At 44.4% G+C, this 71,771-nt stretch overlaps 4 protein-coding genes and 1 pseudogene across 4 annotated transcripts in view; 3 read left to right on the top strand and 2 right to left on the bottom strand.

Annotated features, from left to right (window-relative positions):
* The window catches only part of LOC133915357 (kinesin-like protein KIN-8B), a 7,247-nt gene extending 6,764 nt beyond the window's left edge, over nt 1-483 (bottom strand). The window contains exon 1 of the mRNA XM_062358492.1: nt 1-483. This exon is cut by the window's left edge and continues 178 nt beyond it. The gene's annotated coding sequence lies outside the window, so the exon portion shown is untranslated.
* Nucleotides 484-18,124: 17,641 nt separating this feature from the next.
* LOC133915356 (probable LRR receptor-like serine/threonine-protein kinase At2g16250) lies at nt 18,125-22,766 on the top strand. The gene is made up of 4 exons (XM_062358491.1): nt 18,125-19,864; nt 21,141-21,269; nt 21,793-21,815; nt 21,949-22,766. The coding sequence occupies exons 1-4, from the start codon at nt 18,264-18,266 to the stop codon at nt 22,533-22,535; spliced, it is 2,340 nt and encodes a 779-aa protein (XP_062214475.1). The 5' UTR covers nt 18,125-18,263; the 3' UTR covers nt 22,536-22,766.
* A 4,690-nt stretch (nt 22,767-27,456) lies between these two features.
* LOC133914033 (actin-binding protein wsp1-like) lies at nt 27,457-29,533 on the bottom strand. Its single transcript, XM_062357193.1, has 4 exons — nt 29,512-29,533; nt 28,504-28,715; nt 27,886-28,369; nt 27,457-27,794 (listed from the first exon to the last, which is right to left on the bottom strand). The coding sequence occupies exons 1-4, from the start codon at nt 29,531-29,533 to the stop codon at nt 27,457-27,459; spliced, it is 1,056 nt and encodes a 351-aa protein (XP_062213177.1).
* Nucleotides 29,426-37,258, top strand: LOC133914107 (small ribosomal subunit protein uS14-like; annotated as a pseudogene).
* A 19,422-nt stretch (nt 37,259-56,680) lies between these two features.
* LOC133915355 (uncharacterized) lies at nt 56,681-58,377 on the top strand. Its single transcript, XM_062358489.1, has one exon. It carries the CDS (start codon nt 56,799-56,801, stop codon nt 58,113-58,115), a length of 1,317 nt encoding a protein of 438 aa, XP_062214473.1. The 5' UTR covers nt 56,681-56,798; the 3' UTR covers nt 58,116-58,377.
* The last annotated feature ends 13,394 nt before the right edge of the window (nt 58,378-71,771 follow it).

Raw genomic sequence — 71,771 nt, 5'->3', positions numbered from 1 at the left:
GCGACCAGCAGGGGCCGCGGCTCCGAAAAGGGGACTGCGAAAAGGAGCTACTGCACTTGGCCAGCCACCAACCCGAGTCTCGCCGCCACAAGAAAAGAAAAAAATACCAAACGCCTCAAGAAACCACGACCGCCGGAGCAAAATGCCGCCGGGGCCCAACCCTCTCCGCCACAATGCGAACTTGCAGAGCCGTCCTCCCTTCCCGGGGAACCAAGAACGGTCGGAAATGTTCCCAATTGCGCCCTTAACCTACACAAATTGTCCCCCAAGAAACACGGTCAGGTCACGCGAGAAACCGGCGGTGTAGGTGTGATTTCGTGGATGGCACGACGGGAAGGCGGGGTACGAAGATTCAGGAGAGGGAGTAGATGAGAGGAAAGGTAACTCGGGTAAGGGAAGAAGAAAATGGAAGGGGGAGGTGGGAGGACTGAAGAGGAGGGAGGAGGTGGAGGTGGTGTTTTAATGGGGGCGAATAATTAATTGGCGGCAGCTGTCGCGGCCGCGGGGGAGAAGGCAAGGGAGAGAGAGGTGGGTCCAGTCCCCCGGGGCCCACACTCACCAACGGCCCGTTGGCTCTCACCCCTCTGGTACACGACGCCGCGCCTGCACTGCACTGCGGCACCCCAGCCTATATATCATCCTCTGCCAGGTTTGGTAGAGCTACAGCTCCATATTAGATATTGTATTTACAGGTTAATTAAAGTTATTTAAATTTTTATTTTTAAATTTAAATAGAAATAAAATAACTCAAATAAACATTCTTGAGGTATCCATACGAATTTCTAAAGCTAATAATATTTAAATTTAATTTTTTTTCTAAAATTAGTAATACTCAGCTTTAAGAATTTTTCTCTCGTGTTACAGGAGTCATGTTAAGAAGCTAAGCTAGAATTGGATGCTACTGCCCAATATGTCAATTCATCGACGTTTCTCGACGATGTAAAATTAAAAAAAAGAAAGAAATAGCAAGGCCTCGTGTGAATGCAGGAATTGGTGTGACTTATAACCGAAAAATAGTTCAATTAGCAAACGGATCACGGACAGAAGCGTAAGCCCCAACCTCTGCTCCCTGTTCTATGATATGTAGTACTTATCTAATATGTTGCCTTTTTTTCTTTTTCGATTACCAAACTCAAGTATTTGCATCCGGATGAATAGGGTTGTATCCTACCATCTCCACCATCACACCAAGAGTTAGTTCCAATCTAATTTGTTGCTTTTGGCATAAACTGAATTTTAAGGGCAGCTCTAGGAGAGATAGCACTAGATACCGATCTTAGTCTGCAGCAACCGGCTCCAGCAGGCGAAGCATCATGAGATGCGGCCAGGGCTACGAGCTCCAAATTTGCAGCCGGTTTCTCTCTTTCTTTGACCAACTCCAGCAGGTGCTCCAAATGTGCTGTATCCAGTGCTACAGTACTTTGCGGGAGCTGTAGCACTGAAAATCAACTTTATCAGAATCCGTGTCGAGTGCTACAGCGCTGCTACAGTATTACGGGCAAGAGTACGGGCCCGTATATTTGCGGAGTACTGTAGCACCTGTAACGCTGTAGCTGATACTGTAGAAAAATAGGGTAGCTGCTGGAGATGAAAAAAAATAAAAGATGTTGTAATAGTAATAAGGGATACTGTAATAGTATTTTTGAGTATGAAAATTTGAGGTAACTACTGGAGATAGACTAACACTGTTTTCAGAGACTGATATATAAGCTGAAAGAGTAATTAAGTAATAAATGGTAAAAATAATATAGCTATTAGAGATTAAAAAATAGAAGATATTATAATAATATTAGAGAATACTATAATAATATTATAGATGATGAATTTTTAAGTATCTATCAGAGATAGACTAACCTTTTGTTTGAAATACCCAATGATCAAATGAATACGTTGATGACAACAAGCAACAATTAACAGACCTTAATTGGAGAGTTCCTTGCTCAACCACAACCTCAGCCTTAGCGTGGGCACCAACCTTACTGCTGGCAAATTAAAGCAGCCGTAACGCAATTGAACAAAAGATATCCAAGCTCATCAACCGTTGCTCATGTCCATGCGTACACGTAACACTTTGCATGCTAGGCCTAGTTTTAGTTAGGATCTTAACCCGTTCTGTTTTACGATTTTTACTTGATTTTTTCTTAATTAATTGGGCATTTAGTCCGTCAGGCTTTTATTTTTTATCAATATAACACGCAGGTCTACTTTCGGTTTCAAAAATCAAACACTCTGCATGCTCTTGCGCGCTTGCTGAAATGTACAGAAATGATGCGTCATGCATCAGATCTAGCCGTGCACAAGCATTGAACCCCTTACTAATTACTCTTTATCTGTTGGTTAGTGGTTACCGTATCGATCTCGGTTATTTAACGGCTCGCTTTTTTACCCATTTTTGAACGAACAGACAATTTATCCAGTAATTCATTGAAGTAGTTTGTTTTGAAAAGAATATTGCATGCATGCATTAGTGACTTCAGTGTGTTGCACCTAACATGAACATGACTTCTTTTTTTTCTGTGTCACCATGGAGGGCTGTTCTGCAGAGAATGAAGGGCACCATGGATAGGGTCCAACCTCGTCGTGGACTCACGACTAGGAGGCCTAATCTGAAGTATGGTCTAGTGGAGTGGTTGTTGGGGTAGTGGTGTGAGTGAGAAGGGTATTTGTACTCATGTTGAGGGAGAGGAGAGGGGAACAATGAAGATACTAAATCTAGAACCTTGCAATTCCTCTGAACCCAGTTCCCAATTCTTCTGAACCCAGTCCCCAATTCTTTCCTTCCCAGTCTCAATTGGTCGTTCTTATGACCAAACCGGTACCAGAGCCTATCAATCCTGGAGGTTCCAGATTATCTCCAAGTTCCACGATATCGCACGCGAGAGCAGCAGCAGATGACGGAACATGATAGCAGATGCCAGATCTGTTCCGATCGCTCGCACGTATCGAACAGCATAATCATGGGACTTAGAAGATGGTGGCATCGCAATCAGTGTCGCTCGAGTCACTGGTGAGGTGGAGGCCTGACATGGAGGCGTCCGTGGAGAAGATCCGAGCGGAGGTAAGCGAGTTGAAGACGCAAGTGAACCGGATCGCCTACAACCCCGTCCTCAGCATTCGCCCTGTCGATCTGCCCCCGATTATGCCTCGGTCGAGCAAGGAGCGCCATGGCGGAATCGTGGCGGAAGGGAGCAAGTCGCACGGGGAGGAGGAACTCGGGGCCGCTGGCAACGGCGCACATCATGAACACCGAGGATCTGGGAACGAGGTGGTCAACACCTTGTTGCCTTTCCCAGGCAAGGGTAAGATTCCTCAAGCCAAGCATGCTCCTCATCAAAGTGAGGAAGAGAATTGGGGGGAGAAACCAAGACATCATCATCCACATTACCATACGCCCCTGTCTAAGCTTGATTTTCCGCAACTTTGTGGAGATCAGTCAAGGTTGTAGAGGAAGAGGTGTGAATCATACTTTTGAGTGTTTGGTGTGGGCAGAGATTCTTCGGTGAATGTGGCAGCAATGCACTTCACTAGAGGGGCGGTGAGATGGGTAGAGAACACCAGTTTTTGTTTGGAAACCGAGGCAGATGAGTCCTTTAGAGCTTTACAGCAAGTTCTCATCAACGCCCCCGTGCTAGCTTTACCCAACTTCGATAAACAATTTGTGGTGGAGGCCGATGTTCAAATAAGGGCATTGGCGTGGTATTGATGCAAGATGGATGTCTAATCGCATTCCTTAGCAAAGCACTTGGACCGAGCACGCAAGACCTATCTACTCATGAAAAAGAGACCTTGGCCATTTTAATGGCGGTTGAGCAGTGGAGACCATACCTTCAACCGTCTGAATTTGTGATCAAAACTGACCAAAGAAGCATTGTTCATCTCAAGCAATAAAGAATTAGCACTGCTTTGCCGGAAAAGTTAATGGTCAAGATGTTTGGATTGCAATATCGGCTGGTATATAAAAAGGGGGTGGAGAATTGGGGTTTGGACTCCTTGTCCCGATGCAAGCATGAAGAGAGTGAGCAGCTGATAGCAATCTCTTCTTGTTGTACCAGTGCGATTGGAGAAAGTCAAAGAAGGGTATCAACTAGATCAGTACTCTAGGCAACTATTGTCCAAACTGATGATAGATAGATCTCCACAAGGAACATTCAATCTGCAAGGAGGAGTGTTACGCTCTAAAGGGAGAATTTGGGTGGGAAGCAATGAGTCTGTACAACAGTTTTTGTTGAAAACACTACATGATGGAGTCGTAGGAGGGCACTCTGGCATTGAGGCCACTTTCCAACATGCTAAGAAGTTGTTGGCGTAGCCAGGAATGAAGGAGACAATCAAACAATATGTTGGGGCATGTGTTGTTTGCAAACAAGCTAAACTAGATCCTGTAAAGTATCCGAGGCTACTCCAACCTCTTCCATTACTGGATTACGCATGGAAAATGGTAATATTAGATTTCATTAAAGGTTTGCCTCAATCTAGCCGATTCAATTGCATCATGGTAGTGGTTGATAAATTCTCGAAATATGCACATTTTCTTCCTTTAGCATATTCATTCACTGCTCTTTAAGTTGCCATTTGCCAAAGTATATATAGATCACGTCTACAAGTTACATGGTCTCCCACAGTCCTTGGTCTCTGACGGGGACATGATTTTCACGAGTGCCTTGTGGCAAGAGCTATTCCGAATGGTGCAAACTCAATTGAGAATGAGCCCGGCCAATCATCCAGAGATCGATGGAAAATCTGAGCGGGTGAATCAATTTCTCGAAACATATTTGCGTTGTTTTGTGCATGCTTGTCCGCGCCAATGGAGTTTTTGGCTGCCGTTGGTCGGATTTTGGTACAACACGGCATATCATACAACACTTGGCAAGACTCTGTTTGAGGTCCTATATGGTCAGCAGTCGTGTCATTTTGTGTATGGTCGGCAGTCATGTCATTTTGGCATTGTTGATACTTCAGCTTGCTCAGTTCCTGATCTGACTGAGTGGATGCATGACTGGGAGCTCATGAACAATCTTCTAAAGCAGCATCTTACAAAGGCACAACAGAGGTATAAAAGCCAGGCCGACAAGAAGCGGTCAGATAGGGAATTTGTTATGGGAGAGTGGGTGTTCCTGAAGATCCAACCTTACATAAAGACTTTAGTGGCCCGCCGATCTAACCATAAATTGGCATCCTGTTACTTTGGGCCTTTTTAGGTGTTGCAGAGGGTGGGGCGGTGGCGTACAGGTTGAAGCTTTCAGACGATTGTCGAATTCACTCGGTGGTGCACGTGTCCCAGCTGAAGCATGCACAACCTCCTTCAGTGCAGAGCGTCGAGGCCTTGCCGATGATTTCAGATGAGCTACAGGAGACCCAAGTACTAGAACAAATACTTCAACGCCAGCTCTACAAGAAAGGATCAACTGCTATAGTGCAGGTGCTGGTCCACTGGTCAGGATTGCCCGAGTCTCTGGCGACCTAGGAGGATTTCCAAGCCTTGAAGCATCGCTTTCCTCTTACGCCTGCTTAGGGACAAGCCATGTTTGAAGGAGGATGGGATGCCACCATGGAGGGTTGTTCTGCAGGGGAGCGAAGGGCGCCAAGGAAGCAGGACAGCGTCCAACCTCGTCGCGGGCTCAGGACCAGGAAGCCCAATCCGAAGTATGGCCCAGTGGAGTGGTTGTTGGGGTAGTGACATGAGTGAGAAGGGTATTTGTACCAAACCTAGAAGCTTGCAATTCCTCTCAATCCATACCCCAATTCTCCCCCTCGCAACGTCAACTGGTCATTCTTGTGATATCCTGGTGAAGCGATCAAACTGTACATTCTCAGTTGCAGCTCATGTGAGATGATAGCTGGCCCCAACGTGCTTTCTAAACTTGAACTCAAAATATTTGAAATGGGTGCGAAGAAACTTAAAGTTTCCAACTACAAACTGAACTCGTAGTTACGTTCGTGTTCCAGATGTCAAAGGTTTCAACTTTCAACAAGCAGACACCCACCACGAAATTCAAAAGTCAAATGTGCTTGGAGCCAACGCCTCTTCTCAGTCTTTTTGAAGTGAGCCTACAAATTTCGAACGGCGTCAGCGAATTAAAAGTCCCAGGTACAAATTGGATTCGTAGTTATATCTGCAATCTACTATAAAAAAAACGTAAACAATGATCTTAATTAGGGATGTAAGTTTTATATATTTTTTATTATCAGGTTAATCTACGAGTAAAAATAGATAAACGAAAAAAAGATTCATTTCACACCTCACTAAGCTAAAAAAATTTAACTAAATGGTAACCTAAAACTATATATTAGCTACCCACTTACATCATTGTTCCCGACGCTAAACTCAACACACCGAACCGGGACGCGAGCTTCAAGATTCGTGCACTTGGATTGCGATACCATCTCCCTGGCACTGTGCGACAATGGAGTTGCCTCGTGCGCGCGTACGGATCCGCGTGGTGGCCCAGCTCGCGCGCAGAGATAATCCCGGGCAGCCAAGGGCAACAGCGGCATCGCTCGCATCGTAGCGGGCAACTTGTCTCCGGCACCGCGGTGGACAGGTGGTTGGCACGGAAAGCTTTGGCGCCACCCTCGACACTGTTCCTTTATTTTAACCACCAGATAATGGATCGTCACACGACACAAGCAACCGGAAAAGGGAGGGGCCGTTCTCAGAGCGAGCTTTCTTTATATATATATATATATATATGATAGCTTTAAACCCTTAGTGTACTAGTACGCATATCCTATCCTGCAGGTAAGCTCTTGTGAGACACGTGGATCTCGAACACTCGTAGAGACGATACGATCCCACGCTCGTACCACCAGGCTAGCAGCCCGTTGTCCTCAGAACGAACTTTCGACCACACCGGGCGCATCTAATCTAATCAGGCCCGAGTCATGACGCCGAGGGATCTATTTTACTTGCCGCCGCACTGCTGTACGGATGCTCCCGTCTTTGTCGAGGCGTTTGCTGCGGCGCCGGTGAGGCAAAAGGACGGATGCTTCTTCCCCCGTACTGGCGCCTGGCGGTGGCAGTAAAGCATGCCGTGCGCTGCGTACGTCTTGTTCCGTGCGCGTGTTGCATACAATGGATGGTACCGGGTGCTCTGCCAGGTACGCCACAGGAGGCAGGAGACCCCTTCCTGGCCTCCGTCGGTTCTGGCCTCGCGGGCTCCGAGGCAGGTGCCTGCCGGCCATGGAATACGTACTCCGATCACGGGACAAGAGGGTGAACGAGCAAGCCCGTGACGGCGGTGGAGGGTGGCAGCGAGCGCTCATGAGGCGCGGAAGCGCGCGACAGGATCTTCTCCGGCTCGTAAACAAGGGGAGCAACTTGACCAACAGATGCTGCGTTGGTAAGTGACCTGGGGCCTACCACCGTCTCGCGCCGATCACACCGGATATCGGGACAGCGCGAGAAGGGACATTCGGTGAGTTGGACACGTGGGGCGCGTATCTCCCACCGGCTTATTTGGGATTTTATTACTATTTTTCGCATATTTAGGATTTTAAAACTGATAATGAAATATAATTATTATTATATATTTTATAAATATGAGATGTTTATAAGGGACATGCGACAATCCTGTGCATCTATAATCAAAAGAAAGATATAAAGAAAAAAATAAGGAAAGTAATTGTACTGAATAGAGATACTATCACCTATTCAGGAAAAATCTCTTACGTATTTGATAGATGGACAATTTGAAAAGATTATGTTCGTAGGAGTCTGAGTAGGGTACGCTCAAGTTACCCTGACTATAAAATGAGGGGTGCGTCCAAAACAAATCTTTCTATAAGCATCAGCCTTGTAGCAATCAGCGTCCTCAAATCTATGAAACCGCGATACCCTGATCAAACCTAGTCAGGTAAAACTATCAACACCTATCAAAAATCTACGACCGAAGCAACTATCTTAATAGTGTAGCTTGTTAGTTTGGCGGTGTGGAAGTATTATTCTGTAATAGGATTAGTCTTTTTTTAGCTATGTGGTGAGGTCGCAGGTACATTTTTATGTTGTTGTCGTGTTACAAGTACTATGATGTAAACGCTGGCTAGGTCAATTGCATTATGCCTTGTGACAAGGGCTCTCTCCTTAGGGACGTGTTAGGTTTCTTTGCTAGACCAAGCTAGCGTGGTAAACCTAGCCTAACCTCGCTGAGCAAAGCAAGGCAAAGACAACCAAGCTATTTGGTTCTCCATTGCTCCTCATCACTTCTTGCCCTTAGCAACAGAAGAAGAACCACTGAACCAGTTCCCGTACAAACAAACAATGGAATATATCAAATTCCTTCGACATAGGCTGAGGGTTTGGAGCAAAGAATTATCGAAACTCAACAAAACCATCAACACTGTAGCTGGGCTCTAGCCTTGTTGGATGGCCTCGAAGACCAACGTCCTCTCTCTCGCTTTGAGCATAATTTTCGTAAGATTCTACAAACCCACCTATTGTCCTTGTTGGAAAAAAAAGAGAATCTATTGGAAACAAAGATCCGTGGTCCGTTGGGTCACATTTGGTGATGAGAACTCGAAACTTTTCCAAGCTCTGGCAACCTATTTGTTCAGAAGGAACTATATCGCTTAGCTCACTCTAGAAGATTGTTCCATTGTTTCTGAGCATGATCTAATATAACATTCAGTTTTAAAGGAATAAAATCAGATATAACACATGTATGTTAGAATCAAGTTTCACACATACGTTACATCATCAGTGTACTATTATAGTGCTATTATTACAATAACATCATAACTAAATACAAAATGACTCAAGGGTCTAAAAGAAAAATACAGCAGAAAAGATAAACTCTAGCGCTAGAGGGTCTTCTATCTTCCATAGGTGTCAACCTGAGGAACACCAGCCTAGAAAAGAAGCTCCGGGTCAAAGTTGTCTCTATCGAATGGTGCAGCTTTATTGACAGTTTCTGAAGAGCAGTAGAATGCAGTAGAGAGGAAGTAACGGGTGTGAGTACATAATGTACTCCGCAAGTGTAGGAGAGCATGATATGAGGCTTAGTAAAAAAAGGTTAGACACTGATTTATTGCACTAAGTAATCTTAACCTATAACTCCAACAACAGGTATCCTATTTACTAAGTGTCAAGACACCACTTAAATAAGAAGAACAGCTCATCAGATTCCATCCGATTACTAAGACTCATCAGATTCCATCTGATTACCAAGACTCACCAGATAATTTCATTACCTGGCTACCCGACTAACCATACCAAAACCCTGATCCCAACTAATCAAGAAGAAGTTCAACCCACTTTTGATCGTGAGCACGGCTAATCAATCAGTTTGATACTCTGCAGGGTTTACCCATCTTTTCCCACGAGTCGTGATTTCATCACCCGCATTACCAGGTGACAATCTCCATGTTGTTGTGCTAGCCAAGCACTTACACACTTCCTATAGTGTGTCACTAGGAAATCACTACAAGGTCTTTACAAAACTCCCATCGACTCGCAAGCACCCATTGAGGTTCCACTGCTAACAGTGATTCCATCATTGCAGAAGCCCCTCTTGTGCCACTAAACTGTCCAATGGTGCTCACATAATCGAAGGGGTGGCTAAATAATTGGTCAGGCCGTACTCATATAGGTCCCATGGATGATTGCAGTTTAACTTAATTACAGGCTTCAAGAACCGGTCCTTAGGACTTCACACAGTAACAAACACAATCTCACCGTGCAACATAACACATGTGCCTTCTTGTAACATCCTCAAACCAATCATCTTGTTATGATCCATATACCATGTTGCTACAAAAGATTATCACACCCGATTCATATTGCATAAACATTAGTCAAGTTTAACTCATAACTCAACCATGATAACGACTAGCATATCTACTATTTGTTTCTCATGACTCATCAACAACGACAAGGATAATCATACAAGTGCAAGTAAACTATATTCATAGGTTTTCAATTTAGACAAGTATGCAAAAAGGATAAATAATTAATATAAATATCTTAAAATGGACGCAAGATATTAAAGGACACTTTCCTTCAGTTGAGTGTTGCTTGAAGTCTTCAAAAGCTTTGTCTTGCAGGTTCACAAACTGCCCACCTCCTAATCGGCATATCGGAAAAGCATACAAAAGGAACTACAAAGAACAGTACACTAAACAGTAATAAAACTCATTAAAAACCCTATAAAAAGATTCTACACATCGCTAAGAGAATTTGAGAGTGAAAATCGTCTAAAACGGAGCTACGAGCAAAAGGTTATAAGCATTTGAAGTTCTAGAGATTTTCTGCAAATTTACTTAATTCCATAGAATTTCTAGATTTCTTTTATACTAAAAATATTGTTTATTACGCATGTTGATGTCATAAAAAATTGAGTAATTTTTGAGCTGAAAAACCCATGGGAAAATTCCATGGACCCATGGACCACGGCTTGAAAGTCGGTCCATGGTTCACGGTAGACCGATTACACAATCTAAAGGGGTACACAATCTGAGCCATACGATTCGAGGGGGGAGTAGGGTTTTAACTTAGACGGCAGCACTGCATAAGAACCGTGGCCGACCGACGGTGGCACACTGTCGGAGACTCGCTAGAGTGGCGCGAAAACGCGCGTCCGGGCCCCGTTGGCGATAGGAAATTGTGCAAAACGGAGAGGGGAGCATGGGGAGTCTCACCACAGAGATCTCAACATCGGAGAGGGGCGGTGGATGGCTGGCAACAGCGAGGTGCGACTGGTGGTCATCGGCGCACACGAAAAGAGGTCATCCAATGGAAAAAAGGCGTCGAGAAGCATCGGGAAGCCTCATGGCTCTCCTGTGAGTGCAAAGAGAGGACCGGCAAGGTCAAAGACAATCCAGCGGTGGAGAATAGGGGCGACAAAGCCACTCACCGGAGACAGAGAGGAACGAGTGGTGACAGCGCTACGTGCGAGGAAACGAGGCGTGAGCAAGTGAAAAGTGAGCAGAACCTCGTTGTGGTGGTGAAAGGTGGCTTAAATAGGTGCGAGGGTGAGTAGAGCGGCCGGGGCTCAGAGGTGAAGCAGTGGTGGCAACAACTATAATGGCTGGTAGTTTTCACATTGATTCAGGCAATGAAATGGGGATTGATGAGAGGGTTTAGCGGGGAGGGTTAAAGGGTGACTAATGCCTCGGATATGACCGTTTCTAGGAGGAGAAAACGCCGGGGAGGCATGGATTTAGTGGTGGCCAGCAGAGGGGATCGAGCCGGGCGGAGGAAGAAGAAGGGGAGCCGATGCTTGGCAGCTCAGCCCGGCTGTGGCAGCTCGGCTCAACACGAGCCCGCAAGGCTGAGGGAGGTGGCCGGCATGGGAGCAGAAAGAGGACGACTCGACGAATGGGCTCGGCTTGAGAGAAAAGAGAGGGGAAAAAGGAGAAAGGAAAATGGGCTTCACCCCATTCAGGAAGAGCAAGGGGAAATCAGCCTGACGGAGAAAAAGAGAAAGGAAGAGAGGGTGTTTAGGCTGGATTTGAGAGAGAAAATGGCCCGAGAGGATTTAAGAATTAGGGAATTGCTTTTCTTTATATTTTTAAATCATTTTCGCAGAGAGATTTTAAACGAATGCCTTCTAATAAACTTTTGCAAACATTTTTCACACATAAAACCTATTGCAACCACTATAATATGAATGCATCAAACATAAATATAACCTATGGAAAATTAAATTTAGAAATTAATTTCCTTGTAAAATGAAAAAAAAAATCTAAAACTCCTATTTAATTCTAACAAAATTTTAAACTATTGCGAAAATTGAGAATTTAGAGTGTTACAAAAGAGCGTTTAGATATCTTTAAATGCCCTAGAATTTTCTTCGATTTGAATGAGCTGATCTCTCCAGTGGACATTCCAGTTATAGATGGCCCCTTTTTCAGTTGATGAAATTGATGAGGTGATTAAAGACATGCCGTCCAGCCATGCTCCGGGCCCTGATGGTTTCAACAACACCTTCCTCAAGAAATGTTGGAATATCATTAAACATGATTTTTACAGGTTATGTCATGCTTTCGAAATGGGTAACCTAAATGTTCAGCCCATCACTAGTTCTCTCATTACCCTCATTCTGAAAAAGGAGTTCCCTGCTATGGTACATGACTACTGCCCGATATCTCTCCTTGGTGGCCCTATCAACTTGATAACCAAGTTGATGACTAGCCGGTTTCAGAAAGTGGTTCTCTCAGTCATACACATAAATCAATATGGCTTTATTAAAGGTCGCACTATTTAGGATTGTCTAGCCTGGGCATTCCAATTCATTCACACTTGCTATGCATCAAAGTGAGAAATTGTGATCCTTAAGCTTGACTAAAAGCTTTTGACAAAGTGGAACACCATGTTATCATCGAAATGCTCCCCTGGAAGGTCTTTTTTCTTCTGATATTTGGATAAATTGGGTAAGGCAAATTCTATCCTCGGGCACATCCTTTGTGCTTCTAAATGGTGTTCTGAGCAAAAGTTTTCATTGCAAACGTGGTGTCCGCCAAGGTGATCTACTATCCCCGCTCCTCTTTGTCCTAGTAGTGGATCTACTCTAGTCTATCATCAACGAAGCAGCTAACAGGCGCATCTTCTCCCACCCTCTTGGGCCCTCTTTCGGTGGAGACTTTCCGATTGCTCAATATGCGGATAACACGCTAATTGTGATGCCAGTTGTCGGTGATATGGGATCCAGGGGTTCCCGAGTCCCGAGGCCAGGACAGCGTAGTGCCACATGGCGCCTTCCCTCGGGGACCATCTCCCCGAGGGCCCCAGGGAAGCCAGGTCCGAGAGCGGGTGCTCGGGGCCAAGAACAGTTGGTTCCCGAGTACCCAGAGTGCCCCGAGGACCCGAGAAGAGCCAGGTCCGAGAGTGAGCGCTCGGGGCCAAGAGCAGTTGGTCCTCAAGTACCCAGAGTGCCCCGAGGACCCGAGAAGAGCCAGGTCTGGGAGTAGCGCTTGGGGCCAAGAGCAGTTGGTCCCCGAGGACACGAGAAGAGCAAGGTCCGGGACTGGGCGCTTGAGGCCAAGAACAGTTGGTCCCCGAATACCCGGAGTGCCCCGAGGACCCAAGGGAAGCAAGGTTCAGGACTGGGCGCTCGAAGCCAAGAACAGTCGGTCCTTGAGCACCCAGAGAGCCTCGAGCACCTGGCAAGCCCCATATCGGTGGACCCCGCAGGGACTCAACGATGAGGTATCGGTCGGTGGGAGGCCCGATGCTGCATTTAATGGGGAGCGTGGACGGTCACATCCAACCACTCTCCCCTATGCCTGCTGTACTGAATACGTCAGTCCCTGCCGTCGCCTGGCAGGAAGGCATGGACACAATTAATACGGCTGGTCCCATCGCATGTCCCCTTGCAGGGCCCATAAAGAAAAACAGCTTGAAGATATCTTCGATGGGCTTGAGGCTTATCGCTTATCACCCTGTTGCATCAGACCGTGTCAGACCTACTCTGACCATATGGGCATGAGAGAGTACTCAAAGGTTGGCCTGTGGGCACCCCTGCGCCTACTAAAGCTGGGACGTGAAGATCGATGGGATCGTCCGAGGGATGTATTTTCAACCCTCTGTAACATCAACTGTAGATCTATGATGGTTGCTTTTTATTTATTGTTTATGGGAACTTGTACCCTCGCTCTGGGCACTCCTTGGAGGGCCTCGCTCCGATAGATAAAAGGGGGAGCACTTCCTAGAAAGGGGACCTGATAACACAGAGGAAAAATGAGAGAGCTAGAGATCGAGAAAGACATAGAGACATCCGAAAAGCATTGATAACATACAGAACACACAGGAGTAGGGTATTACGCCTCCGTGCGGTCTGAACCTGTCTAAATCCTTGATGCATTTATTTCTACCAGCCGACGACAATCCATCCCAACTAAGTCCCACACGTATTAACCCCACGTACGAAGTAGTTCCACGACCAGCCCCCCGACCGAATCTCAAAGGAGGTCCCTCAGGATCCCTACTTGCGGTGTTCATTCACTGACACCAGCTAAAGCCCATCAACTTTTTTGCCTCAAGGACCTCCTTCGCACCTTTGTTGACTCTACTGGCTTAAAAATTATTTTCAAGAAATCTTTCTTGGTACCGATTAATATTTTAGCTAACAAAACCACTCATCTTGCTAGACCTTTTAGTTATTTAGTTGCTTCGATGCTTTTCACCTATCTGGGCCTACCCCTCGGAACAACCAGGCCGAGAATCATTGAATATATGCCCCTCATGAATAGGGTGGAAAGGAGAATGGATGGCATTTCCTGACTTCTTACTTATGCAGGTCGGTTAACTCGGGTAAACTCAGTCTTCTCAGCACTACCCACATACTATATGTGTGCTCTAAAATTGCCAGCCGGGGTCATCAAATAGTTGGATAAGTATCGAAAACATTGCTTATGGAATGGTGGTGATGTAAACAAAAAAAGGGGTGCTGCCTGGTGGCTTGGAACAAAGCTTGCCGCCCAAAAAAGCAATGAGGTTTGGGGATTATTAATCTGTGAGTGCAAAATTTGGCCCTTCTTAAATATTGGCACAAGTTCTTCAACTCACACAGACCTCCCATGGGTCAATCTCACTTGGTATGTTCTTTACTCGGCTAATCGGCTACCTGATGAAGAACGAGGGGTTAGGTCTTTCTGGTGGCGCAACCTTCTCATGCTCCTCAATTTTAAAATGATTGCAACCTTCCATGTGAAGGATGGGCGGTCAGACAAGTTTTGGACTGATTCTTGGGATTTTGGTGTCCTCGAATGGACCTTTTTGCAGCTGTTTTCTTTTGCCAGAGGTAAGAATATCTTAGTTCATAGCTTCCTAGAATCGGACAATGAACAAAGGTTCTTTCTCCCCCCCCCCTCAGTAACGGCCTCCTACGAGCTTGTCCAACTCCTTTCCCTCTTGGAATATCTAGACGTCACCGTTACAGCAGATTCGTGGACCTATCTTTGGAATTCATACAACTTTTGCACAAAGAAAGCATATCTCTCTTTGCTTGGCTCTTGTGATGCTGATCCTTCTTTCAAATGGTTATGGGATTCTTTCTGCCGCAGTAAACAAAAGTTCTTCTTTTGGATGCTTTTAAAAGACCGGCTCAGCACTAGGAATCTTCTTCGCCTCAAGGATTTCTTCTTGGAGTTGTATGACTGCGTTCTCTGTGCAAGATCACAGGAAGAAACTCGAACACACCTTTTTTTCATTTGTACCTCCAGCCGCAGGTGCTAGAGCTTCATTGGTTGGAATTGGGATCTCTCTCTCTCTCCTTCTTTGACTTGATTGCTGAAGGAAAAACAAGGTTTGGATCACCTGTCTTCGAGGAAATTTTCATAATATCATGTTGGCTCATTTGGTCCCAGAGGAACAACATCATCTTCGACAACAAAATACTCTCCTTTGATCGCTGGAAACACAACTTGAAAGAAGAAGTAGGCCTGGTTTGCCATAGAGCAAAGCCAGTTATAAAAGTTACTTTACTTTCTTGGTTGGAGATTTTTTCTAACGTTTTCTAGGCTTAGAATAGGATCTTCCCATTTGAGTCTATGACTCACCCATGTATATACCTGTCTTGTTCTCCATTTATATATACATGCATATATATATATATATAGTAGGAGGATCCCCTCCTGTTTCCATTAAAAAAGGAATCTATCAAAGCAAATCTAGAACTACTTATCCACAAAAGAAGAAATCAATGCACCTAGTCACCTACCGATGCACTCCACCGCCTCCACGAGTTGAAGCTACACCATTGAGTTTGGATGGGTGTCTGCTCAGTTTGGCTTCGATTAGTGTCCAGGAGCTAGATTCAGGGACAATGGAACTCGATTTCGTGGCAGCGAACTCAATTTGGCAATGGGGTGGCCGATTTGAGCTCTATTGGCAGCAAGGAGTTCGATTGGAGCGAGATTTAGCAACCACGAGCTTGTCCGTGGACAAAGCCGAAGCAAATAGGGATCAGCTCGCTGTTGCCCGGAGCAGGTAGTGACATGCTTATCATTATTCGAAGCTCAACTGGCTTCACGTATAACCGAGCAAACAAAACTTGCCTGTGTGACAGTCGAGTCTGAATAGGGATTAAAAATTTACCAAAACTTTGGTGAAATTTCATGAATTTCGGAGAGGAACAAAATATCTAATTCTGAAATTTTCTTTCACTGCCATATAAGGTCTTCCTAGCAGAGGACGAAAAATAACTAAATTTTTATTGAAATTTTATGAATTTTGGTCTTTTCGCTGATGAAAAAATTTTGTAAAACGAAATTCAAATCCGGTCTGGAACGGGTTTCACATGAAGCTACAAGATACGAGTCGCAGACGGCAAGCTTGACCGCTGATCGGTGGCGTTAACATCTAAGCTAGTCCGTTGAAAGCTAATCCGAGCCGTACTGATTGATAGGTAATGCGTGGTGGACTCGCAGTGGGCCAGTATTGAGCAACTCATCAATATTTAATCACTTCTACAATAACGGATTGATTGTAGACTTATGGGCTTAAATCCCAAGGGCGTATACGTACGAATCATGGAGTGGTTCAGTTGATGCTCTCCCAGAGCGCTTAAACGAAGTAAACGAAAGGTTGGATTTCCAAGCACTCAATACCCAATCTATATGCACACTTGCTCATTGCTTAGAATCTGTTCTATATTTTTTTAGATCCGTAAACACAAGTATTTGGCTTTAATTTGATTTTTTTTCTTTCTGAAAGTCTTTGGTAATCTGGAACCGATCGATTCCTGCAGTTTCTAATTTTTGTTATGCATGCGAGAGGTTTAGATTCCAATCTGAATCACGTTCCAATCTATCGAGAATTAAGCTTCTAATTTTGGGATAAGTTCGTCTCCTCGGCAGCGTGCGCGACTGAACTTTCCTACTCACATGTCGTTCGTCATTTGGACTAACCAATTGTACCACGCATCAACCACCAGTCGTCTCCAAAACTCAGATGAGAGACACCGAAGACTTGGACCCCAGTCTTCTCAAAAATAAAAAACAAAAAAGAAGACTTGGACCCCAGCCGGCAGCAGGAAAATGTAAAACCGTATAGGTTTCTGTAAACAGTTTATATCAATCGTTTATGTTTCTCATCTAATATTTATTTATCTCTTAATTGTTTTTACCTATCGTATAGTTTTTTATCTATTTATTCAATATAAATCTTAACCTAAATAAATAGTTAAGATAAACTATATATGCATATGCACGTGTGAAATTTTCACATCGGCAGCACCAGCATGCATGAACCACTCGGCGACACGAGAAATCAAATCATTCATCAACAGACGTACGGCTAGGGATGCAAACAAAGAAATTAGCAAGAAAGTCTACAGAGCTGGAGTGGAGTATCGGCTGTCATCTTCTCCACCACTAATTTCCACAAGCATCTGTCACTTATCGATGTTTTCTTCATCACCACAGTATGGTGCTCGCTTTCTAGTTAAAGAGTAATAAGATTTGTACTGATTGATTTTCGGATTTTTAGAGACAAACAGACTCTAATAACGTATTTTGTAAAGCTGTGATTATATATACTGCTTTTTTTTCTAAGATATCGATGAAAGAACAGACTGGTTACCATTTGAGCACCACATATGTTGCATGTTGCATGGGAACCATCTCATAGTGTGGTAAAGATGTGAGATTTCAAACCTAATTATAGGTGCCTACATTTACATATGTATGATTGTTTTTAGTGATATTATCTATAGGTGTATACTCGTTATAAGTGTGATATAATTTATTTATCATAAAAAAATATATGTTGCACGTTGCATTCGCAAGGTTCCATTTATTTGCACAGGAACGGAGCTGACGTAGACGCAGCCTTTCGTTTTGCTCACATTTCCTTACACGCACGAGCGAAAGGGTAGCGGGCTCGGGCCAGCAAGTTGGGACCCGGGTCCACATGTCAGCGATCCAAGGCGCAGGTGGTACAGATGCGCAAGCATTCCAGCGTCCAGTCAGAGTCCACCACCTCCCCACTCACTCGAGCCGCCAATGCAGCGCGGGCCCCACCACCCGCGAGGAAGTGAGCGACGGCTCCACGCATCTGCATCTGCCGCTGGGGCGCCGCGCCCTTCTCCCTCTCGTTCCGCGCCCGCGTTCTCCGTGGTCAACTCGCTGCCTTCCCCAGCGACGGCCGGGAGCCCAGGCCGAAATAGGCGAGCAGGCCACCCAAAAAAGCGAACACCTCGCGCGCACCACCTCCGTTGCCATTGCCATGGCCGCGTCATGAGGCCACCGCTCGCTGCGCCCGCGCCCGCGCATACCACCACCACCACCACCGCGCCACTCCTCCTCTCCGCCTCGTCCGCCGCCTCTCCATGCTTCCGCGCTGCCTCGTCGTCGGTGCCGTGCTCTTCCTTCTCCTGCACGCGGCGGTTGCGCAGGGGCAGCGGCCGCTCGCGCCGCAGGACGTCGCCGCGCTCTACGGCCTGCGCGCGTCGCTGGGCGTGCGCGCGCGAGACTGGCCGGCCAGGGCCGACCCCTGTGCCGCGTGGCTCGGCGTGGCCTGCCGCGCCGGCCGCGTCGCGGAGCTCCGACTCGCGGGGCTCCGACGCACCCGCGCCGGCGAACAACGCGCGGCCTTCGCCGTCGAGCCGCTGCGGGGGCTGACCGCGCTCGAGGCATTCAACGCCTCGGGGTTCCCGCTCCCCGGCTGGATCCCGGCGTGGTTCGGCCGCGGTCTGCTGCCGTCGCTCTCCGTCATAGACCTGAGCTCCGCCCAGGTCAATGGCGAGCTACCTGCTGATCTCGGCATGTCGTGTAACCTGACCACCCTTGTGCTCTCCGGTAACAGCCTCTCCGGCCGGATTCCGGCGTCGCTGTTCCTCATTTCTGGGCTCAGATTTCTTGATCTTTCTAGCAACAATCTTACCGGCGAGCTGCCAAACGTGTCCTTCTCCGCCGGTGAAGGAACTGGAATTTTGTTCAACGCTTCTGGTAATTCGTTGTACGGTTCTATCGGTGATGCCATTGGGTCCCTCAAGAGGAGGTTCAAGGTTGTTGATGTGTCCAGCAATTACTTTGGTCAGGTGGTTGGAACCGGATTTGGGAATGGGACCGATGGAACAGTGGATTTCGAGATGAATTGCTTGTCCGGCATAGCAAGCCAGCGCAGCCGCGGGGATTGCGAGGCGTTCTACAAGAGGAACGGGGTGAGGCTCGTGGAAGTACCCGAGTCATCGTCACCATTGGCGGAGCCACAGCCACCACAGGTGCCGCCGATGCCGTCACCAGGCAAGAGAGGGGTCAAATGGAAGTACATATTGGCTGGGGTCCTTGGAGGTGCTGCAATCGTGGTGGTTCTTTCCCTTATTGCGCTCGTGTTTTGCTTGATGAGACGAAGAGGAAGGAGGAGACCGAGAGGAAGAGGCGGGGTGGAGCAGACTGAGGAGGGCATTCGCTCTGGGCGTAGGAGTAGCAGTGTGAATCCAGTCACCATGTCACCCATGGCATCCCCGGGAGCCAGCGGTTCACCAAAGGGTTTTCCTACCATCATAGATGGGTTCACCTATGAGCAGTTGCACCATGCTACAGGAGGTTTTGGGGATGACAACCTCGTCAAGCATGGGCAGTCCGGCGACATTTACCATGGCGTCCTGGAGAGCGGCTTCCAAGTTGTCATAAAAAAGATCGATGTGAAGAGCAGTAAGAAGAGCCAGGGGGAGTTGGGCTTCCTTGCAAAGAATTCCCATGGGAGGATTGTTCCACTGCTGGGCCATTTGGCCAAGGACGGGGATGAATTGCTGGTCTACAAGTACATGACGAAGGGAGACTTAACACATGCACTGCACAAGAATCCAGCAGATGCTGAAGATGGGTTGCGCTCATTGGATTGGATAACAAGACTTAAGATTGCCATTGGTGTGGCTGAGGCCTTGTGCTTCCTTCATGACGAGTGCAGTCCACCGTTGGTTCACAGGTATGCTATGCGTCATTCGCTTGTTCATTCATTTGCCAATGTATTCCATGAGCTGTTGGTTGGTGTATGGTAGTTACTGAAATTTTTTAATTGCATAGAGCATCTGGTAGCTGTGCTAAGCTAAAGTTTCATCATCAACATCATGATAGAAAAGATCATGGAAGTTCCGCATACTATATAGCTAAACTCAGTAAGATATTCGTTATTTAGGGTCTGTTTGTTTGGGTTTCTGTTTTTATGCTTTTCTGAAAAACTGTGTTTTGGGTTTATCTGAAAAACTGCTTTTGAAAATAGATTATTGCCCTCTACAACAAATTTTTCGCTTCCAAGTACATGGTTTCTCATAAAAACGTTTCTCAGCTTTAGTTCATTTTCCTCATAAAACATTTTTTCAGAACCCCGTTTATTCTGGTTTCTGATTTTTTGTCTTCTAACAGCAGTAGAAGTAGAAAACACGTAGGACCTTAATGAATAAGCTCCACCTAGGCGACAAATGAGATAGTGACAGAAGCAGAATAATTCAATCTATGTATACATTTTAAATGGCTAGTTGTTGCATAGTTTATTGTAGTCCTCTACGTGGCCTCTTGTGGCCCTCCTTTATCAGTGAGCACTCTGCTTTTTCTTGAACCGTAGCTGAAAGGAAAATAGTATGTGCAAGGCTTCATTGAACAGTCATTACAACTGAGGACACTAAATCTTAAAACTGAATTATAAATACTGCATGATCTATTTTTGACTTAATTGCATTGACTCCATCCATGTTGTGAATGATTAATTCTTACATGATTTGGCATTTTCGAACAACTTTGATTTTTTAAGGAACATGTTGAGTGAAATGTATGCCTTTCTGAATTTAGATATGCTGTTTTTTATCCTTTCCTATGTCCATATGGTTTATTTACACATGCAATATATCGTAGACACACAGGATATACTATATGTAAGGAACGCTAGGTACATAAATAATTTCGTTTTTGCGTATAACTAGTGAAAACATCATGTCTCTGTCACTGTGTTTCAGTTACTTTTAGATAATATATCTAGTGTTAGTGTTATCAATCAATGTAGTAAACTCTACGGTTTAACTTTTGGCATACTTCATGGTAGCACCTTTTTATTCTAGCTTCCTGACTTGGTGCCTCGCCTTTCTATTCTGTATAATTTTGACTCTACAGTTCTCAGTATTAGCAAGTTGCTAGAGTTATTTTGACATTTCGATAACTGTTAATGCATGTTTTGTTATTTGTTGCTGATTTCTTCATTGGAATTTTAGAGATATCCAAGCAAGCAGTGTGCTTCTTGATGACAAATTTGAAGTGCGCCTTGGGAGTTTGAGTGAAATATGCCCTCAACAAAATGAGGGAAGCCAGAGTTTCTTCTCTAGGATCTTGAGATCATCGAAGTAAGATTTCTATAGTTCTACACCACCCTCTATTACCTTACTAATCTCAGGTCAGCATAGGGCTTGTCCCCAAAATCGGTGATTTTAGTGGGCATAATCTTTTTAAAAAAACTTTGTGAATTGTGATCACCTCAATGCTAGAGCACAAGGCAAAAGGAATGACTGCTCTTTTACAGCAGTTTTATATCTAGAATAATGTCTGGTTCTTTGAACTGCAGAATCATACTGAATTTCGTTACTAGAATGTACTTGTTTTGTATCGCTCTTACAATTTTATGGCCCTGCAACTCACTGATAAGACACCAGTACAAGTTAAGATTGCATTGCATTGCATGATAATGATATTGTTTTTCCCCCTGCTGTTTCTATAAGCAAGCCATTCGAACATTTTCCCTAAGACAATCTACTGGGTCACTTGTGGTCCAGTTGTAAACAACGCACCTACTATACAAACTTAAACTTTTGTTTCAATTTATATGAGGGTCCTTTGCTGACATTAGAATTTATCTCTTTCTAATGGCAGGTCCCTTGACAAGAACACATCAGGTGTGTAAAGCGTCCGCCAACTCTCTTTTGTTCCAAACTTTTGGCTAGCTACATCCATGCAACTAAAAGAACTTTGTTGTGCAAAATATAATAGTGTGGTCTGGTCTAACATTATAGTCTGTGCTTCCCTCAGGTCCACCAGCTAGCTGCTCATATGACGTTTACTGTTTCGGCAAGGTGCTACTTGAGCTAATCACTGGAAATTTTGGTGCGAGTGGCTCAAATGATGCAGACTCAGATGAGTGGTTGGCAGGCACATTGGGTTACATCGACGCCAATGACAAGGAGAGTGTCTCAGGTATCGTCGATCCTTCCCTTGTTGTGGATGAAGACCACCTAGAGGAAGTGTGGGCAGTGGCCATTGTCGCAAAGACATGCCTGAATTCAAAGCCCTCTAGGCGTCCACTCGCTCGGTACATCTTGAAAGCGCTGGAGAACCCTCTAAAGGTGGTGCGGGAGCGGGAAGAGCTCCGCTCCGATTCATCTCGTCTAAAGAGTACCTCTTCTCGAAGCTCTTGGCGTTCTGCTTTCCATGGAAAATCGTACCGCAGCTGGGAAGTTATGCCAACATCAGGGAAAGCACTCGCTCGCAAAAATACTGCAAAGTTGCAAGGAACTGAAGGAAGTGACGGGGAGGAGGAGAATGTATTCTCGTTCAAGAGGGCTTCACGAGAGATTTTCCCGGATCCCGTAGAGTTGGAAGACAACGTTGTTGTGTAGGAGAACTGCAGGTTAGCAATACTTTACATGCACTGAGATCATCCCTCAGTTGTGTATAATTCATCCTTTGGTGTGCATCTTTCTGATGCCTATAGGTGAAAAACTGTGCATACAGAGTAGGCCTTCTTTAACCTCTTTCCTTTCGTTTCTGTAATGTGCACTGAGAATAAATGACGCACGGGTTCGTGGCCATTGAAATGCAAGCGACCCATATTTCCTGATCGGACCCAATTTTACCATTCTGAATTTTTGAACACAAATTTTAGACGTTGATTATGTTTGTGGACTTTGAATTTCTGGGTTTCGAAAGTGAGTCCTGGTGCTTAACTACAGAAGAGAGAGTTGAGGCCTTACCCCGGAGACCGGAGTTGGCGAGCTGATATTGCACTGTTGTTCACGGCAACTTGATGCATCTCCTATTTATAGGATGAATCAACTGTCCTCCTGTAAAAATAAAAAAACGTATCCGTGATGGACAAGGACAAATGGAACGAGGGGGCGAAAAATGACGAAAAAAATAAAAATAAATAAATGCACGAAAAACAAGATCCCCCCGAGATCTGACCATGGGACCGTTTTGATACATTTTTTTTTAGATCAAGGGGTTTCATTAATGGATAGTATCAGGATTACAGTCCATAATCAGGCAACTATGTACTGATGGAGGTGCTTCATTAAGCCACTCACCCCGCATCTTAGTACTAGAAACCTGTTTAGCACATACATGAGCCACCTTATTACAAGATCGACTAGCAAAATTAAAAGTAAACTCACTAAAATTCCTGCTAAGCTCCTTCATGTCTTGTATAACCTGTGTCAAGTAAAGTTGCATTATAATTTCCTCGCCATTGCAGACGGTTGTTGTCATGTTTAGGTCATGAATCATTAATGCTTTTCAGGAGTTTACGGAGAATCTCTAAATCAAATTGAAACCCCTGACACGGACGCTGTCTTACAGGGGTGCGTTTCAGATCGGATGGCTAGGAACATGTTGCAATATTGCCATCTGACCGATACCGCAGAATATGTATAACTCCGTGTCTCTTTACATACTCTTTGATAGACTACACACATGTATCTCTATTTTCATTTACATATTATCGATAATCGAGCATACATCCTCGACACCATCACATATAGGCACATAGCTTTGGCGCCACTATGCTGAACACCTCATCAATCTCTAGACCAGATTTAGTTGGATTGGCACAACGGAAAACTGAGGGCGTGTTTGGATTGAGCCATAGCTAGCCCCGTCAATCCATTGGCTCGCCAAAAGTTTGGCGCAGGAATCGGCCGCCGCGGTTTCATCCACGCGTGGACGTGGCATGAGAGCACGGGTGGGCTCGCCAACGCGTTGGTGCTGAACCAAGCTAGGACCTCGCATGTGTGGGCACACCAACTTTTAGCAGTCGCACGCACGGTTCACAAATGCGTCGGTACCCGTCAAAAAATCACGGTTACCGACCTTCTCGGTCCGATCCAGTTTCAGAAACCGAACGGTAACCGAAATTTGAATTAAAAAATTCGAAATTTTTTTTTAAAAAAATCTTTAAAAAAACTAGACACAATTCTAAGACCTTCTGTGTAAAAAAAATTCAAAAATAATGTCGTTTGCATCATATTCTATAGGGAGAAAGTTTGAAAAAAAATTGAAGCGTGCGACTCAGTTATTAACTCATGTTAAGGAAAAGTGTAACATGAAAACACATATTTTTCTTGTGTAAAACGTATTTTAAGAGAATCTTTAAAATTGATTTCACTTTATTTAGAGTTTTATTAAATTCTCTATGATTTTTACAAAGTTCACAAGCATAAAGTGAATATGCTAAGAAACAGCACTGTAATTAACTTTTTCATGTCCACTATTACTTTTTCTACGTAAATCATAGTATAAATAAGCTAATGAAAGTGGTTTCACTAATTTTTGAGGTGTGATGGGTCAGTTATGAATTAATCTAGTCGCAACACATTTACACAATTATGCATGTTACAATAACTAATTCATGAATTTATGTATTTTTAAAAGATATAGGATCATGTAAGAAGACTAACAAAATTAGTTTCATGATTTTTGGATTAGCAAAGAGTAAACTATGCATTTAACTTGGTTTAACAAATACAATTTCTCACAGAAAATTTTGAACTTTTTTATGAGTATAAATACTTTTATCATGTATATCATGTTACAAGGAAGCCAACAAAATTTGTTTCACTTGATTTGAAGCTCAGATGAATTAGTTATTGATTTTACAAGATTGAACCTTTTTTGGGGTTTTTTGTTGAACTGCGCTGAAATTCGATAAAACCGCTCGATAAATCGAGAAAACCGAGTGGTTATCGACCCAAACCGCTCGGTAACCGACCAATTTAAAAATACGAGAAAATCGCTCGGTAACCGACCCAAACCGCTCGGTAACCGACCAAAACCGAGCGGTTACCGAACGGCTAAAATCACGATTTTTTTTTTCAAATTTCAAATTTTGCCAAATAAATTTTCTCCAGATTTTTTTGAATTTTTGACCGATAACCGTGATTATCGCGTATTTTTTATTACCGCCGAAGCTCGGTAACCGAGCTCCGATCGGTAACTTCAACCCTGTCGCACGTGGGCGCTGAACTTAACGAGCCTTGAAATTGCGCCAATTGGCCTAACCGCAAACAAAAGATCTTTGCAATAACAGGCCTTTTCCAGCCCATATGCAGCACGCGCTAAAGCTCACCTATATCCTAGCCCAGTAAAGCTATGCTATCCCTCTGAATCTTTTTTATTTTTCACTAAATTAATGTTCGTGCGTTGCAACAGAAATAAAAATTATATAAAATAATATCAAGCATATACAAAAGCTATTGCTTACATCAATAGATCTAGAAATAATTACGATGTTGGATATGTTCGGCATTAATGTCATCACATAGTTCAGATAGACAGGCAAGTAACGATGTGATCTAGTTTGCTAACATTTTCAAATATAGACTGTTATTTGACAATTCAAATGGAGAACTGAGGTATGCAAGTCCATACCCTTCCTTTGTAAATGGGCATTCAATCAAAGTAAACCTTATTATGGTCAGCGTTGAGAAGTCGATCAGTAGCACCAAAATATAAAGGGAAGAGACCCACTTCTCCAGCACAAGGTTGATCATCGGGCTATCATAATCAACTCAGATGGTTATGCCTGAAACACAGTTACCAAACTTGGGAATTTCAAGGGGCCATACTTACATATGGAGTTCCTTGTTCATCAAGTATGACAAATCCAGTGGACATGGAGGCACCACTGAAAGCTCCAAAAGCTTGTGGACACAAAATACTCCCTTGAATGTATGATGATGACAGCTCCGTGCCCCCACAACATTCAACAAGGGGCTTGTATGAGGTACGTGAAGATAGCCACAGATTATCATCAATATCAAAAGCCTCCCCTGTTGGTGTCTAGTACCATGTAATTACGATACTATAAATATCCTTCTAACAGATTGTGATGAAGATGAATGCCTTCTGATAGCGCCACTCACCTGATTTTGGTCCAGTCAAGCCCTTTAGTGCAGTTCTCAGCTTTCCATGACTTCACCAAGCTTGGCACAAATCCTAATATAGTCACACCAGCATCCTGCAAAATATATCGCAGGAATAACCTTGAAGTACATAAGGATAGCTGATTTTTTTTGTATTTTTGTTCTACTACTGTGAATATGCATTGCGCAGCCTTTGATAAAAAAAAAAAACGGATTTACTGAAAAAACAGGACTTTAGCATATTGCATTAAAGAGACAGGTTCGAGGTTGGGTGGTTACTCAGTAGAGGCATGCTAGAGCTATAATAAAAATAAACAAATAAATATGAAGTAAGCTATACCTATGCTAAAAAACTAAAGTTATCTCCAACAGATACTCTAAAAATTTATCCCCTATAACAATATTATAATATCCTCTAATACTATTACACAGTATTCTTATTTTTTTCATCCCCAACAGCTACACTATTTTCTAACTTCCATTACTCTTCTCCTCCCCTCGAGCCCGCAGTCATACACACGTTACAATGATGCAGATCGTCCAGCTTGACAACAAATTTGCCTCCGTCCCTGTGCTACAGTGTCACGGCCGTAACACTGTAGCACCGGATACGGTATCCGTTGAAGGGCGATACAGCCTTGATCGAGTGGCAAAACTGGCGCACGGTAGATAAGGCTGGAAACGAGCCGAGCCAAGCCTGGCTCGGCTCGGCTCGTAAAAGCTCGGTGAAGTGTAGGCTCGGCTCGGTTTGCGAACCGAGTTAAAATGTTGGCTCGAGCCGACTCGAGCCGGCTCGCGAGCTTTCCAGACCATCAGGCATCAATACATGACAGAAGCTCGAAAACACCTCACACGCAAATAGGGAACACACAATAACAACAACTATTAGATTTATTTATATACATTCATGCATGAGTCATAAAACACAGCTCAAGCTCACACCAGGTAGTCTTAGACTTGCTGCGGCTTTGCAGTCTTCATCACCACGCCCAGCTATATGCCTATATAGCTCTGTATTGCATCCATCATAAGACCTAGCTATGAATAAGTAGGGCAGCAAATCAATGGAGCAAAAATATGTACACATGCACAATCTACAAGTAAACAGACTAATGCTAGAGTGCTGAACTACTGAACCAGACATGCCAACAGTCCATGGCTTGGTTTGGCTCACGAGCGGCTTGCGAGCTAGCTCAGCTCGGCTCGGTTCACAAAACGAGCCAACGGTGTGGCTCAGGCTCGGCTCGTTTGGGTAACGAACCGAGCCGAGCCTCCACGAGCCCGAGCTAGCTCGTGAGCCGCGAGCTTTTTGTCCAGCCCTAACGGTAGATACCGCCGCGAGCTTTTTGTCCAGCCCTAACGGTAGATACCGATTCTAAAAGTCGGCTCTGTTGGAGATACCCTAATGTACCATAACATAATGGAACTCAAAACCAACAGAACTAACTATTTGCAAGTAACAAGGATAAATCTTTTTAGCAGATGAAAGCAAGTGAAGGTGCACGTATGCCAAACACACATGTACAAATTTGCAGGAACCACGACCAAGGGGAGATCCATGGTATAAAGCCGAAGTTGCACCACTTAGAAAGCATGCGTACAGGATTAGAGGTCCCATAGCCCAGCCCAGATTAGTAGGCCAGTAACCTATGTCCTGCGGGCGAACATCCAAATGGGCCCACGTATCAGCTGCACATCTCATGGGAGAAAGTTGTGTCCATGGTATAGCTTTTAGCTCCCCTGCAAAAGAAGCAAATGAAACAGCAACAAACGTGAACATGGAAAATAGTGGAAGCAGAAAACATGGAGATAGTTTCGGGATACTATATACCAGTTGTTCCTGAAGAAAAAAGTATATTAGTTAGAGCGTGCCAGCGAACCCGGAGGATCCCATGAGCGTCCCCGCGGTGAGGATGCCGACGACGGCGACATTCCCGAACGTGTCCACGGCAGGGCGGCGGCCGCAACCCCGGCGGCGAGGCTCCGACGCTCGTCGTCGGGCGCGTCGGTGGAGAGGTGGAGCACGTAGCGATTGCGTGGGTGGTAGACCGCGAGGAGGAGCCTGAAGAGTCTCCGCCCGTCGTCGCGGGCGCCGGTGAGGAGGTACGCGAGGTAGGACGGCGCGTCAGGCCCGCGCCGGACGGCGGTGGCCGCGGAGGAGGAGGACGGGGTTGGGCCCGGGAAGCGGAGGTGCGGGGCGGAGAGGAAGAGGAGGATGAGGGAGACGAGGAAGGAGATGGACACCAACGCGAGGAAGAGGACCCGTCGCCACCTCTCTCCGGGGACCCAACCCCCGGCGCCTCCTCTCGCGGCCCCTATCCCCATGCCAGTGGAGGGTCGCGGAAGCGGGAGCGAAGGTGGCAGACCACGACATAGGATTACATGCGCGCCAGAGGGCGGCAATGGCGCGGCGGAGTGGATCGAACCGGGTCGCCAGCGGCGAGGCTACATGCGGCGGCGCAACGAGGAGGAGAGCGTCGCAGTTTTGTCTTGGCTCGTGCGAGTGGGAGGAGTTCTCGGTTGGGCGAGGTTCGGCGAGGGCGGCGGTGGAGGGCTCTCCATCGGGGGCAGATGCAATCGCGAACGGACGGGGGGCGATCTCGAGAATTTGTGGAGGCGACGGGCGGGTGGTTGGTGAGGAAGGAGGGAGAGCAGTTGTGGCTGCGTGATTTGGGGAGCGATGGGGAGCGAACTGCCAGGGGACGGAACGGGGAGGAGCGGAAAATCCAGGAGCGGGACACTGAAGGAGCGGACGTATGTACTACTTATTTTTAAGTCCATCTTCGTCAAATGGTTGAGCGATATTAAGATATCGTCCACTTAAAGAGCAACACCTTTAAAAAATATAAATAAATAAATAAACACTATATTCTATTACTTAAAAAATTCAAAATACTATTGAAATAGTTTTGAAAAATTCATGAAAAAATATTATAGATGATACTATAATCTAGCTTAAAAAAATTCAAAAATATTATACATGATACTATGATCTAACTCTAAAAAAATTTAGATGAAAATATAATTTGTACAATGAGAAATAACAGACCATATACAATAAAATTTGTTTTTTTTCCTCATTGTAAAAGTATTGGTTTGAGTTGAATTTTTTTGGAGAGATAGATTACATTATCCTTTATAACATATTTTTTCAAAACAAATTATGATTATTTCGATAGTTTTTTAAATTTTGAAAGTAAAAACATAATATATTTTTAATTTTTTAAGTTATCGTTTATTAGAAGAATGATATCTTTATTTTTTTAAGTAGAAGAATGATACCTTGCTTTCCAAGAGACCATAATAGCCTCTATATATAATATTTTGAAATGGATATTCACTTTTGTAAATATTAAAAAGTAAAAAACTCCCATCCCTCTGCCTATAGAACAAGCTTGTGTTCTAGCATCGACGCGCTCAAGAGCGAAGCCAGAGAAAGGTAGGGTTTGCAAATTACAAGCCGAGACCGCCGCCGCCATGGGACACTCCAACATGTGGAACTCGCACCCCAAGAACTAAGGCCCCGGATCCAGGGTTTGGTAATCCTCCACACCCCTCATCCCTCGTTGCTCGGTTATGAAATACTCCCGTGCCTAATTGCGAAAATTTTCCTATGATGCTATCTGCGTGTGTGTCGTTTAGTCCGTCAGATTTATATCATGTTGTAAGAACAACCAAGGATCCTAGCTAATTGTTGAATGAACTGGGGAAATCAGAAGATTCGGGGAATTCGCCATTCGCTATCATTCTGAGCTATTGTTCTTACAAAAGTGTATTAGCAGAATGAATCCCCTCGAGGGTTTCGGCTGGATAAAAACAACCCAGTACGATTACAGCTTAATCACTGTCTTAAGCTAAAACGAATTAACGGTATTAATCCCCGCTTACAGCTAAAGTGTTCAGTTCGGCGGTAATAACAACTGTTTAGCGTCCGAAAAGCGTCAGCCGCTCTCAGCCGTTCATCTTCACTTCAAAGGGGTACCGTTGCATCTGAGCCGTCTTTGTGTTCTCCAGTCGTCGGGTCATGACAAATGCCTCCCCCAAAAGTGCACACTTGCCCCCAAGTGTTGAAAGCAGAGATGGCCGATGTTGCAGCCTGTGTTGGTGAAGGAGAAGCGGAGCTTGGTGGCCACCATTCTGTCATTGTTTTCCTGTAAAAGTTAGGGAATGAGGATTTGATTAGAGACTTATCTTCCCAAGTTGCCTCATGCGGCGGAGCTGAATGCCATTGAACCAGCCATTGAGTGATCACAGAATCATTTCTGGGTATTGCTCTGGTGTTCAGAACTTTAATAGGCACTGATTTGAGACGACCGTGTTGATCCACCAGTGGTAATTGTTTGCTAGAGACTGCGTGTGAACCAATGTGCTTTTTGAGCTGGCTGACATGAAACACAGGGTGAATCTTAGCGTCAGTTGGAAGTTGTAGCTTGTATGCAACTGAGCCTATCTTCTCCAGAATCAAGAAGGGACCAAAATATTTGGTACTGAGCTTGAATGCATTTCTGAAACCGAAGGCAGACATTCTGTATGGTTGCATTTTCAAGTAGACAAAATCCCCCACATCAAATGATCTTTCGGATCTTTTGAGGTCTGAATACTTTTTCATTCGATTCTGAGCTTGAGTTAAATTTTCTTTCAGCCTGGAGATCATGTCTTGTTTTTCAGCCAAGAAATCTTTTGCTGGGGAAGGCGGCCCAGGGATTGCCACTTCACTGATCAACGGTGGAGGGTAGCCGTAGAATGCCTGGAAGGGGGAGCATTTCAATGATGTGTGGTAATTTGAGTTGTACCACCACTCAGGCAAAGGTAACCAATAACTCCATCGCTTAGGTTCAGTGAATGCCATACATCTTAAATAGTTTTCCAAGCACTGGTTGACTCGTTCGGTTTGGCCATCTCTTTGTGGATGGTATGCAGTGCTGAAACGCAGTGACACTTTAAGAGATTTGAAGAGTTCCTGTCAAAGGTCACTAGTGAACAATCTGTCTCTGTCGGACACAATGGCAACCGGAAGACCATGCAATCGGAAGATCTCATCCATAAAGACTTGTGCTACCTTTGCTGCTGTGACTGGATGTGTGAGTGAGAGGAAATGGGAATATTTTGTGAACCTGTCCACTACCACCAATATCAAATCTTTGCCATTGGATTTTGGGAGGCCCTCAACAAAATCAAGTGAAATGTGTGTCCATGCCATATCAGGGATTTGGAGAGGGTCCAACATTCCTGGGTATTGGCAGTGTTCCCCTTTAGCTCGTTGACACACAGGACAAGCTGCCACAAAGGTTTCAACAGTTCTTTTCATTCCAATCTAGTGAAATAATCTCTTAATTCGTTGATAAGTGGCTGCAACTCCAGAATGGCCTCCTACAGGAGAAGAATGAAGAGATGATAATATATTGTTCTGGACTTGAGAATTTTTGCCCACATGTATTCTCCCATTGTATCTTAGGATTCCAGCATGAAATGAATAGGGTGATGTTGGGTCTGGTGTGATTGAAAGCTGAGATATCAATTGTAAGCAGTCCTTGTCATGTTCATAGGTCTTAATAATTTTGGAAATCCAAAGAGGTTGCACAACAGTAATTGCATTGCAAGAGTAATCGACTCTAGATAGAGCATCGTCCACCTTTTTTTCTTTACCCTTCTTGTACTCAATTGTATAATCCAATTGTAAAAGTTTGAGGAGGAGTTTATGTTGTATGCCCTCTGTCAGTTTTTGCTCTGTCAAAAATTTTAAACTCTGTTGATCTGTTCGGATGATTAATTTTGATCCCAAGAAGTAATGTCTCCACTTCTTAAGTGCTTCCAAAATGGCTAATGCCTCTTTATCATAAGTTGATTGTGCTCTTGCCTTAGTGCTGAGTGACTTGCTGAAATAAGCAAGGGGCTGACCGTGTTGCATTAGTACTGCTCCAATACCGACACCGCTTGCATCTGTTTCAAGGATGAAAGGTTGTGAAAAATTGGGAAGGGTGAGTACTGGTGCAGTAATCAATCGATGTTTGACTTCCTCAAATGCAGCAGTCTGGTTAGGACCCCAAGAGAAGGAATTTTTCTTAAGCATATCATGCAGTGGTCTACAAATTATGCCAAAACCTTTAACAAATCTCCTGTAATATCCGGCAAGTCCAAGGAAGCCTCTTAGCTGAGTTATATTTGTGGGTGTAGGCCAGTTTTTCACAGCTGCAATTTTTGTCGGGTCTGTAGAAAGTCCTTGGTGATTTATAATGTGCCCCCAAATACTCAATTTGTGGCACTGCAAAGGTGCATTTGCTTCTTTTGGCTGACAGCCTGTGCTTGAGAAAAACAGTGAGTACCATCTCCAGATGGTATTAATGATCTTCCAATGTTTGGCTATAGACTAAAATATCATCAAAGAAAATGAGGACAAATTTTCTCAGATATTCAGCAAATAGATTGTTCATCATTGCTTGAAATGTTGCTGGTGCATTAGTGAGCCCAAATGGCATTACTAAGAACTCATAGTTGCCAAAATGTGTCCTAAACGCTGTCTTATGTATATCTTCTGGTTTCATAAGAATTTGGTGGAAGCCAGACCTCAGATCCAGCTTGGAGAAGTACTTTGCACCATGTAGTTCATCAAACAGATCATCAATCACCGGCATAGGAAATTTGTTCCTAATTGTTTGCTCATTGAGTTCCCTATAATCCACACAGAATCTCCAGCTCCCATCTTTTTTCCTTGCCAAAATGGATGGAGAAGAGTATGGGCTTTCACTTGGTTGAATGAGACCTTGGGATAACATATCTTTGACCAACCTTTCAATTTTATCTTTGTGATGGTGGGGCATTCTGTATGGCCTGATGTTGGGAGGTATACTGCCAGGCTTTAATGGGATTGAATGAGAAAAGCCCCTATCAGGAGGTGGACCAGTAGGCTCAGAAAAGACAAGCTTGAATTTAGCTAATAGGGCAGAGATGCTGTCTTCTATTTGGAGTTGGGGCTCATCAGAAGGGGTATCTATCTTGAGCAGTAATAAGTATCCAGAAATTCCTTTACTCAGCAGCTTGTTGAATTTTAGAGAGGACAGTGGAGTACAGGTGCCCAGGGAAGAACAGTCACTGAAGCATACTTTACCTTGTCCTTCTTTACTGATAGTGAGGTGTCTCTTTTTGAGGTCAAGACTGATTGGGCTATGTTGATAGATCCAGTCACAACCGAGAATAATATCATAGCTCTTGAGTTCAAGTAACTGAAATTGGTTCTCAAATTTTTCCTTGTGAATGTGGTAGACACAGTTCTGTATAATACCACCAGAATGTATTTGTCCCCCTCCAGCCACCTTGACCAATAGAAGTTCAGTGTTTTTGATATTACAGCCAGCTTTGGAAGCCAATGTGACATCCATAAAGGTTGTAGTACTTCCACTATCAACCAGTGCCACTGCTCTTTTACTTCCCACAATTACTGGTAAGCAAAATGTAGCGAAAGTTCTGGTTCCTTGAATAGCATGTTGAGATATTTCCATAAGTGAGATGCTTGGTGGTGGCTGTTGTTCACTGTCCTCTTGCTGCATCTCTTCTTGCTCCATTTCTTGATAGTTTGTTTCTTCATTTTCCAAAGAAATAGCATGGGCAACATTTTGATAAAATTTAGATTTCAGCTTGTGTTTGGGGGTCCAAGGAGCTGCACATTTCCAGCATGTTCCTGGTTCCTTCGTTCTGATAGTCAGTGATGGAGGTTTATCACCTTTTGTCCCCACCTCTACCTTCTGGGAGACAGTAGATTGGCTAAGAGTTTTTTGTTGAAAATTGGCTGGGTAAGAGTGTTTTGTGGTGTTGGGCATGTATGGAGGATTAGTCCTTTTGGACATAACTGCCCTTTCCAGATCCTTGGCAATCCAGTATGCCTCATCAAGGGTAGCAGGTCTGTGTGGTTTGAGGTAATGTTTGATTTGGTCCTTCAACCCTTTAACAAAACATCTGACATATTATTCCTCTTGTAATCCTGGATGTTGTCTTTGCATGGCTGACATTAATTCCTCAAACTTATCAATATAGAGGGACACACTTGTTTCCTGAGATAAGGAATGGAAGTTTTCCACTACATCAAACATGCTGTGTTCTGAAAATCGGTTGCAAGCCATAACACAGAATTGCATCCATTTAATCTGTCGAGATGGCATTCGCAGTCCAGTCCACCAGAATTCGGCTCTGCCATAACAGTGTAAGGTGGCCATTGGTACCCATAAATCAACAGGTACAGCAGCAAGTTCAAAGTATTTTTCACACTGTCGAATCCAGCCACTTGGGTTTTCACCATTGAATGTAGGAAATTCTAGTTTAGGCTGTGAGATAGACAAACTGAAATTGTTCTCAGGGGACTTGGTTGCCCATTTATCATGAATTTGGCCCACTGTATGCCTAATAGTGTCAAATGTCCTTGCATGAGGAGGAACATAGGAAGATGAGGTATGATTGCGAGACTGTGCTTGGACAAACATGAGTGGTGGTTTTTCATGCAAGTGGTCTGGCTCTACAGGTTGAATGGGAACTCTGATGGGGACATCAGTGTAAACCACCCCAAATGGATGAGGATGAGTACCTTCAGTTGTCTGAGTGTCATCGATAGAAGACTTGGCAGCTTTTTCATCCATTACAATCTTGTTAATGTCAATCCCATCCACCTTATGCCTGACCTGCAAGGAGTCCAATCCGTGTCCCAAACTTGGATCTACCGGAACAGCAGAGCGCTTAACCAATTCCGCCAGGGTAGTCTGAATCATACCCAGTTGGCGCTCTACACTGCCCATTCGTGACTTCAGATCCATCACTTCTTCATGAACGGTCTCAACGTAACCGATGCTGGAGTCTGCCAAATCTTCCGGGTTTGTGAGTGCGGAGAGATTTGTTGTAGCTGCTGCCGCTGCTGAAGTCTTGGTGTTCCGCGTCATCTTCGTCAGATCGGGCGGATCGGTTTGGACGAAATCCTCCCCAACAAGTCCGGCCCGAGGATCTACCGCCGCCGTGATTGGAGATCGACTTGGGGATTTTACGCACGGATGAACCGCACAACCTTAGTCTGAATCCAATCACCCGCCGTCGCCACCGCGAGCTCCGATTCCAACTCGGTTCCAGGAATTTTAGACCCAAACAAGCGCCGGGAAACCCTCGCCGAGAAAGAATCCGTCGCTAATGTTGCCGAGAATCACTGGAATCTGATACCAATTTGTAAGAACAACCATGGATCCCAGCTAATTGTTGAATGAACTGGGGAAATCAGAAGATTCGGGGAATTCGCCATTCGCTATCATTCTGAGCTATTGTTCTTACAAAAGTGTACTGGCAGAATGAATCCCCTCGAGGGTTTTGGCTGGATAAAAACAACCCAGTACGATTACAGATTAATCATTGTCTTAAGCTAAAACGAATTAACAGTATTAATCCCCGCTTACAGCTAATGTGTTCAGTTCGACGGTAATAACAATTGTTTAGCGTCCAAAAAGCGTCAGCCGCTCTCCGTCGTTCATCTTCACTTCAAAGGGGTACCGTTGCATCTGAGCCGTTTTTGTGTTCTCCAGTCGTTGGGTCATGACACATGTGCTCGTTGTTAAAATTTTATGCTTCCTAGTTAAGATGGATTTGCTTGCCTTTACGCTTGTGGAGTACTTAACGATGATGAGTGCTCATGGATGTTGTGGTGTGGATTTGGGATTGAAGCCGGGTGTGCGCCAACCCCCATGGCCTGATCCAGAAGTACGGGCTCATGTGCTGCAGGCAGTGCTTCCGCAGCAACGCCAAGGACATCGGCTTCATCAAGGTACGAGCCAAAGCTTACTTCCCTGCAACCTAGGCCGGAGTCCAGATGTTGTTACATTGTTGAGTGTTGCATCAGGATCTGATGCTCTGTTTTGCGAATTGCAATAGTATGCCTTGCCATCGATGTATCTGTGTTGGTTGAACTGGTATAATTTTTTAAGAGGCTGTAAAGACAACTTCTCAGAACGGGAAGAGATGCCCATGGTGCTTGTTCTTGACTTACATTCCGCTGTCAATACTAGTTTGCTTATCGCATAATTTCTTGTTACTGTTGTGCAGTACAGGTCTTACTCTATTGCTTAATTTGCGAGTTAATGTCTTGCTAGCTCACCAGTGTCTTCTCTAGTCTAACATGCTGTAAACTGTTGCGAAGATGGCTTCTTAGAACGGGAAGAGATGACCATGATTCTCATGTTGTTGCATACATACTCCTGCTGTCAATATTGGCTTTGCTTATTGCTTAATTTCTCGCAACTGTTGTGTAGTGTAGGTCTTCTCCATTGCTTTGCGTATGAGTTAGTGTCTGCTAGATCACTAGTGTCTTCTCTAGGCTAACACGCTGTGAAGTGTTGTGATTGTGCCATTGTGGTGTGATTGGCCAAATTTTGGTAATAAGCAATTTAGACTGTGTGGTGAGGTAACAGCCTAATTCTTTTATTTGCAGTAGTAAGATGGAATGTTATGATTCTCATATTTTGGTAATCAGCAATTTAGATTCTGTCAAGTATTCTATTGTAATAAATTTAGCATATAATTCTCATGTTTGTACTATGCACATTGGCACAATCTCTGAAGCATGCTGTTTTCCACGTATCCGGTTGGTGTTTGTAATGCATTGTAGATTTCCCGTATTTCTCTTTCTGTCAAAGATGCCAGACAATTTAGTTATAGGTAATTTGATTTTGAGTTTCTCAATGGACTTTTTGGAAAGTTGGACCTATGCCATTAGCAATTTAGACTTTGAAGTTTTTTTTATTGTGATTTAACCTATAATTCTCATTTTGTACTGTGCACATCGCGTAAGCCCTGAAACATGCTGTTTTTACATATTCAGTTCGTGTTTCTAATGCATCGTTGAGTCTCTGAATGTCTATTTATGTCGAAGATGCTAAACATTTTGTTATAGGCAAACAGTTTGTGCTGATGCTTTTGATTTTGAGTCTCTCAATGTGCGCTCTTATTTTGCAGTACCCCTGAAACACCAGAGCTCAAAAGGATCACGGGAATGTGAGCATGGATTGGGAACATTTCCTTGAAACTGTTTTTGGCTTAGTACTATCTTAATCATACCATTTAATGAATTATTTACGCTTGAAATGGACCAAGTCGGTGAATGCTGGTGCCCACTTTTGTGCTCCTGCTTAGCATGTAGAACTGCTATTATCAGACAATTGATTTGCTATCGTGCTGTTTTTGAATTTCTCAGCTGAAAGGCTGCTCCCCGTTGTGATGATGTTTTGTTTGCTGCCACACTTGTGTTGATTTAGTCTTGAGTCTGTTGTGCTTTGGTTTGTCCAATTGTTTTTTGTTTAAACTGCTGCTAAATGATTGGGTGTATTAGGGCTGAAGCCTGAAGTGCGCGGCCCAGTTGACGGTGAGAGAATGCAAAATGCAAATTACTGTTGCGCTGGGCATGTCCAGGGTATTTTATTGGGCCAGGCCCATACAGCAGCAGTAGCGGTTTTTCTGTGGAAAAAGTTCATATTAACTTCCTCAATTATTGCTCTGAGTCTGCTGTACTCTAAACCATGAAACTAGATATCCCATCTCCTTTAACTATTTAAATCGGTATAATTTAATATTTTAACTAGTTTTGATAGTGGATTTGTCATATGTGACAACAACTTAGTTGGTCCTATTAGCAGCGTTTCGTTGACGTAATATCGGCTTTGATGACTCAACAGCTAGTTTCTCATCTTTCGGACCACCACGGCGATGCTTGCAGGGGACACCTGTAGCATCTAGGCCCCTAGGTAAGTGGTAAGTGTTTCGGTGATTAATGACAACCATATTACTGTGACTAACAATTTGTTTTGAAGGGAATCAAAAATTCAGTATACAATGACATTTGGTTAATCTTGGTCCCTAAAAGTGCTTATATGGACAATCAAAGGACATATGCTTTAAGACTAAGGATCTTCTAGTTCTAAGTATCACAAAGGAGATGAAGGATACTTAGAGTAGTATAGGTCTCCTTTTTTTCTTTTTGTCTTTTGACCGTACTATAAAGGGGGGCTAAAAGTAGTAGCTTGACTTAGTGAGTCTAGACGTAGATGATGTACACTTGTTAAATTCTAGCACTAGGTAGAGCATACAAGTCCATGGTGAAACTATCAAGGAATTAGAGCTCAAAAAGAGTTGAATTGGACAAGTTCACAAAACATTTATTCACCGGATTATCCTCTGATGGATGTCTAATACTCACCGGATAAACACTAATTGAGGCATCCGAATTATATGAAAAATTTCAGAAGTGTTACACCGGAATATCCGGTGCTGAAAGTCCGGTGACCACCGGAGCTTTTCCAGCAGAGAAAATTTTCGGAGAAAAACAATTTTGTACCCACCGGATTATCCGGTGAATGCATAATATGAACACCGGACTATTTCTTGCAGAGAGCATTGCTTCGGGCCACAGTGGAAAATTACGTTCACAGGATTATCCGGTGACTTAGCTGGCAGACCACCGGAGAAATGTTGTGAAGAAACTCAGACAAATTGAACTCACCGGATTATCCGGTGGTAGCAAAAATATCACCGGAGTATTTCTTGCAGAAGGTTCTGAAATTCGAAGGGTCGGGTGAGTTGTACTCACCGGATTATCCGGTGTTGACTGTTGTTCACCGGAGTTTATCACCGGACAAATGTTGCCGTGCAACGGCTAGTGACAGCTGGCTCTGGGTTTGAACCCACCGGACTATCCGGTGATCTTAAGGATACAGCCAGCGGATTATCCGGTGATTACAGTAAAATGAGAGTGGTTAGCCAACGGCTAATTTTTGATCTCTAGGCTATAAATACCCACTCAGTTGGTTTCAACAGTGGCTTTTGCAACCCTGTAGCAGCTCATACACTTGGTGTGTCATTTAGAGGCAAGAGAGGGAGCACTTGTGTCCATTTTAAGTTCTTAGTTGAGGATTAAGGACTTCTTTGAGTGCTTGGAGAGTAACAAGTGTGCATCTAGCTGTTGTCTAGGCTTGGTCTTTGTCAAGTGAAGCTTGAGGCTTGTTACTCTTGGTGGTTGGCAACACCTAGACGGTCTTGGTGATCGGAGGATTTCTCGGTGAGCTCTTGGAGCAATTGTGGGAGCCCCGAAAAAGAGGATGTACTTGGTTTGATACCCGCCAATCCGGAGATGGAGAAAGGGTAATCAAGAGGGAGCACTTGAGCCTTGGTGACTCAAGGGGGAGCGACATCCTTGGTGGATGCTCCAACGAGGACTAGGGGGAAGTGCCAACTTCTCGAAACCTCGGGAAAAAATCGGTGTTGTCTTCTCTGACTCTTTACTTTCTTGCATCTTATTTTGAGCTTTGTTATTATTGCAAGTTCTTTTTGGGAATTGTCTTTCTTAGTTAATTCTTGCGTGGTTAGCTATCTTGTGCTAGTTAAAATTCTTTACTTGCGTTTCTTATAAGTTTTATTTGGTCAAGCAGTGGTTAATTAAAAAAAAAATTAATATCCCAATTCACCCCCCCCCCTCTTGGGCTATTCGATCCTTTCAATTGGTATCAGAGCCACGTTCTCTTGATAGGCTTAAAATCCTAGAGAAATGGCCCCGGGGAGCGGAAGTAGCGTGCCAAGGTTCGAGGGAAAGAACTTTGCTTATTGGAAAGTTCGCATGGCGAGCTATCTAGAGGCTATTTCCCCCGAGTGTTGGCAAGCAACCTCCGTTGGGTTTGAACAACCTTTTACCGAACAAGAAGTTAGGTGGAATGCTAAGGCTAAGAATGCTATATTTGAGGGAATTAGTGAAGAAGTTTTCTCTAGAGTTAGAAGTAAGGAATTTGCTCATGACATTTGGGTCGCTCTTTGTGAAATTCATGAGGGATCTAGGAGAATTCGTGAAGAAAGATATCATGTGCTTATGAATGCTCTAAATCAATTCAAGATGTTTCCAAATGAATTATGCAATGACATGTATTCTCGTATGAACATGCTTGTGGAAGAAATCAATTCTCTTGAGCTCACTCAATTGTCCGATGGAGATGTTATTCGTAGGATCTTGATGGTACTTCCCAAGCCACAATACAATATTGTTATCTCTCTTCTTCATGAAAGAGACATCAATGACATGACCATCACAGATGCCGTTGGAAAGATATGTGCGCATGAAATGTTCTTGTTTGGAGATCATGAGTCCTCATCCAAGAAAAATCTTGCTCTCAAAGCAAAGATGGTCGGCAACAAGAAGAAGAAGATCAAGCTTCCTTCATCATCAAGTGAAAGTGATGAAGATGATGATAATGATGAACATGATGATGATGACTCCGACACCGAGCTTGCTCTTCTCATGAGAAGAACCACAAGGATGATCTCTAAGTTTCAAAAGAAGGGCTACAACTATGATCCCAAGAAGAACAAATTTCGTCCAAAGAAATTTGACAAGTTCGGTGGTGGAGACAAGAAGAAGTGCTACAATTGTGGTAATCTTGGTCACATATCATATGATTGTCCTCATCCTGACAAGAGAAACAAGAACAAGTCCAAGAAGCTTGATGCAAGTGAAGATGAGGACAAGTACAAGAAGAAGGATCAAGATATGAAGAAGAAGAAGCTCTTTAACAAGAGAGGTGGAGGACGTAAGGCCTACATTGTTGGTGAATGGGTCTCCGGTGAGAGCTCAAGTGATGACTCAAGTGATAATGATGACAACAACTTCGCGGGTCTCGCAATCGTCAATGATGATCCACCTCTACCTCCACCACCTATGTGCCTCATGGCAAAAGGTAACAACAAGGTGAACTACAAAGCCGGTGGAAAACATTGGGTGCTTGATAGCGGATGTACACAACATATGACCGGCAATGTAACGATGTTCACCTCGCTAGAAGATGAAGTGGATAATCATGATAAAGTCACTTTTGGTGATAACTCTAAGGCAAATGTGGTAGGTTTGGGTAAGGTGGCTATCTCAAAAGATCTCTCTATTTCCAATGTTCTTTTAGTAGAATCACTTAGCTTCAATCTACTCTCCGTAGCTCAACTATGTGATTTGGGTTTCACATGCTTGTTTAGTGATGTTGATGTTACCATAACGAGTAAGAAGCATAATGACCTAATATTCAAAGGATTTAGACATGGGCATATCTATCTTGTGGATTTTTCCTCTAATGATGCTAGCTTGACTACATGTCTCTTCACCAAGACATCTATGGGTTGGCTTTGGCATCGTCGGCTTGCACACATTGGGATGAGCCAACTCAAGAAGGTATTCAAAAATGGGAAGGTGGTTGGTGTGAAGGATGTGATTTTCGAGAAGGACAGGTTGTGTAGTGCGTGTCAAGCCGGAAAACAAGTTGCAAGTCCTCATCCATACAAGTCCATGATGTCTACGTCAAGACCCTTGGAACTTCTACACATGGACCTCTTCGGACCAACTACCTACAAAAGTCTTGGTGGTAATTTATATTGTCTTGTCATTGTTGATGATTATACAAGATATACTTGGACTTTCTTTTTAGATGACAAAGGAAAGACCGTTGAAATCTTCAAGAAGTTCGCAAAAAGGGCTCAAAATGAGTTTGAGTCCATACTTGTGAAGATCCGGAGTGACAATGGGACGGAGTTCAAGAACACTCAAATTGAAGATTTTTATCAAGAAAGAGGCATCAAACATGAGTTTTCATCAACCTACACACCTCAGCAAAATGGCGTAGTAGAAAGGAAGAACAAGACCTTGATTACACTTGCAAGAGCAATGTTAGATGAGTATGGTACTCCGGAGAAGTTTTGGGCGGAAGCAATCAATACGGCATGCCATGCTTCTAACCGAGTCTACCTCCATCGACTATTGAAAAAGACGCCATACGAGCTTCTTATTGGGAGAAAACCCAATGTCTCTTACTTCCGGGTGTTCGGGTGTAAGTGTTTTATCTACAAGAAAAAGGAACGCCTAGGCAAGTTTGAAAAACGTTGTGACATTGGTTTTCTTGTTGGCTATGCATCAAACTCCAAAGCATATCGAGTATTCAACAATGCCACCGGCTTTGTTGAAGAAACTTGTGATGTGGAGTTTGATGAATCTAATGGCTCCCAAGGAGAGGATATTTCTTGTGATGATGTAGGTGATGAACCCTTGAGAGATGCAATGAAGAATATGGCAATTGGGGATATCAAGCCTAAGGAGGACGATGAAGATGTACCCTCTACTTCAATACCACACACCTCAATGGCACCACAAGTTGATAAAGATGAAGACAAAGATGATCAACCACTTCCATCACATGATGTCCATATCTCTCAAGAGGAAGCTCAAGCTCAAGCTCAAGATGTTGGATCACCACAAAATACACCTCAACAACCACAAATGAAGCATACACATATTTCCAAGGATCACCCGATTGACTTGATCATTGGAAGTCCATCTAGGGGAGTACAAACTCGCTCTCGTCAGTGTGCTTCATTTTGTGAACATTACTCGTTTGTCTCTTGTTCAGAACCCACACATGTAGATGAGGCTCTCACTGATCCTGATTGGGTGATGGCAATGCAAGAAGAACTCAACAACTTTACTCGAAATGAGGTATGGATACTTGAGGAAAGGCCTCAAGACAAGAACATAATTGGAACAAAGTGGGTCTTTCGCAACAAGCAAGATGAACATGGTGTGGTGGTACGCAACAAGGCAAGACTTGTCGCACAAGGCTTTGCACAAATTGAAGGTTTGGATTTTGGCGAAACATTTGCTCCCGTGGCAAGGCTTGAGGCCATCCGTATCCTTCTAGCATTTGCTTCACATCATGACATAAAACTCTATCAAATGGACGTGAAAAGTGCATTCTTAAATGGCCTTATTAATGAACTCGTATATGTTGAACAACCCCCCGGTTTCAAAGATCCTAGATATCCTAATCATGTTTATAGGTTGGTCAAGGCACTTTATGGTCTCAAGCAAGCCCCACGAGCTTGGTATGAACGCCTACGTGACTTCCTCATCAACCAAGGATTCAAGATCGGGAGGGTGGACACCACATTGTTCACAAAAATCATCGACAATGAGCTTTTCTTGTGTCAAGTTTATGTTGATGATATAATATTTGGTTCAACTAACAAAGAGTTTTGCAAGGAATTTGGTGATATGATGTCTAAGGAGTTCGAGATGTCGATGATTGGTGAGCTAAATTACTTTCTTGGATTCCAAATCAAGCAATTAAAGGAAGGGACATTCATCAATCAAGAGAAGTACACGAGAGATATCCTCAAGAAGTTTAAGATGGAAGAGTGCAAGCCAATCAAGACCCCCATGCCTACAAATGGACATCTCGACTTGGATGAAACGGGTAAATCGATTGACCAAAAACTCTATCGTTCGATGATTGGGTCACTCCTTTACCTTACCGCATCTAGGCCCGACATAATGTTTAGTGTATGCATGTGCGCTCGTTTTCAAGCTAATCCTAAGGAATCTCATCTTTGTGCGGTAAAAAGAATCCTTAGATACCTAAAGCATACACCTAGCATAGGCTTGTGGTACCCAAAAGGCGCTAGTTTCATACTGCTTGGATACTCGGATTCGGACTTTGCCGGATGCCGTGTGGATCGCAAGAGTACTTCATGTGGGTGCCACTTGCTAGGGCGATCCCTAGTCTCTTGGAGTTCTAAGAAGCAAAATTCAGTAGCCTTGTCCACAGCTGAAGCAGAATACATTGCCGCCGGAGCATGTTGTGCTCAAATCCTCTATATGAAGCAAACCTTGTTAGACTTTGGTGTTCGTCTAGAGAAGGTTCCACTCCTTTGTGATAATGAGAGTGCCGTAAAAATTGCTAACAATCCCGTTCAACACTCCCGCACAAAGCACATTGATATCCGTCATCACTTTCTAAGAGACCATGTGGCAAACAATGATATCTCTCTTAGTAGTGTTCGATCGGAAGATCAATTGGCGGATATCTTCACTAAACCTCTAGATGAAGCCACTTTTAGTAGATTACGAAATGAACTAAATGTGATCGATGCTTCTAATGTCATTTGATACCTTATCATATAGATGCATTCAAAATAGGACCTTGTCTAACCTTCTCAAGGTAACGGTGGACATGGGTTTTGCTTGAAATGGTGGGTCACTAGTTCTTCTCAAGGCATGTTGTTGGGTTCACCATGAAGAAGCTTGAGAAGGGAAGTAATATGACAAGATAGATTAATTTTACGCTTCGCATTCACATGTCATATAATATGCACTCATGTCTACTTTCATGCATATGTCTTACATTGCTTAAGCATTGGTGGTAGAGAGATGACAAAGGAGAATATCACTCTTTGAGATTACAGTTCGCTCTCAATGTGAACGTACACTTCTAAAAGTGTGATTAGAAAGATATAAGTGCTTAATGCCTATTGAGTCATGACCTAGCGAATTTAAAGCCTTCATCTTTAAGTTCATAGGAAATATGGCTCAAATATTTCCTTGGTGTTTTCTACCATCTTATTTGGCTCTTATTTGATTATTTCAAAAATTATATATGTTAGAGCCTTTTTGGCAAATATTTGTAAATGAGAGTTTGAGAGGGTAAGGGATTCACTCAAACTGGTCCAAATATGTGTTTATGTTGAGTGGTTATTTGAAACTTGGACTCAGTGAGAGAAATTAGTTCAGCCTGGTTTTTCTCATATCACCGGATAGTCCGGCGCTCCTTTCATTTTACCAGCGGAATATCCTGTGATCTCTGTCTCAAATCAGTTCAACCATGACAATAGTCCGGTGATGTTATGTTGTGATCAGCGGAAAGTCCGGTGAGTATAATAGGTTTCGGCCTTCAAAAATTTAGTTCTGCAAAAATTAGTCCGCTGTCTTTTCCTGGTGATCAGCGGAATATCCGGTGATGTCATCCGGTGCTAAATATAACCTCAGCGGAACATCCGGTGAACAGAGTTTTTCGATCCCTGAAAGTTGGTTCTGCAAAAAATAGTCCGGTGGTCTATCCGGTGCTCTCTGTTGCCTCCACCGGATTATCCGGTGCTTTCAAAAACTGCGGGACCCACCTGTCATATATGTCTTCCCGGTCGGCCGGCTCTCTCACTTTTTCGCCGCCGCTCGTACGTCGTCGCGCGACCTCGCCGACTCGCCGCCTCCCAGTTCCGTAGCGCCGCCGCCGGAGTTGCGCCGTCCACCGGCGCCACCAGTTCGCCACCGCCGGCTCTCCGCCCGTCGCTGCGCTGAGGTCCCGCGCGCAGAGCTGCCTCCGCCGTGCCCTCCTCACCGCCGCCGCTCCTCTTGCGCCGCCGGCTATCATCTCCGGCATCACCACCGCCTCCTCTCTCTCTCCTTCATCGTGGTGAGCACATTTGTGGCCGGTGTACTCAAATTGATGAAGCCCTAGATCAAATTCATACAATTGTGTGCCAAAATTCATGAAATTTCTTCAAAAATCAAAGCAAATTTGATCCAATTTGTTGCTATTCCATCTTTTAGACATGAATTGAGTACATGTTAGTCAAAATTGCGCATAATTTGGCCAAATTCGTGATTATTCAAGACAATCCATGCAAATTCCATTCAAATTCATGTAAATTTGAGTCAATTTCTCTCAAATTTGGGATCATTCAGTTTCAATTGACATGAATTGAGAGCATGTTCATCAATTATGCGTCTTCCTTGTTAAATCCGTTGACTTTAATACAAATTTGCCTCAAAATCATGTCAAATTAGATTAATTGTGTCAAATCTTGCCTCTTGCCGTGATCAAATCAAGAAATTAGCTTCATCTCCACCTTTTCATCACCTACTAGGGCATGTTCATCTGTTTGTACCATATATCGCTCATTTCACTCAAATTCAAGCAAAATCGTTCACATTTGCTTCAAATTCATGCCTTTTTTTGATTAATTTGCCCAAATTCACGTCTTCCTCTATGCAATTGATCAATATCTATTGTCTCTTGCCTATATCCATAGCATGATTGTCTCAATTCATATCCATCCATGCTTAGGGTTCCGTTTAGGGTTAATTTCATTCGAAATCTTAAACCCAATATGATCACTCATCTCTATTTCACGTTGCATCTGTCAGATGGGTCGTAATCGCAATGACAAGGGCAAGGGCAAGACAATTGAGCAGCCTAAGCAGAAGAAGTCAAAGACTCAGAAGGAATGGGACAGAGCGCTTGCTGCTGTTGATGCCTACAACAGGCAGGAGGGTTTTGTGATCAGAGATGAGACCACCCCTCCTACACGTCGTTCCACTCGCACTCGTGCTTCCGGGAGGTCAGGTTCGACGCCTTCCAGCCGGTCAGGGGGCCGGAAGAGGGTTCGCCAGGAGCTAGAGGCAGTAGAGACACACCAGCAACAGTCCGAGCAGTCCGAGTAGTCTGAACAGCAGCAGCAGTCCGAGCAGTCTGAGCCGCAGCCTCCAGCTCAGGGAGAGGTTCGTTTGCTTGATCTCACGTCCTGCAAGGGTCCGAGGATCAAGAGGCTGAGATTCGTACCAGTCGAGGAGTGGTTCCCTGAGGTCAGAGAGGAGGGGATTGATCCCCGGTTCTGGACAGTGGTACAGGAGAGCTTCTATCGCTCATTTGGCAGGAAGAGCGTTCAGTTAAGTCAGCACAGGACGCTGAGATGGGAGTACTTGCAGTCAGCTGCAGGGGGAGCAGATGTGAGACGACACTTTGATGCATTCCCCGGTCTCACCGCTCTCCTTACTCAGGTGGACAGATATGTTGGGGATTGGGTCAGAGTATTCTATGCGACAGTATGGATCGCTCCCGACAGGTCGTTCATTCAGTTCATGTTTCAGGGAGAGGTCTACAAATTGTACCGGGCAGATATGCTCGAGGCTCTGAGGCTTCAGGAGAGTACCAGATTCTTGCATGAGGTCGTTCATCCGAACGCGCATCCTCCTCGTCGTCCTCTGACCGGTGGCGTTTTCCCGACGGATGACGAGATCCGTCTGTTGTTCAGGTCGCCTTTTCCTCCAGGTTCACTGAGACTGCCAGAGATGCTGACTCCAGAGGCAAGGGCAGTTCACTTTGCACTCAGACGCAGCCTGTTGCCTAGGATCGGGAACGCAGAGGCTATTACCAGTATCCAGCAGTGGTTGCTCTTATCTATCCTCACTCATCAGCAGTTCGACATTTTAGATCTCATCTTGTGTGAGATTGAGGATAACATAGCAGAGGGTCTGGGCAGACAGCAGCCATTCGCGCATTTCATCTCATATTTGTTGGCTCGCTCGATTCATTATCCAGAGCTTCTTGGCGTCTACCAGCAATCCCTGAAGCGATTCCCAGACTATATTCCTAGCGCTCCAACGGACAGACGTCGCGGACAGCGTGCTATGGCGCAGGCTCAGCGGCAAATCCCAGCAGAGGAGCGAGACAGAGTTGCCGCTGAGGACCAGGCCCTTGCAGAGGCCGAGGCAGAGCTACCTCATGCCTTCATAGACTTGGATGACGACGATAGTGACTCGGAGGATATCGAGTTCATTCCACCACTCCCGAGACGTCATGATGCTGAGGCTGGTGGTTCTACTCAGGGTGCGCCTCAGACATCAGTTCCTTCCTCAGATACTGAGACAGCTACCACCGAGCCCTCTGCTGCAGTGCCTTCGGAGATCACTCTTATCCTTCGGCAGATGCAGCAGCAGCAGGCAGCTCAGGCAGAGGATGCTCGCCGCCGAGAGGAGCAGCAGTTTGCACTGATGCAGTCACTACAGCAGCAGCAGCAGGCCATGTTTGCAGCACTTCAGGCAGACCGTGAGAACAACACCAGATTGTTCTCCGTTCTTTTCCAGGCACAGGGCCTTCAGTTGCCAGCTCCAGCACCTGCTTCAGCTCCTGCCCCGAGTCATCTCCCAGGAAGTGTCAGTGCACTCTTGCGTACTCCAGGGTCCGATTTCCCTCTGTCAGCTCTCTTGGCCTCCGGAGTGTACTCTCTGCCTGCTGGGATGTCTCAGAGGCCCGTGTTACCATCGTTGACTTCTCCTATACCCACTGGCCCTCTGAGTTTCGAGGACACTCCACAGCCGACAGTCCCCGAGCAGCAGCAGCCAGTCATCTCTCCTCATGTCCCTCAGCTGTCAGTTGTGCCTTCTTCAGTCGCTGAGCCAGCACTTGACGCTCCAGATGCTGCTCTTCAGTCAGTGCAGGATCAGATCGTTGAGGCGACAGCAGCTGCGGGTCACAGTTCGTCCAGCTCTGACTCCGAGGCCGACGGTTCTCAGTTCGTCGTGGCACCTTCTTCGACACCATTGGGTCCTCCATCTTCTCCAGCTCCGGCTGCTTAGTCATGTCCTTTTTTTTTTCTCTTTTTGGTGCTTAGATGCCAAAGGGGGAGAGTCTAGTAATAGGGGGAGTTGGTAGAGAAAGTATCTGGTGAGTCTAGTGAGATTTTGATTCAGGGGGAGGTTAGATTTTTGGGTAGCTAGTTTTGAAATGTTGGATCTTATGGATTGATTTTGATGTTATGACAGGCTATCTGGCTCTGTATATGGATGTGTTTCGCCTGTCATCACATTGTGTTTATTTTCATGCTCGCATAATTCCTACCTATTCTAGCATGATAGTTTTGTAGCGCTAGGCTTTATCTCGCTTTTATTGCTTTATACATTCTTTTGCCTAGTATGATAGGTTGCTCTTCAAATTCATATCTCTATTGTTATTTGTGTTGTCATCAATCACCAAAAAGGGGGAGATTGTAGCATCTAGGCCCCTAGGTAAGTGGTAAGTGTTTCGGTGATTAATGACAACCATATTACTGTGACTAACAATTTGTTTTGAAGGGAATCAAAAATTCAGTATACAATGACATTTGGTTAATCTTGGTCCCTAAAAGTGCTTATATGGACAATCAAAGGACATATGCTTTAAGACTAAGGATCTTCTAGTTCTAAGTATCACAAAGGAGATGAAGGATACTTAGAGTAGTATAGGTCTCCTTTTTTTCTTTTTGTCTTTTGACCGTACTATAAAGGGGGGCTAAAAGTAGTAGCTTGACTTAGTGAGTCTAGACGTAGATGATGCACACTTGTTAAATTCTAGCACTAGGTAGAGCATACAAGTCCATGGTGAAACTATCAAGGAATTAGAGCTCAAAAAGAGTTGAATTGGACAAGTTCACAAAACATTTATTCACCGGATTATCCTCTGATGGATGTCTAATACTCACCGGATAAACACTAATTGAGGCATCCGAATTATATGAAAAATTTCAGAAGTGTTACACCGGAATATCCGGTGCTGAAAGTCCGGTGACCACCGGAGCTTTTCCAGCAGAGAAAATTTTCGGAGAAAAACAATTTTGTACCCACCGGATTATCCGGTGAATGCATAATATGAACACCGGACTATTTCTTGCAGAGAGCATTGCTTCGGGCCACAGTGGAAAATTACGTTCACAGGATTATCCGGTGACTTAGCTGGCAGACCACCGGAGAAATGTTGTGAAGAAACTCAGACAAATTGAACTCACCGGATTATCCGGTGGTAGCAAAAATATCACCGGAGTATTTCTTGCAGAAGGTTCTGAAATTCGAAGGGTCGGGTGAGTTGTACTCACCGGATTATCCGGTGTTGACTGTTGTTCACCGGAGTTTATCACCGGACAAATGTTGCCGTGCAACGGCTAGTGACAGCTGGCTCTGGGTTTGAACCCACCGGACTATCCGGTGATCTTAAGGATACAGCCAGCGGATTATCCGGTGATTACAGTAAAATGAGAGTGGTTAGCCAACGGCTAATTTTTGATCTCTAGGCTATAAATACCCACTCAGTTGGTTTCAACAGTGGCTTTTGCAACCCTGTAGCAGCTCATACACTTGGTGTGTCATTTAGAGGCAAGAGAGGGAGCACTTGTGTCCATTTTAAGTTCTTAGTTGAGGATTAAGGACTTCTTTGAGTGCTTGGAGAGTAACAAGTGTGCATCTAGCTGTTGTCTAGGCTTGGTCTTTGTCAAGTGAAGCTTGAGGCTTGTTACTCTTGGTGGTTGGCAACACCTAGACGGTCTTGGTGATCGGAGGATTTCTCGGTGAGCTCTTGTAGCAATTGTGGGAGCCCCGAAAAAGAGGATGTACTTGGTTTGATACCCGCCAATCCGGAGATGGAGAAAGGGTAATCAAGAGGGAGCACTTGAGCCTTGGTGACTCAAGGGGGAGCGACATCCTTGGTGGATGCTCCAACGAGGACTAGGGGGAAGTGCCAACTTCTCGAAACCTCGGGAAAAAATCGGTGTTGTCTTCTCTGACTCTTTACTTTCTTGCATCTTATTTTGAGCTTTGTTATTATTGCAAGTTCTTCTTGGGAATTGTCTTTCTTAGTTAATTCTTGCGTGGTTAGCTATCTTGTGCTAGTTAAAATTCTTTACTTGCGTTTCTTATAAGTTTTATTTGGTCAAGCAGTGGTTAATTAAAAAAAAAAATTAATATCCCAATTCACCCCCCCCCCTCTTGGGCTATTCGATCCTTTCAACACCCAGTCATGCACCACGACCATGACAACGCGAAAGAGTTGCAACCTCAATCTCCCTATGACCAAAGCACTGGCCTCCTCGGTCACAAACTCTAGTTGTTGCACCATGCTAGCTCGCATAGTGCCGTCGGGACTGGGTTCAAAGGCTATGAGCACGTCGGTCAGCACGTTGATGAGGTCGTGGCTATGAGTGGCTAGAGCTCATCCTCACAGACGTCAAGCGTGCGGACAAGAACCATGCACACCTCGACAATTGGTATGTCCAAACTCCTCTAATCACAAGGAGCAATGACGTGACAGCGCGCCGGTGAGGTAGCAGAGATGTTACCGGAGTTAAGAAATAAAACGACACGAGTTCGAATCGGTCGTCGAATCGACGGGGTTTACACAGGATTAGCTCAAGGATGTCCCTAGCCGTTCTTGCTCATGCATCAAGAGAACCAGCTCGAGTCGACGCATCGCCTCATCGACGCCCATGCCCTACCATCCCGAGCTCCCAACTGCACCATGCCGCCCTACTAGAAAATATTCATCATGAGCGAGATATTTCCGAGCTCTCCACCGCCTCTACCCACCTAAAAATAAGCCAGAGAGCCCCTCTATTTGCCTCACTACCAACCCATAGCTCCCGTTGCTCTTCTTCGCCTCCCATCTCCATTCCTCCCCTCCTCTCCCTCGACTCCGATGAAGGATCAAGCCATCGTCGCGGTGGATCTCTTGCCTCCGACCACCCTTGACCAAGCCAAGCCTCAGGTAAGCACCACCACGCTCTCTCTTATCCTCCCCTCCCTCTCCCCTACTCCTCCTCTCTCTCTCTACATGACCACAACGGCGCAGCACCGAAGCTATCTGCCGCCACCTTTCTTTATCGTCGACCGTCTCTAGTCCCCTTTGGATCTAGCCAACACTACGGATGAGTTCCCCATGCCGCAGAGCACCTCTACCGAGCACGTTGTCAGGCACCCCATCGGTCTTGTGGGGATGAGAACAGAGAGAGCTAATGGAGGAAGAAGAAAAGGGTGAAGCTGATATGCAGACCTTATCTAACTTTGATACGTGGGTCTATATGTTTTTTTTCTTTTTTATCTATTTATTTGTTGAGCGGTTTCATGTATTGTGTATATCATCGTTCACGTAGTAAAACAACGGACACATCAGCGCCACTTTAGAGCAAAACCACATTTGGATGGGACAAAGAGAAAAAAATAAATGGTTTAAATTGTTGAGGGTGCCTGTATATCTTATTTTATGGCTGGGAAGAAAAATCGGGCTCGAATAATAGTTGAAGAGTCAAAATAGATTTTTTTTTCCTTCTCTCGTAGGCACGATGTCGCTTGCCCTGCCTCCACGGCCAGGGCCCAGGAGCCAGCAGCTACCACTTGCGTGTTGCGCCATCGATCTCCCTCGCATCGCCGGTAGCACTGCACGGTGGCGCAAATCCATACACCGATACGCGGCTGCTCGGTTTAGCAGCCGGCTTTGGTGCTGGCTCATGCTTGCGCTGTCATGTACAGCACCGGTTTGCTTTCCTTTGCCACGATCCATGCAGTGCAGTCTATGATCATTTTTTACCTTGTTACTGGGTTCGCCAAAGCTGTAGCCCATGACGGTCATTTCGACCAGTAACTGAGCGTGGCAAGAACTTTGCTGCTGTGAGCGTAACCACGACTGGTACAGCGGCGAGCCATTCTTCAATCACGCGTCTAAAAAAGAGTTCTCCATTCACTCAACGCAGCACATATGTCTGGAAGAAGGAACTGATCAATTCCTCTGACGTGAACGTTAAAAGATAGTTATCATTGACATGTGAATTTCTCACATTTAGATTCATATATCAGCGAAAACTAATCTCTGATGTTACATCTCGAACTGGAAGGGACGCTTATCCGTTCACAGCGATCATGGGACCAGCCCATGTGCGCACGGCGGGGGCGCCCCGGCTCGGCTGGCACACCACTGCTGCACCAGCGCACGCACGGGCGCACCCATGCCGGCGGGATCCGTCCAATCGCTGCGACGATTTTTATTGGAAAAAATTGTATGCAAAGATGCAGGAGAAGTCTCCTCAGCCCACCGGATAACCACCACTTGCCCCTACCACGAATCTCAAAATAGTGGCTGACATCCTCTCAATACTAATTATGTATATTTAATAAATATATATGATAATTCTCTTTTTAATGAGATTTATCGTTTTTAGATCCGCAATGGGGATAAGAAATAGCTATCAGATAGTACTGCAAGGAGAGACAACGATTTATTTTCCTTTTTATTGGGAGCAACTCGGAATCAATCCGAAGCGGATTAGCAGCATCTAGCCACGTAGGTCCCCTTCCCTTTGCTGTTCCCAGCTTGGACGAATGGACTCCGACGCAAAAAGCAGCACAGCCCCACGCCTCTATCCTGCGTTCAGATAACCTCACTGTCGTGTGGGGTCTGGGATCGCTTGGGCCCACGGATCTTGCAAGTTGAGGTGCGGGGCCCCCGTCCCATGTGTGGGCGAGCTGGCTGGGTGAGGTCAGAGACCGGAGTAGTTAGGGTCCTTCAGTTAAGTATTTTTAGATTTAGAAAATTTTGAAGTTATGAATACATTAAGTATCTTCAGTTGAAATATTTCATTTTTATTCTAAATTAAAAATAGACATTTAAATAACTACATTTTATCTTATAAAATCTAAATTCTGTATAAATTTTAGAGTTGTAGCTCTACCCAACATACCTTAATGGCAATTGCCCGGTGGAATAATGAAGCGGTTTATATAATTGAAGGGTACGTGCAGGCCCCCGACCGTGCACCTGCAGCTGCTGTACAGCACAGCATCAGCATTGAACTTTTTCCTCTTTTAGAAATAATTTTAAATCACAAATGAGTCATACACACCGGCAGTGTTCACTGTTCACCCAGCTGAGCCTGCAGCACCCGTGCGTGCCGTTCGATTTTCTTAATCCTTCGCCACTGCAGCACTCACATGATGGATCGGCCACCCTGGATTAGCGCGAGGATTAAAAGGGATCAAGTGGATGGGGGCACCAGCTGAGCCCGAGATGAGCATTGGATTCTTCAAAACATTCCGACTGCGCTCGTGCAGGTGCAGCTGACCGTGCTCGCGCTGGCTGTCCTGCACATGACAGCTCCTCCGGTTCGCCGTTGCTTCCTGTTCGGCCGAAACGACAACGCGATGCACTGAGAGGCCAGCGTGCGGCGCCTGCAAACACAGGCCCTGTTTGTTCCTGTTTATCAATAGTTTTTATTTTTTAGAAAAGTTAATTGGTTAAAATAATGTTAAACTTATTACTGATTTATATATTTTTTTAAGCTAATTTTTGATGAAATAAATTCAAAATTGATAAGCTGACTGAGATCAATTTTTTCTGAAAAATTAGTATGCTGAAAACCTAAAAATTAAGTTTATAAGCTAACCGTTTTTTTTAAATCTATAAGCAGTTTTTCAGATAAGAAATTTTTCAGAAAAAACTCATAAATTTTAGCCGTGTTAAAATAAAACTACAATTACTTAGACATAGGATGCCAACAAATTACCATTCGCACTGCTATTGTACACAACCGTGTCACCAAAAACTAATACACTAAGGTCATCTTCAACAGATAATTTAAAAATTCATCATCTGTAACACTATTACAGCATCATCTTATACTATTACAGTACTATTTATTTTTTTTATCTCCAACAGCTACCCTATTTCCTATATTCTACTACTCTTCTCCTCACTCCGGAACCACAGTTAATCTCTCTAAACAGTATTACGGTTGCTACAGTGTTTCAGCAAATTTAGAGTTACAGATTCTCTCCTCAGTACTGTAGCACTAGATACTGTACCTGTGGGGAGCAAATTCGAGTGCTACAGTATTTTCAGGGTACTGTAGCAGTGGGAACCTCTCTGTTGGTGAGCTGCAAATCTTGTGAGCTGTCAGATAAAAATATTTTTTTATATTACGCTGTTTTGGTTCCAATAAGTACCCTTTTCTGCTTTTTTTTTTAACGAATGGCACTGAATAATGTCCGTTCCTATTGATGTAGTAGGAAAACCCTTTTCCACTTTTAACACCATATATTGCTCGCGTTAAAAAAATATTGCCAAAGAGAACATACAAGCATGAAGCATTAGCCTATACCGATAACACTCGTTCCATGTAAGCTACTATAATAAATTGGAGGCTAAAGACATCTATCCATCTCCTATCAGTCTGTCTTGTGTACATGAACTTTTCTCAAACCCTATAGGAAGTAGAAGTGAATTGTTTTCTATGAAATTCTTGCAACATTCATAAGAAATCCATGTGTTCCATGGTGACATTTTTTGAGTGATATTGTGTTAGGGTTACAGTTGTTAATCTCTGGACCAACAAATGCGACCGGCTGATTCGCAACATCATCAACCTGATGCAAAAGTGCTACCGGTTTAGGCACTGTTTTTAAATTTTGATTATGGATTATAACCCTAAAAGCAAAAACAAACAATCACACTATAGAAATTGATTCTCACAATTTATAAGTTAATTTGTACTATAAAATCTCATAATTTACAATCTAATGAGATAAAGATTTCACATATTCTATATACTGAAATGGATTCTCACACTAAACAAACCCTTAATTCTCCGGCAGACGAAATCTATGGCGGTTACAAAACGGAAAAACTACAGCAACAGCAGTCGCCCCAGATTTCTCCACGTGCCGGGCCCACTCCCGATAGCTACCAGCGCCAACTGGCATGTGGGTCCGAAACACAGTTCCTTGGGGACCCACCCTCTCTTATTCGCTGGAGCGCGAGTAGCGAACAGCTAGCTAGCTCCAACCGAAAAGAAAGCGGCAACTAGCCGAGATCCCCGCTCGCCGGTTTGAAAAATAATTGAAAACCGCTTAATATTAGTAAAAACCAGTCAATTCGATTCACCAAATTCTATATTCGATCAATTTTCAAATTTAGATGAAAAATTAAAAAAGATAAAAAATTCTAAAAATACTAGAGACAATTCTAAGACTTTTTTGATTTTTTTTTGACAAAAATAATATCGTTTACATCATATTTTATATGGAGTAAGTTTAAAGAAAGAAAAATACTGAAATGTACCATATGAACATGTTGATTTGACATATCACATTAAAGAAAACTAAACATACAAACACATATTTTTCTTATATAGGACGTATCTTAATAGATCTTTAAAATTTATATCACTTTATTTAGAGTTTTATTAATTTCTCCATAATTTTTACAAATTTCATAAGCATAAAATGAAAATGTTAAGAAATAGCATTGCAATTAACTTTTTCATATCCACCATTATTTTTTCTACATAAAACATATTATAAGTAAACTAATAAAATTGGTTTCACTAATTTTAGAGGTGTGATGGGTTAGTTATGAATTAATCTAATTGCAACACATTTACACAATCGTACATGTTATAATAACTATTTCATGAGTTTATGTATTTTTAAAAGATATAGGATCATGTAACAAGACTAATAAGATCGATTTCATGATTTTTGGTTTAGCAAAGAATTAACTAACTTTTTCATCATGTAACTGAAAATACTTTTATCATGTTGATCTTATTATAAGGAAATCAACAAAATTTGTTTCACTTCATTAGAAGCTCAAATAAATTAGTTATTGATTTTACAAAGTTGAATTATTTTTTTAGTTTCTTCAACTTCACTGAAATTCAATAAAATTGAATGGTTTTTGATGAAATTTAAGTGGTTTTCGATCATAAACAAAATGCGAGAAATACAATCGGTTTTTGATGGAATTCGAGCAGTTACCAAATGGTCGGTTCGGCCAAATTTTATCTCCGATTTATAAATTTGACCGAGTAAATTTGTTCAAATTCTTACCGAATTTTGACTAAAATTTTCGGTTTTCGCGAATATTAGAAAATCGCTGGGGGCCCAAACGAATTTTCCAACCATGCTCCCCGCAACTTGGACACAGCGCCGCTGCCATACGGATCCGGCTCGGCTGCAGCTCGCCTCCCCACGGTCACCACCACGCTAGCCCTGAATCCCACGCACCTCCACTGACAGCCGGGCCTCAGCGTCCGGGCCCGCGCGCCAGTGAGCGATGCCCGAGGCGCAGCACAAGTGGCCGTGCGCGGATTGGTGATCCACAGCCGCGGCTCACCAGGATCCAGCCTGGCCACGCCCACGGCCCCGTTCCTCGCCCGATCCTTATACCACACGCCCAGCTCTTTCCTCCCTTGTCTCCCTCGCGCGTCGCCCTCGCAGTGCATCCGTCGCCGCCAATCCGAGCGGATCAGAGCAAATCCCGAGCGGATTTCGTGAGGTGGGAGTGGAGGTGTGGTAGGAGAAGTGCCATGGACCCGTGCCCGTTCGTGCGGGTGTTGGTCGGCAACCTCGCGCTCAGAATGCCGGTGGCGCCGCCGGCGCCGCCGTCGGCCGGCGCCGGCTCGGGCGTCCACCCGTCGACGTCGCCGTGCTACTGCAAGATCCGGCTCGGGAAGATGCTGGTCCAGAACGTTCCAGCGCCGCTCGTGCTCCTCTCCGATAGCGGCGAGCAGACGCCGGCGTCTGGCGCCCTGGCCGCGGCGTTTCATCTGTCGAAGGCTGACTTGGAGTGCTTCAACGGGAAGCCATCGCTCTTCTCGTCGCGAGGGGAGGCGAGTCTGAAGGTGGCGGTCTACGCCGGCCGGAAGGGGAGTACCTGTGGTGTCAGCTCCGGGCGGCTGCTGGGAAAGGCTACCATCCCGCTCGACCTCAAGGACGCGGTGGTTAAGCCCTCGGTGCTGCGCAGCGGCTGGATCTCGATCGGGAAGCGCGCGGGCAAGGGCTCCCCTGCGGCCGCGGATCTCAGCCTCACCGTCCACGCCGAGCCCGACCCGCGATTTGTGTTCGAGTTCGACGGCGAGCCGGAGTGCAGCCCGCAGGTGCTGCAGGTGCGGGGCAGCATGAAGCAGCCGATGTTCACCTGCAAGTTCGGATGCCGCAGCAATAGCGACTTGCGGAGGCCTGGGATGCAGCCGGAGCGCGAGGCGGCGGGGAAAGAGCGGAAGGGGTGGTCGGTGACGGTGCACGACCTGTCGGGCTCCCCCGTGGCGATGGCGTCCATGGTCACGCCGTTCGTGCCCTCGCCTGGGACGGACCGCGTGAGGCGTTCCAACCCGGGCGCGTGGCTCATCCTCCGCCCCACCGGTGACGGCGCGTGGGAGCCCTGGGCCCGCCTCGAGTGCTGGCGCGAACGCGGTGGCGCCGGCGCGTCCGACAGCCTGGGCTACCACTTCGATCTCCTCGTCCCTGGCGTGGACCACGCCGTCACCCTGGCAGAGTCTTCCATCCCGGCATCCAAGGGCGGCAAGTTCGCCATCGACCTCACCGCCGCCCAGCCCCTCAGCCGGGGCGGCACGCCGGGGTGCAGCCCGAGGGGCAGCGGCGACTTCACCAACTGGCCGCTGGGCAACTACCGCGGGTTCGTCATGTCCGCGGCGGTCCAAGGCGAGGGCCGGTGCAGCAAGCCGACGGTGGAGGTCGGGGTGTCGCATATCGGGTGCGCGGAGGACGCGGCGGCGTTCGTTGCTCTAGCAGCAGCCGTGGACCTGAGCATGGACGCGTGCAGGCTCTTCTCGCACCGGCTCAGGAAGGAGCTCTCGCACCTGCAGTCCGACCTGTTCCGGTGACCCGGCCCGACGACCGGCGGCCTCCGCGAGTCACGAGCAAATTGTACAGAAGTAGTTTGGCAGATGTGTGCGTTAGTGCTAGTTTGTTGGAGTAGTTCGTCGATTCCGGTGATCGATTAGTTGATCAAGATCACCTTTTTTTGTGAGCTCGAGTGTGGTGTGGTGATTTTTTGGTTGGTTCCTTCGCTTTAGCCATGTAGGGTGTCCTCTTTTTTGGATCTTTATAATCGAGAGCAATTTGTGATCTAGAAATGTGCTTTCAGTTCGATTGATCGACCTCGTAGTATTTTTTGCAAGAACGAAAAGGCTCGCATGTTCTTGTTATCCTGCATCTCTGCTTCCATGCCGCGGCGACTCAGCGAGAATCAACAAGCTCTCGTTTTCTTTTGCTCGACGAAATCGAAGCTTTCTGGGGTGCATGCGAGCAGGTTAGTACTGGTGGTAGATCAAGTGATCAACTCAAGCAGTAAAGCGTGGCAAAAGGCTTTCAAAAGGGCAAAAGGGGGCGTGAAAGGCAGGGCAAAGGACAGTAGGAGCTGTGCGGAGGCATCAGCAATGGGACAGCAGAGGGGGGGTGGTGGCGGGGGAGCACGGCGGGTCGCCCTGCCCCTCCGGCGCGGGCTGGGCAGTGGGAATGCCCACCACTCGCTGGCTGGCCGTGGGTGGGGCCGCGCCAGCCGGGCAGTGGAGCGCGGGCCGCGGCAGACGCCAGTGATGACTAGTCTAGTGCTGGGAGTTTGTTGGGATGGCGCCAACTAGCGATATGTTTGTTAGGGTTTTTTCTGATTTAATTTTTTAAAAATAATTTTTTAGAAAAATAATACTGTGATTAAAAGTCATTTTAGGATAAATTCAATGAAAAAAATAATTCTGTGTAGAAAGTAAATCAGATGAAGTTATTTTTTTTTCAGTTCTCAGCATTTAGTTTATTTCAGATAATCACGAGTTGCACTTTAGAAACTAAAAAATGTCGTTTAACAGATCTCCTCCTAATTCTATTTAAGAAGCTGCTCTAAAAGTTCTATCAAATAAGCTGGAGGAGTGTACTATTTCCTTTGGTTGTCTTCTTGCGCGCCAGCTACGGTGAAGTTGGGTCCGTCCATTCCGAGCAAAAAGGAATCTAACGCAACCACCCTTTTTACATCTCTACTAATCTAAAGCACCATTTTTGTCTTCTGCCATCCCTCCCCTCCCATCTAATAAAAAATTAAAAAAACTCCACCTCTGATAAAACCGTTCCGCGTTTAGCTTCCCGCTCCGCCCGCACGCACAACCGTCCGCATCGAACATCCTTTCCCACACATCCTTTTCCTCTTGGGCCTACCATCCTCCCACATCTCACTCCCTCACCACATCTCGCTCCCGCTCGCATCTCGGCGCTCGCACCACCCATGTCGTTTCCTCCTCAACCTCCTAGATGTCCTCTGTTGCAATGGGATCTGCCCCTCGCCAGGTCACCACGCCGCCATCGGGGTCTACCTTGGGCCGATGTAGGGATCTACCTTAGGTCATTGCCGGTGTTCGTGCACCTCCTCGGCATCGCCCTCTTCGCTGCCCTACTGCACCTCCGACGATCTCGCTTCACCTCACACCAGGAACCTCCCCCCCCCCCCCTCACACACAAGTTCCTTGCTCGGTGCGCCCCGATCCGGCGACATCAGGCCTCCCCACGCGACGAACCTCCGTGGGCGGTAACCCCGATCGCATATTCTTCTCCACATAATCGAGCGGAAGGTGGGCAGCCAAGTGACAACAGACGTAGTGGTGAGGACATGAGCAACATCGACTGGACAGACGTTGTGGATTTCGTCAGCAGCATTGGCCAGGGAAGCTTTCCGATATTTGCATGCCATCGCCGGTCCACAAACTCCACCTCCATGGCCGCTGAGATTTTGAGATTGACAAGTGCCTAGCCCCCTCTTGGCCCAATTACTTCAATGTGATTAACTAAGTAGTTTCTACTTGTGTTTAAGGCAGATTGTTGGGGACGCATCATGATGATATTAACTTGCATGTTGATTGTTGGGGACGAATTGAGTACCTAATGACTCTATTTTTGTTAGCTCCTGGTTTTTGGAAGGGAACAGGGTGTCAGCGCCTGTCTATTTGGTTTATTTCGTTTTACTCCATGAGCTTGGTTTCTTGTTTGGTTGAGGCTTCTCTCAGATGCATCGATTGTTGAGATTAGTAGATGCACCAGTAGCATTTAGATGGTTGCATAGATTTTGAAAACCAATGCATATTGGTGACAAAGATTTTGTCAAAATGGTAGAACATAGTGAAGCAGTATTGTTTTATCAAAAATAAAAAAGCACATTTGATCTTTTTTAAGACAAAAACAAAATCACATTTGATCTTTTTATAGGAAAACAAAAATCACAATTGATTCAGTGAAACACTCTGCATGTTAAACAAAAATCACAATTTGGGGGGGCCTTTTTTTGGGTCCTGTTCGGTCACCCAACCTGAACCTGCTAATATAAAACCCTGCATAGGACACCAGAGACATGATATTTGTTGATGATGTTCAGCTGAAGTCTACATCACCGGCACTTCACTATAGGTGCTCCTCTCCGCAGTTGCAACACCAGCCATCTGAGGTCTCGGCAAAACCACTGGCACCCCATGCGATAGTCATCTCATGTTTATGAGAAGGCCAGGTTACACGAGTTCGACACAAAACTCTACCCTACTGTTGATACAACCGTAAGTCCAAATGTAGCCTACTTATACACATATTCTAAAAGAATGTACATTTTTTTACATATATTTGGTCATTGAATCAACAGTAGAATATATTTTTACAAGAATTGAGAATGCATGAGAACAATAACATAGCCTCACACATCAAGTCTCACATCCAAACATAGGAGTCTCACACAAGTCATGTCACACACAATACAAGATATAATAAAAAGGGTTGGGCAAATTAGGCATTTTAGAAAAAGTTCTCTCCCTAAATCTTCGGCTAGTACACGGAAAAAGTTCTCTCCCATTACCTTTGAAATGATATTTTTGCAAATTTTCTCTAGTGTTTATGTGCAATGATCGATTCTTATCACTAACTTTCATACAACGTGCAGTCTTTAAGTTGCTTCTTATGACTAACCTTCATACACGCTATGCTATCCTTTGTCTAATTTTCATAATCTGTCCCCTCTTATGAAACTTTTAATTGACACTTTTGCTTACTGTGCCCAACCTATATATTGCATAGATACGGCTCAATTCTTCACACATTTCGTCTCCTCTTTATCGACGGAAATCAATCCTAAGTGGCCAGGCCAATTGATGTGTGAATGTGTGATACCTTGTTTACGGAGAAGCCTCTATCCGTGCACCAAGACTTGCATCGCGACAGCAGCAGCCTAATCTGACAACGTTGCGTCCACGCTTGATCACGGAGAAAACGTTGTGGAGTCTGCTGCGGTCCATAGTTCAAAGCAGGCGCCCCAGCCTAATCCGACAACTAAGGTTTTACTGGTCGTTACAAACACATCAAAATCATGGCAGCTCACGCTCCTCTGGTCGAAATTAGGTTTAGACTTGGACGTGGTGCTCAAATCCCACGCCAAAGCTGAGCTAGCAGTTTTTTTTAAACCTCAGCACAACACGTATATACTCATGTAATATCTACTGAAAACTAGAGATATAAAACTTGAAGATTAATAAAATCACCATAGACGTCTTATTACCGATGGATACCTTGTTTACCATTAATAAGAAACTAGGCAGATTTACTTGTTAAGCTGTGCCATGTCATACTACAGCGTAAATAGAGGTGCGGAGGGGAAAGTTACATGCAAATGTAATTGAATAGCAGCACAACACACAGGTTCATTATCCAAAATTATTTTGTAAAAAACAGGTAGCACAGTAAAGATTAATAGAAGTATTAATTTCAAAAATTCGTTCTAATCATTGTACTGATCAAACAAAGTGGTGCTTGCGCACCTTTTTTTGTTAACGGTCAATTGACGTATGTCATCGATGTTGATGTACAAAACTGGACTTCAACGCTGCCTTGGAGCATTAAGGATCTACAGGAGATAAGGAAGACATAAATAAAATCAAAGGAAACGAATCCCTGGTGAAAACAACTGATTCAGTCACAGCCCTAGTGAGACGTAGTGATCTTAATATATAAATTATGGCAAGCATGCGTAGACACCTTGTACTTTCAAATTCTTGCCGGCGGGCATCTTCTTCTTCCCACCTCTCTATTTCACAAAAACATACATATTTAAGGTTAGCTGCAGGGGTCGAGGGGAGGGGGAAGGGGACATCGGATAAATCAGAGGAAGGCTCTGCCACCTATGCATTCAACATGTATTAAAAAATATGGAGGAGGAAGAAAACACAAATGGATAAATCACATGAAGGATCAAGAAACTGCGTCCACCTCAATTGACATATGCATCAAGCATCATTTAGTGTTGCCAACAAATTCAGATCACACAACAATTGAAGCCTATCAATCAAAGCTAATACTATGTGACTATTTTAGACTTCACTGGCGAACTGTTTGCCGATGGTGGATGAGGAGAAGAAAAGGGATTCACCTCTGGAAGAATTGTGGCCTTGCGTGAGTGGTTCGGAGCTTTGGGCAACTCCAATCAGGGAGAATTTTCTCGACGCAACAACTCGGGGTTTGCAATCAGCAAACAAGCAGCAGTTCAGTGGTTCAGTCCAATACCCATATGAGTTGATCTTTATATGATTGTAGCTCGTTTAACAGTTGCAATTGTTGCTGAAGTTAAATAGGTCAAACTCATGAGAACCTGATCTAACTGTCAACAGGCAAGTCAAACATCTTCAGGACTATTTTTTAGATTAACTTTTTTAGTAACTAAGAAAAGTACACAACATTATTGTATTGCATTTCTGTAACATGATCAATCTTCATAACCAAATCTATCAAACAAATTTAGAGTATTGTAAGTTGACAGGTTGAACTCACCTAGATTTTTTGATATACAAATTGAGCTTCCTTTCCAGTTATACAGAAAGAGGAAGAAGCTTGCAAAACAATTAAGGAGGGTGAGTAAACCTAGTTGTTAAGGCTGGGGTGGAAAATTTACAGGAAAAAACAACATTTTGATCAGAAAATACTTACAATTGACAAATAAGTAGCATTACATGTTGACAGAAACATGGCATATACAAATAATAAGTATCTTTCTAAAGGGAATACCTACAAAAATTACGGTCAGCAACAGAACTGTGAAACTTAGTGTAGAGAAAAAAAATGGAAGCATGAATTTCAATATTCTTGGATCCTCAGTGGACTGCATTGGCCTCAAGAAGTAACATTTTGATCAAGGTGAGTATCATTACATATTGACAGAACCATGGTATATACAAATAATAAATAGCATCTAAAGGGAATATTTATAACTACAAAATTACTATTAGCAATAGAACTGAAAAACTTAGTGTAGAAAAAAAAGAGGAAGCATCAATTTCAATATTCTTGGATCCTCAATGGATATGTATTTCTTTCAACTGAAACATATATTGTAAAGATGTAAATCTGTTTCAAATGGTTGGATGCTAACCCGGCGACTCTCAAAAAGTCCCACACAAGAAGAAGTTTTGCTGGTTCCAATAACCTGTCATCACCACAACATTAAGATTTTGTAACAGAGTAGAATTAAAGATCTTTTGCGTACAACATAAGGGGATGGAAAATTAGTCGCTAATCTAAATAAGTGAGGATGAATCTATATTTTATCCCGAGTTTCGAGGATTGGATTTGGACCCATGTAAGAAATCCTAAGCAATTTTTAGCCGACATTAGGGGAGGATTAACACCTAAATAGATCGATAAAGAGCCTGTGACCTCGTACCTGCCATGACGGCCAGTGTCAACATGAAGTGACGACAATACCATAGGAGATAAAGGGGCTCTTACCTCCTAGCATCCCCGACGGTCGATGCCAATCAACAACCACGGCACCCCTCCGATGACGGCAATAGATAGACGGCCACATGGACATGCGCGGATCAAACACCGACCTCGATAGAACGGAAGCGCAAAGAGATGAAGGTGACGACGGCTCTGTTCGGCACTGATTTGGGCGGTGGTGGCTTGAATCCAATGGCGCGCGACTTTGGTGAATCTGCGTGAGAAAGGGTGGTGACATATGTCGGTGAGGCGAGGAATTCTGGTTGGGAAAGGGGAAGGGGTGACGAGGAGGTGGTGCTCGGCTGGCGTGGAGGGAAGGTGGAGGAATCCCGGTTGTGTGCCCTCTCGCAAGCGCCGTCATGCCACCTAGCGCACACGACCACCGCCGCCGTTGACCACGAGGAAGAGGGCAGGAGTTGGACATAATCAGAAGGGTCTGGAAGGGCGTAACACGTTAGCATCACCCATTCAATGGGGAAAAAATCACAAGGGTAGGAGGCCCGCCCGTCAGTGACCATAAACAGTAGCTACAGAAACTTCGTGGCCTAAGAATTCTTCGATTCTTGGTGCGTTAGTATATAAGTATTGATTTCAACATATAAGCAGCAAATTTAAAGTTTGATCACTGGCGAGTAAAGGTGCAACAACCTTCAATAACCAGGACTGACCCTGAGGGGGGAGCGGGGCGGCTGTCCCGAGCCCCCAAATCTCAAAAGTCCCTCATTGTACATGTGCATGTGTATTGTATAGTAGTACACTTTGGTTTTTAGTCCAAAACTCCAATTTCTGGTCACACGTGAATGCTCTATGGGCCGACCTAAAAGTGGAGCACCAGAGTACTAATCTGCACTCCGTCGTCCGCTCTCTACATAGCCCCCCTAACTTGATCGTTGCCTCGTCCGGATGCTTGGTTCGTTTAGCCGCACTCGCACATCCTAGTCCAGATCCGCAAAGGAAAAGGGCAATCGGATTGCTTCCCTCCTCCCAGTGTTGCCTTCTTCGTTCAGCCTTTAGCGAGACGTGATCAATAATAGCAACTTCGTGAATGAAGGTATGCCCTAACACAAAAACGTCTCACCTGACACATGATGATCTATTGATGCTCTGATTCTTCCCACCCCAAGTCCTATGGTTGTATATTTATCACAATTTGCTTATTTGCAACATGCCATCAGAGATATAAATTATTGTGATTTGCGAATTCTACATGATAATTGATAAGATTTATTGTAGTCGATTCACTGCTTTTAGTTTTCAATCGTTAATGTGTTATTTTTTATTTTTAATATATTCTTATGATATGTTATCTAGAAAGCATGCATCTGGCAGTAAAAAAAGAAAAAAAAAAGAGAAAAAGAACATAAGGGTTGATAGAATTATATAAGAAGCTATTGACAAATTTTTAAGAGTAAAATGGACACTTCAGAGAACAAGCTAATAGGAATCTGAAGGATCAGAGTAGGACCGGTTGACAATTAAATTCAATTTTTCCTATTATTTGACTATCCATAATAGTGCGGAAAGAAAGCCTCCACCCCCTCTTGCCCTTGTTACGCAACACGCCAACAAAAAACATTGGTTCCGTTGCGCCCTGTATTCCGAGGTTTGGTTTAGGGTCGATCCCTATAGCCTGAGTTCTGTTCTTTACCGTGAATCACCTAAAGGCCATACTGACAATATAAGTGGTCATGATCTCAGAAAGTATTTAAGGTGAGCGTTATTTTTATACTTTAAGTATTGATCATAAATATTTTTTAATACATATAATTTTATCTTTAATTAATAAATTTATTAATTTTTTGATGTTCAAATGTAATGAGTCCCTGTTTTTAGTTTCGCTCAAGACTACTAAAATCCTATACGTACCTAGGTGATGCGCCGTAGCTTTCGTTGAAGCTGAGCTAGCTGTTCATCATTCGTCCCTTAGCGTTACCAGAAACATGCGTAGCAGATCCTGTGGCTGTCGTCAGCGCCGTACCCTACACGAACGCCCGTCGGCCTCAGGGCTGTCGTGCCGTGCCTGTACATACGTAGGATCGATGTCTATGATATGCATACGCTGCAGTATTGCGCGATATAAAACATGTGAGTCTGATTCAATATATATAGGGTCTCTTCGGTAGAGTTCTGTCTGATTTAAATTTTTTAGAACGATTTTTTTTATAAAAAGTGATTTTATAGTTAAAATTAATTTTTTATGATTCTCTAAAATAAAATATATAGAAAAAATAATTTTGTGCGGGAAGTAAATTAGGGACATCTGTTTTTTTCAGCTACAACTTCTAGTTCATTTCAGAGAAACAATTTCACGAATTCTACTCAAAAAATTAAAAGTTAAAAAATATATTTTTTAACAAAACTCCTTTTTTTTTTTTTTGACAAAACTCCCTTAAAGCTGCTCTACCGCCAAACAGACCCATAGTATTGCAGAGTGTGGTGCTTTGCCCGTAGCCCCCACACGCTACGTACGAATTAATTGCGCGTGGGTTCCATGTAAAGTAGTAATGCGAGTTCAAGTATATTCTGCCGCCTAAATTATTCGTTGCTTGATGCTCTATACCAGAGTTTATTAGCTGGATGCCATCGCGTTATAGGCTGACGTACGGTACATTCACAGAAGCTGCGAGCACTGTTTTGCTGTGTGCTCACAGCGTGCTGGAGCGGCGGGTGCCGACTGCGTGTTTGCCTGCATCAGCTTCACAACTTAGCGGCTGTTCGTTGAGCTTCCGTTTCTACTTTTCCTGTTGCTAGATATTAAAGTTAAAAGTCTAAATAAATGGAATTATTAAAATTGATTTCGAAAGAAGTCAAAAGACCGCTTTCAGAAAATAAACTAGAAGATAGAAGTCTAGCTGATAGTAGTTTTTTAAAAAATGGTGTGCTGAAAAGTTAAAATTTTATTATAAAACTAACCGCTAAAATTTAAAAATAGCTTTTAAAAAACTAAAAGCATAATTTTTTTTAAAAACTAAAAGTAGAAGTCTAAACAAACCGACCTTTAATTTGTGAGCCGAAATTCGATGATTTGGTCCCGATAATACAGCGTCCTTTCATTTCTCCATCCACGCATCATGATCTCGATCCCCCTTGAAGTATCATGGTGACATTTTTTTTTTTGGGAAGTTCTCCGCTGAGTTTTAATCGGTAGAGAAGATGACACAAGGTCCCGCGTGCTGGTGGTCGGCGAACCAAATGCCGAGCCACATCTGTCCGAAGAATACCCTGCCCGACTAGCCAACGGGCCGTGCCAAGCCGTCGCACACATCGTGCGGCCCTTCGCCTCCTGGACCCCATCCTCCATCGCTCAACTGTTCCTTTTTCAAGCCCAGCATAACAAATCATTTAGCCAATCAGTCGAAGTCTACATAAGAAGGCCCAGCCCAACTTATGTCCACAACCTGGGAAGATCAATGTGGCTCCAGCCCGCTACCACTTCGCAACCAATGAAACTCCATAAAACCTCCATCATTTTTTTTTTACTATGGATGAGAAAGGAAACAAAAAGATGAGAAGAGAGACAAATAAGCTCCTCCTACGTAGCCTCTCTGCATCCGGTACTGCCCAACAACCACCAAGGATTAGATAAAAGACCACCAAGGATTTTCTTCTTCTTTTGAACGGAACCAAAACCAAGGCTTTTCTTGTGCCATGACGATTCTTTTATTTGGAGCAGATAAGTTGTGACACGGACACGCGATAACCATCTACGGTTAACAGCTCGCATCGAAGGCACAAAACAATGGCCGCTCTTGCTCAGCTCAATGGCGGCCACATGACCCCGGTGCCGCACCACCACACCACCCGCTGCTTCGACAGTTTGACCGAGACACGTCGCGCAGAGCAAACGTCTTTCCCCTTGAGCTCTGCGCCTTCGGCTTTTGGAGATCCGGTGACTTGTTTGATTCGATCTGCTGTGTTTGCGTGCCTGCTCATATTGACAGCACCTGTCGAGGTGGGTGATGGGCAAGCAAAGGTGCCAGTACCGCCGCTGCAGACAAAGGACCCCGTGACCTGACACCCGCTGGCTGCTGATTGTGGGGAGATAATATCATCAAACAGGGCCACGACATTCAAGACGGGAAACCATCTTGCGCATGTATTCATGAAAAATACAGAGTGAGACCTATAAATAATAACCACAGAACACATGATAAAAACACGTGTAAACTTTAGTACCTCAACAAAATGTGTAAGAGTAATCGACTCGTTAGGGGCTCTGATATGTGTTCCTAATATAAGTCTGATCTTATTGACAGTCCTAAGTAGTTTATGCGCCTATTTATAAATTCACACGAAATATTTAATATAGTTAAAAAAAAGTACATAAGTGTAAATGAGATGATTACTGAGTCTTAACATTTGGTCTGTAAGTGGGGCACTCTCTACTTCGGTTCCTTCATAAACTCCCCTGTCAAATGCATTATTCGCCTCATCATCAGATTCGTCCTCCAACATATCTGCCTGTGTCCATCTAGGCCTCAAGTGAGCACGGTAATTTGCATGATACCACTGAAGGTACCGATTGAATTGTCCTATATCGTGCTCAAGGGGTTGAATGACATTGTTTGCTTCAAATTGATGGAACTCATTGATGTAGCACTGGTGCTCATGAAGACAGTCTGTAATCTTCTTACACTTTTGCTTATCTATTATGTCATACATGCAGGAAGTCATCAATACGTCGAAGTAAGATGGAAAAAAGGGAGAGACACAAAAACATTAGACGTACTTGTGGAGGTCGATGCTAGTAGAGAACGGCTCTGGTGTTCAAGGTTGCCATATCCTGAATTGCCTCATGCGGGATGTGGTACTCGACGGCATAAAAGCAAATCAAGGGACATCTCATCAACCATAAGTGCGAATCTCGCATACATAAGATGTTCAAGTCCATCGCTTGTACCATCTGAGATTGATATGACATCCATTCCACCTACAAGTGGGATCCAATCATTAGTGCCAAATAAACATCAAATTACTAGAACTTACGATTCCCTTCTAAATCAACACTTACATGTCCATGTTATAGGTAGTCCAACTCATTTGTGTAGGACTTGTACAACATCTTTTTTTTGCCAACTGACACAACAACTTTATCATATAGATAAGAGGTTGTGTGTCGTCAATAGTAAACCTCTAATGCTTCTTCTCCACCCAAGCAAGCCTACTCACTGGAAGTCGAATCCACATCCACTTCTGAAGAAGGTAAACACAGCCAGCAAAGCTAGAATTCACACTGCTTCGTCGGCATGCGTAGCACAACTGTCGATAAAGCCATGCCACGGCTGCTGATCCCCAAATGTATGTCTCTGCAACCTCCCAATCTCTGAGTAGTAGCAAAAACATCCAAGAAGCAACATCGCCGACTGAATCCAGAAACAAAACATCCCCAAACAAGTGCATCACGTACGCCCTCGCATACCGCTCAACAGTCTCCTTGTTGGCATCCTCATCCAAGTTCTGAAAGTTGGCCTCCAGCCAACTGAGAGTAACACTGGAGGTCTTTGACTCATGCAAGTCCTCGTCAGAATGAAGACCAAGCAACTCCACCATATCCCGCCAACCACTTGAGGCCGTGCTCCCCGTGATCGGTTCACTGCTGATAGGAAGAGCTAACATCGTAGCCACGTCCTCAAGCGGGATAGTCATCTCCCCACACAGCAGGTGGAAGGTGTATGTCTCGGGTCGTCATCTATCAACAAGGGCAAACAGAAATGGTGCATTGAATGTAGGCATTTCGTGTTGGGAAAGAGTGGAGAAACCAATATGCCTTGCATGTAGCAAGTACGGGGTGTACCGCTCGTCATATTCCATAGCAGAGTGACCTCGTGGGTAGAGTGTCAGTGACATCTACAACAAAAAAAGATCAATAATTACATGAAGGAAACAAAAATACAGAAGAAAGAGACAATACTATTAGCAGAATGTGAAATTTTACCTCTCCTTCGGCAACCTTCCTCACCCGGTGTGTCGCATCGTAGTGCTCCTCCAAGGCTAGGTGATGTGCTATCTAAAAAAGATTCAACAATTAGATAACAGAAGTATAAGAAAGATACATAATTGGAGGATATTTTACAAATTCTAACTCTTATGGTAGACAAGAAACACAAAGAGTGTCTCAACGTCCTGTTGCGGCGTGCCACACACCTACTACCTCCTCTTCCTCTTCTAGACTTCTCACATTTAGGGCATGTTAGTTTTTTATGCCCTTTATTATGGCAATGTGAGCATTCGTCTTGGGTGCCATCATACAAAAAGTAGTCCATGTTGTTTTTGTCTCCATAATGACCCCATCCTATCCTTGTCATTTTGCAGCCACTTAGTTTTTTTTGTCTTCCCCTATTGCTGACCAAGAGAGCATCATTTGCCGCGTATGTGAGACCTTCGTATTGTGCCCACTACGTAGGATCAAGGTACAGTTCAAAGCGAGGTGACCATGCTTCAATGACAGCATCTAAAGAGAACTCAAATGGCACATGTAAGGCAACTAATAATCCAACTTACGAATACTGCAAAGTGTTATCAAATGGGAATATGGAAGGTGATATATTTGGGGTCATTAGCAACTATAATTTGCAGAGAGAACGACCACGAATGCCCGACCGCCAAATTGCTCACCACCCACACTTGTGCCACCATGCTCTGTTACCTCATACTTCCGTGACTTCTTGTCAAAGCACACCTCACGTTGTTGGACCGCTTTAGTCTTTTATTGATATAACTTCTTCTGAACCATTTTCCCCACTTTCGCTTGTCCACATTTTTCAACTTCTCAGCTTTGCTTAGCCTACCAACAAAGTACTCATTCAGCTTCTTGAAGGTGTAGGAACGATTGCTGTAACGGGTAAAGACCTAATTCCTTTAAGCACTTTGTTGAAACCTCAGCCATGTTGCTAGTCATTATACCATATCGACGCCATTCCCTATCAAATGCCCTAGCCCACTTATACTTATCGGCCATATGATCTTCCAACCACTTACGAGGACCTTCATCAAGCAACACAACCAACTTCTTCAACTCCTCGAAGAAGAACTTTTTCTCCTCAAGCATGTAAATACATCTGAGTTCCTGCGTCTGACCCTTTGTAGCGCCGTGCCGGTGAAAGTTGGCCGCAAAGTGCCTCATGCACCACCTATGGTGCACATAGCAATGACAAGGGATGTCCTTCTCCACAGTATTCAAAATACCTTTGTGCATGTTGGATATGATACAATATTCACGATGTGGCCCGATTACATTAATCCTAACTAAGTGCAAGAACCATTCTCAATTCATGTTGTCCTCCTTCTCCACTAGAGCAAAAACAAGAGGAAGCAGTTGATCCTCCCCATCTGCACCTATCGCGGTCATTAAAGTGCCCTTGTACTTCCCCGTCAAGAATGTGGCATCATCCGAGACGACCGACCTGCAATGCCTGTACACCTCCACACACTGTCCAAAGCACCAGAATGCACGATCGAAAATAGGCTCTAGAACATTATAAACCATTATGAACTTCTCCTGATGCAGCTCTATGCGGTATACCATGCTCAGGTTTCACTCCTTAATTGCTTCAAACAAGGTAGGAAGACGTACATACGCTTCACTCCAATCACCATAAACCATTGTCCTTGCCATCTCCCTAGCCTTCTCATAGCTGACCTTGTAGTCAAATAGCCCCTCCACGATCTTAATCAAAGCTCTAGGAGTAATATTAGGCTCCACTTTTACAGTGCTATATAGCCGATATGCCATGAATATGGTATTCAAC

The sequence above is a fragment of the Phragmites australis genome, chromosome 4, assembly GCF_958298935.1.
Source record: "Phragmites australis chromosome 4, lpPhrAust1.1, whole genome shotgun sequence".
Taxonomy (NCBI): domain Eukaryota; kingdom Viridiplantae; phylum Streptophyta; class Magnoliopsida; order Poales; family Poaceae; genus Phragmites; species Phragmites australis.
The sequence above is the reverse complement of the archived record's forward strand: the minus strand, read 5'-3'. Positions and strand labels throughout refer to the sequence as shown.

Bases quoted from the DNA above. Each gene is read 5' to 3' on its own strand.
- LOC133914033 (XM_062357193.1), bottom strand. From the start codon at position 29,533: ATGGCGGCGGCGGTCTCGGCTT. The intron at 28,716-29,511 runs GTAATTTGCAAA...CAAATCACGCAG, and splicing joins GGCGGCGGCGGTCTCGGCTT to CCACAACTGCTCTCCCTCCT. The intron at 27,795-27,885 runs GTATATAGTATC...CTTCTTTTGCAG, and splicing joins TTTTTCTTCAGGAACAACTG to GGGAGCTAAAAGCTATACCA.
- LOC133915355 (XM_062358489.1), top strand. From the start codon at position 56,799: ATGGACCCGTGCCCGTTCGTGCGGGTGTTGGTCGGCAACCTCGCGCTC.
- LOC133915356 (XM_062358491.1), top strand. From the start codon at position 18,264: ATGCTTCCGCGCTGCCTCGTCGTCGGTGCCGTGCTCTTCCTTCTCCTG. The intron at 19,865-21,140 runs GTATGCTATGCG...TTGGAATTTTAG, and splicing joins AGTCCACCGTTGGTTCACAG to AGATATCCAAGCAAGCAGTG. The intron at 21,270-21,792 runs GTAAGATTTCTA...TTCTAATGGCAG, and splicing joins AGGATCTTGAGATCATCGAA to GTCCCTTGACAAGAACACAT.